Source organism: Pongo abelii, chromosome 5 (assembly GCF_028885655.2).
Source record: "Pongo abelii isolate AG06213 chromosome 5, NHGRI_mPonAbe1-v2.0_pri, whole genome shotgun sequence".
NCBI lineage: Eukaryota > Metazoa > Chordata > Mammalia > Primates > Hominidae > Pongo > Pongo abelii.
In genome coordinates this window covers 113,195,900-113,256,847 of record NC_071990.2, presented here as the reverse complement: position 1 = coordinate 113,256,847, position 60,948 = coordinate 113,195,900, and the positions used below count along the sequence as shown (strand labels likewise).

The 60,948-nt window shown below is 37.3% G+C and overlaps 3 protein-coding genes across 7 annotated transcripts; 1 reads left to right on the top strand and 2 right to left on the bottom strand.

Moving 5' to 3' along the window:
* Positions 1–3,360: 3,360 nt before the first annotated feature.
* FAM229B (family with sequence similarity 229 member B) lies at positions 3,361–17,758 on the bottom strand. 4 transcript variants are annotated; one of them, XM_054558048.1, is made up of 4 exons: positions 17,526–17,758; positions 6,853–7,012; positions 4,837–4,975; positions 3,361–3,586 (listed from the first exon to the last, which is right to left on the bottom strand). In XM_054558048.1, exons 3-4 carry the CDS (start codon positions 4,959–4,961, stop codon positions 3,469–3,471), a joined length of 243 nt encoding a protein of 80 aa, XP_054414023.1. In that variant the 5' UTR covers positions 4,962–4,975; positions 6,853–7,012; positions 17,526–17,758; the 3' UTR covers positions 3,361–3,468. The 4 variants fall into 4 exon arrangements, with proteins under 4 accessions (XP_054414023.1, XP_009240439.1, XP_002817307.1 ...); XM_009242164.4 differs by having other exon boundaries at positions 6,853–7,009; positions 17,526–17,655; XM_002817261.5 differs by having other exon boundaries at positions 17,515–17,645.
* On the top strand, positions 17,695–41,264 carry TUBE1 (tubulin epsilon 1). 2 transcript variants are annotated; one of them, XM_002817260.5, is made up of 12 exons: positions 17,695–17,825; positions 17,929–18,002; positions 18,627–18,679; positions 20,997–21,054; positions 23,738–23,853; positions 25,195–25,316; positions 28,442–28,629; positions 28,839–29,014; positions 30,109–30,249; positions 32,083–32,223; positions 39,955–40,129; positions 40,461–41,264. In XM_002817260.5, the coding sequence occupies exons 1-12, from the start codon at positions 17,801–17,803 to the stop codon at positions 40,617–40,619; spliced, it is 1,428 nt and encodes a 475-aa protein (XP_002817306.1). In that variant the 5' UTR covers positions 17,695–17,800; the 3' UTR covers positions 40,620–41,264. The 2 variants fall into 2 exon arrangements, with proteins under 2 accessions (XP_002817306.1, XP_054414022.1); XM_054558047.2 differs by lacking the exons at positions 17,695–17,825; positions 20,997–21,054 and having other exon boundaries at positions 17,933–18,002.
* A 1,104-nt stretch (positions 41,265–42,368) lies between these two features.
* Positions 42,369–57,588, bottom strand: CCN6 (cellular communication network factor 6). Its single transcript, XM_002817258.5, has 5 exons — positions 57,487–57,588; positions 50,646–50,943; positions 46,952–47,194; positions 43,631–43,824; positions 42,369–42,692 (listed from the first exon to the last, which is right to left on the bottom strand). The coding sequence occupies exons 1-5, from the start codon at positions 57,586–57,588 to the stop codon at positions 42,411–42,413; spliced, it is 1,119 nt and encodes a 372-aa protein (XP_002817304.2). The 3' UTR covers positions 42,369–42,410.
* Positions 57,589–60,948: the final 3,360 nt, after the last annotated feature.

Sequence of the window (60,948 nt, the reverse complement as noted above, 5' to 3'; positions counted from 1 at the left end):
ACCAACAGTGTAAAAGTGTTCCTATTTCTCCACATCCTCTCCAGCACCTGTTGTTTCCTGACTTTTTAATGATCGCCATTCTAACTGGTGTGAGATGGTATCTCATTGTGGTTTTGATTTGCATTTCTCTGATGGCCAGTGATGATGAGCATTTTTTCATGTGTCTTTTGGCTGCATAAATGTCTTCTTTTAAGAAGTGTCTGTTCATATCCTTTGCTCACTTTTTGATGGGGTTGTTTTTTTCTTGCAGATTTGTTTGAGTTCATTGTAGCTTCTGGATATTAGCCCTTTGTCAGATGAGCAGATTGCAAAAATTTTCTCCCATTCTGTAGGTTGCCTGTTCACTCTGATGGTAGTTTCTTAAATCTGTAGTGATGCCCCTACTATCATTCCTGATTTGATAATTTGTCTTTTTTTTTTCCTGATAATTCTACCTAGAGGTTTATCAATTTTATTGATCTTTTTTAAGAACCAGCTTTTTTTCTATTGATTTTCTCTATTATTTATCTGCTCTTATATCATTGTTTCTGCTCTTTATTACTTCTTTCTTTCTGCTTATATTGGATTTAGTTTGCTCATTTTTTTCTGTTTTCTTAAGGTAGAAGCTTAGATCATTGCCTTGAAATGTTTCTTCTTTTCTAATGAAATAATTTATTGCCTTAATTCTCTCTAAGCGCTACCCATGCATTTTGATGTGCTGTGTTTTTGTTTTCATTCAGTTCAAAGCACTTTCTAATTTATTCAGTCATTTCTCCTTTTATTCATGGGTTATTCAGAAGTGTATCACTTAGTATTCCAATATTTGGAGATTCTCTAGGTATCTTTCTATTGTTAATTTATAATTTAATTCTACTGTAGGACATACTTTGCATACCCTTCCGTACTTTGAATACTTTTCAATTTATTGAAACTTGTTTTGTGGCCTACAATATGTTCTACTTGGTAATTTTCCATGTGCGCTTGAAAAGAATATACAGTATTCTGCTGTTCCTAGGTAAAGTGTTCTATATCGATTGTCATGTCCTCTATATCCCTACTGATTCTGTTTACTTGTTCTACCAGCTGAAATCCTGAACTACAAATGTGGAGTTAGTTCTCCTTTCAATTGCATCCGTTTTTGCTTCATGTACTTTGAAGCTCTGGCATAAACATTTAAGATTGTTAGGCACTCTTGATGTCTTGACCCCTTTATCATTATGAATTGTCTCTCTTTACCTCTGTAAATTCTTTGCTCTGAAATCTTCTTGTCTATTATTAACATAGCTACTCCAGCTTTCTTCAGATTAAAGTCTGCATGGCATATCTATTTCTATCCTTTTATACTTTTAATTTATCTGAGTCTTAGTATTTAAGGTGGGCTCATGTAGACAGCTTATAGTTGCATCCTCTTTTCTAGCCAATCTGACAATCTCTGCCTTTTAACTGAAATTTAGACCTTCTGTAATTAATGCAAATATCAATATGATATGGTTTAAATGTATTATCTTTGTTCCTTCTTTCCTCTTTTCCTGTCTTCTGTAGAATTAAATGAGTAATATTTATTACATTTACTCTCCACCATACAATAATTAGAGCTACTGTATTAGCTCTAACTCTGTTTGTTAGATTTTAGAGATAACTCAAGTTTTACTTCATCACAGTCTATTGTCAAATACCATTATGTCATTTCACAAATAGTCTAAGAATTACAAAAGTAAACTTCCACTATTGTTGAAACGCGTATTCTACCCAGCCTTGTATGAGCTCTGAGGAATTTTTCTTTTTTTTCTTTTTTTTTTTTTGAGACAAAGTCTCACTCTGTTGCCTAGGCTGGAGCACAGTGGTGCAATCTCAGCTCACTGCAACCTCCGCCTCCTGGGTTCAAGCGATTTTCCTGCCTCAGCCTCCCAAGTAGCTGGAATTACAGGCACCCGCCCATCATATCCAACTAATTTTTGTATTTTTAGTAGAGTCGGGGCTTCACCATGTTGGCCAGGCTGGCTTTGAATGCCTGACCTCAGATGATCCATCCACTTCGGCCTCCCAAAGTGCCAGGATTACAGGCGTGAGCCACCAAGCCCGGCCCTCTGAGGAATTTTTCATCACTCCTTTCTCCTTCCTGTCATTCTTTCTCCAGCCTCAGGCAATTTCCTGCCTTGATTTTGTTTTCTTCCTTTAAGGAATGTTCTATTTTTATTTGGCAGATAAAATGAGGTTACTTAGAGATCATCTTGAGTCTCTCAAGGCTTATTTTTAAGCTTTCTTAAAGTTGGTATACATTAGCCTTTAATCTAGCTCCAGTTTGGATCTCTTATGAAAGTACGACCTTTCTGAGTCTCTACTCAATGCCCCACATGTTCAAGATCTTTCCACTTTAACTGGTTGGCATTCAAACTTCTCCCAGCTCAGTGTGAGCTCTGAGAGTTTTTCCTCTTATAACTCCCTGGCAGTTTTTCTTTTCACCTAATGCAACACATATGCATCTATGTCTATTTAATTATAAGTTAATAAACTTTTCATTTTAAAAGGCTTATATGTATATTTTCAGAAGCAGCAAGGTAGACAAAAAACACTGGTGAAAATTGTATCTGATCCTAAAGTCAGTCTTTTGGAGAAGAAAATTTCATTAGATGGATGCTGACAGCCATCGAGAGAAAAGGAAAGCAGGCTGAGTTTCTGGGGACTACTGCAAGAAGAAAAAGAGAACATAGAGAGCTGACCTCAACCTCAAAAGTGATCCTACATCTAACCAAATTAAAAAATCCATATGAGGTTTCTCAATACCTACTGTAAACAATTTATCAAGATACCTGGTTAGCACTTCGGGTACGATAACCGGACATCATTTTTCTTGGAAAAATCGGGGTTGGAACCACAGCTTTGACTTCATTATCAATACATTTAACCAACAATCTGGGCTCCTCTATGGAAGTAGCTTAAATGCCTTGCAGATTAACCACGGACTAAGAACTCCCTTTGATCCTGAATACTCTTCCAAAACACACAACCCCAGGGCTCCATTTCTCACCCAATTATTCCTGAGCAGAGTATTATCAAATAATATCAAGCCAGGAAACTGGCTTGGGGTACTAAGGTGAAAGGATTTAGCCAAGTAGCAACCCAAATATGAACAAGGAAATGAGCTTAAGACACATTAAGCATTTAGAATAAGCCCCACCTGACTGATGACCATGGTGGATTAAGCTTCATCTTTAATTATTGATATTAATGATCTACTGTGAGCAAGATGATCTCTAAGGTACTTTCTAATTGTGAAATATTATTCTGTCTTATGTATCAGACATAACTGATAGCCTATCACTACGTGTGCTTTACTGACTACATTTCTGTCGGTCTTACTAAAAGTAAATAGCTCAACTGTTGTCATCATCTAAAGGTGCCACCACTTTTATTTGTTTACCAGATCACCAGATGATACTGGTCCATTACCCTTGACCTAGTCAGACCTTGACAAAAGACTTAATGGTGCTATTTAGGATGCATTTCCTTGCTGCTTTGTGCAGGTGGCTTTCTCATTGTTGCATAAACAGTGACAGGAACATCAGTTATTGTCAGGCAATGACTTCCAGGGCACCTCCGGAGTTGCCTGAATAAAAAAGCAGATGACATGTATTTAGATACTAAAAAGAGGAAATATTTTTTTTCAGAGCACCAAAGTTTGATTGTATATTTAACTGTTTTAAATCACTTTGAAATCTCTGAATGTCATAAAATGAGTACAACATGGTGATGCTGATGAGGCACCCATTTTAGATGGACATAACAAAGAAATTGTGGCCTCTGACATATATTTAATCACAGGAAATTCATATATTCAAAGATAATCCTCCAGATGTTCATTTTGAAAGGTATGCAATGATTGCTAAATGGCAAAACAAAAGTGCATAGTTACAAACATAAGTGATAATACCGTGGCAATTCATGTGCATATGCACCCTAAATCACCTCAGTTGAGTGATTTCAAAACAAGAATGTTTGTGGTAAAATACAAAACTGAACACAGTATTCCACATACTGTTCAAATGTTGATAGAATCTCAGATTTGAAATGGCTCTTAAATGACACCTAGTCCAAAAATACATTGAGTATATGAATTTCCTTTCCAACATTCCTACCAAATAGTCGTTCAGCCTTTAACATTTCTAAAGATCAGGAGCTCACTACTTCCCAAAGCAGCCCATTTTATCCTTGACTAAATCCGATTTTTAAACTCCTACACCTGTTAAACTTAAATCTGTGTTCCCAAAATTTCCAAGCCATAAGAATCTAACAATGTAGTATCTAAGGTTTTGCTATGGTAAACATCAGAGAAGTGGAACTAATCATTCTGCAAAAACACTTTGTCTCACAGAATCTTCATATTCTATATTACTCTTTCTGCCAAAGGTCACAGCAAAGCCAAAGTGATACTAATCAAAGCCAAAGTGACATTAAATCTGAGGTCTAAGTCTTTTTCATATTTTTAGCCTTATGCCTAGCACAGTGCCCTGTACATACTAGCACTGAAGTTTTGTTTAATTGAATGTTACCTAATCGTGAAGCTATCAACAAAACAATCTATTAGGTTGGTGCAAAGGTAATTGTGTTTTTGTTGTTGTTGTTAATAGCTAAAAATGCACCAGAAAGAGAGAGAATGAATTGGTCTATCATCAAGACTTAAAAAAATACAAAATACAGACTCTACACTAAGGAAAACTGGGCTCTGTTAATACTAATTTAGAAACAACGTTTTTGAATTGCTGAGGGTTTTTTCTTGCTAATACTGAATATCAGCTGAAGGTTGTATTGATGATAGCCAATACATATCTCCTCACTTGTGAGGACAGAAGACTTTACCTGGTTGGTGACATCTCCTTCCCATTACAGGCAGCACTGGAGCTCAGCCCGGGTTCCAGCTCAATTGAAGAATCTCCTCCTTCCACTGGAAACCTCCTTGGCTGGGTTCCAAATCGAAAAGGCATAATTCACTGAAAACCTAGATCAGAAAGTTAAAATATTGAAAACCTAGATTAGAAAATTAAAATATTGGGGGTGGAGATAGATTGTCTTCAAAGACTTGTATGGAATGTTTTAAAGAGTCAGAGTCTCACTATGTTGGCCAAGCTGGAGTGCAATGGTTATTCACCAGTGCAATCATAGTGCACTACAATTTTGAAACCCTGGGCTTAAGTGATCCTCCCGCCTCAGCCTCCTGAGTAACTGGAACTACAGGTGCACACAACATGCCTGCCCTTGGAATTTTTAATATTACTATTTTGTTATAGATATACAGAAACATTCTGAATGTTATCCTATTTTTAAATAGCTAAAAATAGTGTTTAAAATACTGTATTTCACAACTATCCCTTATGTACAATTTAAGTCTTGCAGAAAATACAAAACAGCAACCAAGCAATGCAAGGAAAATGTACTCTATGCTTAACGTAACTGAAGACCATTTCTGCTGTGTGAAAACAAAATTCTGTAGGCCTTTAAATGGTTGTTGCAATCAACAAACACCTCTCTACCTATCTATGCCCTTCTCTTGCTTTGGAGCACAGTTTCACATTCACCAAGATATCTTCAGCTAATCCTTCAGTTCCAGGTGATTATTCATGTCCCCCCTGCTTCTCTATAGTCACAGTATAGTCCCTGGCTCTGGCCCTTCCCAACTATGTGATCTTAGTCAAGGTACTTATCTATATTTCTCAAGGGTACATTGGTGATAATATTTTCTACTTCTAGGATAATAGTGAGGATTAAGTAAGGTAATACACGTAAAGTGCAGTGCCTAACACACAGTAAGTGCTCAGTAAATGTTAACTATTATTATTTAGCAGGTACTGCTGAGCATTAGTAAATATATATAAATGTCTGCAAGTATACCTGAGATATGAAATTTATTATGAAATAGATATGATATGTACACACGAACACATATAAATGAACTCATTACTGCCTACCTTGGAACTCTTCCCTACCCACTGCTCCCACCCTTCACTTGCTATGGCCAATGCTGTCCATTAAGTCTGAATTTACATTTTACTTACTCTATAACTTACTTTTATAACCCCCATTATCTAAGTTTTCATAGCAACCTTTATTTCTGCTTCGTAACAGTTATCCTTCTAATTCAGGGTTTCTCAACCATGACACTATTCACAGCTGGGATCAGATAGTTCTTAGCTGGGGAGGGAGGATACTGTCCTGTGCACTGTAGGATGTTTCGCAGCATTCAAGGCCTTTACCCACTGGATGCAAAGAGTACCCCCTCTCCCAAAATTGTGACAGTCCAAAATGTCTATAGACATTGTCAAATGTCCCCTGGTGGGAGAGAGAGGCAAAACTGCCCACTGTTGAGAAACACTACCCTCATTTTTTGTAAACGTTTAATATCCCCCCTCATTCCAAGTCTGTCTTTGTCATCCCTGAATACTTAATACCTAGAACAGTGCTTGTCACACAGTGGACATTTAATAGCTCTATCCTGAAATAATTTGCATGTATTCAACTATTAGTACACAATGTTTTCAACTATTAGTACACAATGTATTCAACTATTAGTATACAATATATTCAACTATTAGTACACAAAGGGTAGGAAAAATTTAAAATGGTGCAACTATTTCTTATGCCTAGTACTGTATTCTGTGCCTAAAAGTAAATGTTTATTGGTGGTAATAATAAAACTAAATTAAGGTTTAAAAATTTGAATATGATAACTTTTATAGACTGTGTGTCAATATCAAGAAAAAAGTGTTTCTGCTCAATGATGATTTAATGAAACCATAGTAAACTCTGTGCTTTAGTATAACTACCTATCTATGCCGGTATTAACATTTAGCTAATTTGATCAAGGATAAATAGACTTACCAAAAGAGGCTGAGTCTGATTCCTGTAGAGGTGAATAAATCAATGCTTTCTACTGGCCTTCCATAGAAGGCTGGAATTGCCAAAGGAATGATGATCAAATGTTCCAGTGACACCCGGAAATTATGACATCAGGAGATTCTTTCACATAGTTTCCTACCTGCTAAAGAATCAAATATCTCAATGAATAGCTCTAACAACAAGCTGAAGCTTAGCTAAAAATTTTCTCTAAAGCTTTCTGGAGGGTTTCATTCTTGTTTTTACTGGCTTATTTCCCTACAATATTAGTATTTTCATCCATGAATGGAGACCTACAGTCTAATCCATCTGTACTAAATCAGAATTGAGGTTCTTCTCATTTTACATCCTATTTTCCTCATTCCCCTTCTCTCCTAGACCTTCTCTTATAATATCCTAAATAAATCCAATCTATCTACATCCTCATCCCACTCCAATATCCTCAAACTCAAATTGTACCTTTACAAATTTCTCTATAACTCTTACATGGGATTGTTTACACCCTCTCTCTAATGCCTGGACTAACCTTATTTTTTTTTCCTGTTTCCTCAAGAGAGTCTTCAAATTCCCAAATGGCTGGAATAATTACAATTGTGAAAGGAAGAATACATCTTTTTTGTTGTTGTTGTTGAGACAGAGTCTCGCTCTGTCGCCCAGGCCAGAGTGCAGTGGCGCTATCTTGGCTCACTGCAAGCTCTGCCTCCCGGGTTCACACCATTCTCCTGCCTCAGCCTCCCAAGTAGCTGGGACTACAGGTGCCCCCCACCACGCCCGGCTAATTTTTTGAATTTTTAGTAGAGACGGCATTTCACCGTGTTAGCCAGGATGGTCTCGATCTCCTGACCTCGTGATCCGCCCGCCTCAGCCTCCCAAAATGCTGGGATTACAGGCGTGAGCCACCGCGCCCAGCCAAAAGGAAGAATCCATCTTGTACTGTCCTCATTATTCTGTTCCCTGGGCCCTGGGCTGCTTCTCTGCTCATTTCTCTAACTGCTCTCCCTCTTCCAACTCATTCTTGCCTTCTAGATCAATAGCTCACCTCATGAACTTCTCCTCTACTCAGTAATGTTTAGTTTAACCCTTATACCAGAACATAACTCTTCAGCTAAGCAGTTTTTCAACTTTCATATTTGATGACTAAACTATTAAACGTTAGTGAGCATTTTTACCACTGTTGTGTTTTCATATGACTCATGTTATAGAAAACTAGCATTTTACATAAGAATTAACTTGATGTTGGATACAATCTTACCTCTATCTTCTTTTTCTTACTAGGGTACTATCTGTGAATATCTGTGAATAAGTTGATCACCATTTTAGCTTGGAAAAATAACTGATGGTGTCACAGTCACACAAACAAATAATTGCTGGCCATTGTGAGCCTAAGGTATCATTAGGACCTAAACATTTGGTCCTTAGGATGGCAAAAAAATGTAATAGTTTACATGTTTGAGAGGTGGTAGCAGTGGGAGAATGATGGGTTTTAGCATCAGAATTAGGTTAGAATTTTTTTTTCTTTTTTTTTTTTTTTTTTTTTTTTTTGAGACAGGGTCTTGCTCTGTCATCCAGCCTGGAGTGCAGTGGCATTATCATGGCTGACTGCATGCAGCCTCAACCTCCTGGGCTCAAGCAATCCTCCTGCCTCAGCATCTCAAGTAGCTGGGACTACAGGTGCACACCACTATGCCCAGCTAATTTTGTATTTTTTATAGATACAGGGTTTTACCATGTTGCCCAGGCTAGTCTCAAATTCCTAGGCTCAAGTGATCCACCCACCTTGCCCTCCCAAAGTGCTAAGGTTACAGGCATGAGCCCACTGTGCCCAGCCAGGTTTGAATTTTGACACAATGTTAGCTCTGAGATTTTAAGCAAATCACTAAAAGTTTGTCTGTAAAATGGTATTAATTCCTACCTTACAGAGCTGTTGTGAGGAATTAAAAACAATCTAACATGTATAAAGCCAATGACTGGGACACAAGAATTCAATCAGCACTACTTCCTACATATTTTTGTGTCATTCTTGAAATCAGAGTATTGAGACACTGATTTCACTTTTTAGTCACGGATATATATGAAGTAAAATATCTGTAAGTGGGATATTCTTAAAATCCTGTAATTTACCATTTTAACTAGTCCATTTGGCATACCATGCTTCTTTAGAATGGGTGATACAATGAAACAAACCAAACAGTAGCCTTAATGATGAAACTTTACAACATTAGAATGATACATCAGAAGACAAAAGGAACTTGAGTCTCCAGCATATTTTCATAAAGCAATAGATAAACAAGAGCAATACAAATGGTGAATAAAAAGATGGTGAAGTATCCAAATACCCCCTTAAGTATCATAAGCTCAAGAGCAATAGTCTTTCAATTCTCAAGATATTAATTCATGAGATGCAGAAAATGAGTGATATTTGAACTTGTCATGTTCTAAGAAAAAAAGACCCATGGACTTCATTCATTCATTTAATGAATATTTGCTGAGAATCCACCATGAGCCAGGCATGTGTTAAGTGTTAAAGATAAAAGATTAAGCAAAAACAAACACAGTTCCTGTTGTGGTAGAGTTTGTAGGTTACGATAGGATTTGTTTTAGTCTAGGATATTTAAGTCTAAGAGATGAGGGGGCATTAATTAGGTGGAAATGAGTGGGAGACAAAAACGTTGACACAGTTGAGGAGGGGGCAAAGAGGAAAACAGCATGCGCAAAGGTCATGCCAGTAAAGACAATAAAAAATCTGAAAGGCCAGCATAACCATAGCATGGAAAACAGAAAATAAATGGAGTCTGAGACATAAGTACAGGCCAAATCATGCAGGAGCAAAAACTCAAGTTAAAATTTTAGACTTTATCTTATGAACAAGGAAGCCCACCAAAGAATTTTAATTTCTCAGGACACAGATTTAGGTTTCATTGATTTTTCTCTATTTTCTATTTACTATTTATTTGATTTCCACTCCAATCTTTATTATTTCTTTTCTTCTGTCTACTTTGGGCTTAATTTGCTTTTCTTTTTCTAATTTATTAAGGTAGAAGCTTAGGTCATTGATTTTAGCGCTTTCTTCTTTTCTAATGTAAACATTTAATTCTATAAATTTCCATCAAAGCACTCCTTTAGCTGCATTCCACAAATTTTTTAATTTTGTATTTTCATTTCCTTCAGTTAAAATTTTTCTTTGTTTTTTTTTTCTTTGACATATGGGTTATTTACAATTATATTGTTTAATTTTCCAATATTTAAGAATATTCTACTTTTCTGTTACTGATTTCTAATTAGGTTCCATTTTTGTTAGAGAACATTCTTTGTATCACTTGAATCCTTTTAAATTTATTTAGACTTGTTTTTACAGCCAGAATATACACTGCCTTGGTAAATGTTCCACACATACTTGAATGTATATGCTGCTATAGTTGGCTTCGGTGTTCTATATAAGTATTTTCCAATCTTTAGGAATATTCTACTTTTCTGTTACTGATTTCTAATTAGGTTCCATTTTTGTCAGAGAATATTTGTTGTATGACTTGAATTCTTTTAAATTTATTTAGAGTTGTTTTTATAGCCAGAATATAAACTGCTTTGGTAAATGTTCCACACGTACTTGAATGTATATGCTGCTACAGTTGGCTTCAGTGTTCTATGTAAGTAATTTGTTGATCGACAGAACTGTTCAAGTCTTCCATATTCTTACTGATTTTCTATATACTTGGTTTATCAACTATTGAAATAAGGGTGTGAAATCTCAAACAATAATTGTGATTTTATTTACTTCTCCTTTCTATTCTGCAGTTTTTACTTCAGGTATTTTAAAGCTATTATTTGGTGCATAAATACTTAGTATTGTTATAGACTCTTGATGAAATGACACCTTTATCAGTATGAAATATGTCTGATATCTTTGTTCTATAGTCTACTTTTCTGATACTTGTATAGCTACTTTTCATTCATTCATTTTAATATGACATATCTTTTCCTATTCTTTTATTTTTAACCAATTTGGTTATTATATTCCAAGTGGGTTTCTTGTAAGCAGTATATATTTGAGTCTTGCTTATTTTACCCACTGGGATGACCTCTATCTTGAAATTAGGGTGTTTTTATCATTTATATTAATATTTAATATGATAGATATGGTTGAATTAAAATTTGCCATCTTGCTTTTTGTATTCTATTTGTGCCATCAGTTCTTTGTGTCCTTTTCTTCTTATTTCATTCTTTTGGATCAACTGAATATATTTTATGAATCGATTTTATTCTATTATTGGTTTATTACTATGCACCTTTGTGTTTTGTTTTGTGTTACTTTAGGGTTTATAGTATACATATTTAACTTTTCATAATCCGCCTCCAAATAACATTATACCGCTTCACATATACTAGAAGAACCATATAAAAGTATATTCCATTTCCCCTCTCCCACTATATATAATTTTGTTGTCATATATTTTAATTCTATCTATAGTACAAACCCCATGCATGTCATTATACATTTTCCTTTAAGCAATTATCTTTAAAACAAGAGACGTCTTCTATATTCATCTACATTTTTATAATTTTCAATGCTCTTTATCCCTTTGAGTAGGTCCAGATTTTCTTACAATATAATTTTCCCTTTGCCTGAATGTTTTCATTTAACAGTGCTGGTCTATTGGTGATTAATTAATTTAGCTTTTATATCTCTTTTTTTCATATTCATTGTGGAACAATATTTTAACTGGGTATAGAATTCTCAATTAGCAGTTTTGTTTTCTTTAAGTACTTTAAAGATTTGGGTCCACTATGTTCCGGCTTGCATTGTTCCCAACAAGAAGTCTGTTGATTTTTTTTATCTTTGTTCCTCTACATGTAATATGTCTTTTTTCTCTGGCTGGCTTTAATATTTGCTTTTTATCACTGATATTAAGCAATTTGATTATAATGTACTTGGCATAGTTTCTTTCTGTTTCTTGTGCCTAAGGTTCACCGAGCTTCTTGGATCTGTGGGTGCATAATGCTTATCACATTTGAAATTTTGTAGGCATTGTTTCTTCAAGTATTTTTTGTTCCCTCCTCTGGCATGACAGTTACATGTATATTACACTGTTGAAAGTTGTCCCACCATTCACTAGTTCTCCTTTTTAAAAAAATCTTTTTGTTCTCTGTTTTATTTTGCACAGTTTCCATTGCTACATCTTTAAGTTTGCTAATCTTGTCTTTTGCCTAATGTCTAATCTGCTCTTTATTCCATCCATTTTTCACCTTAGATATTGTACTTTTCATCTCTAGAAGTGTAATTGGGAGCTCTTTTTCATATTTCTGTGTCCCTTCTCAGTCTGCCTGGGCTTCCTTCTGTCCTCTTGAACATATACTGCCTTAATGTTCTTTTAATTTTATGTAATTATTATGTTTACTAATTCTTTCATTCGTGCCATTTCTTGTTCTGTTTTTAACTAATTTTTCACCTCATTATGGGACTCATCTTTGCATATCTGGCAATTTTTGACTTGGGTGCCAGGCATTGTGATTTTACATTGCTAAACAATTTTATTTTTATTCCTCTAAGTATTTTTAAGTTTTGGTCTGGGACACAGCTATTTGGAAACAGGCTGGTTCTTTGGAGGCTGGGTTTCATGCTCTCTTAAGCTAGATCACAACAGCCTTTCATCCAGGGCTAATTTTTCTCCACTACTGAGGTACCTTTCTGAGTACTCAACTCAATGTTCCAGCTATTTTAAGGTTTCTCCACTCAATATACAGGGAATGTGAATTAGTCCTAGCCCTATATGAACCCTAGGAATTGTTCTGCCTGCTTATTTCCAGTGGTTCTTTCCTCAGTCTTACATAGTTTCCATGAATCCATGCAAGGATCAGCACTCAGTTTAGGCTCATGAGGAACTCCCTAAAGATTTTCAGAGCTTTCTTTTTGCATACTCTCTCCTCTTTGGCATTCTGCCCTGCAAATTCTAGCTGTCTGATCCTCTAAAATTTCTGACTCTGTCTCCTCAACTCAATGTGGCCATTGGGCTGTGTTTGGACTCTATTCATTAGAAAGGTGTCATTAGGTCTAGCCTACACTCAAGGAGAGGGGCTTACACAAGAACAGGAGACAGAGATAGGAGACAGAGATCATTGGGTGCCATCTTGGAGGATGCCTACCACAGATGCTGTATTCTGATGTAATGTCTCAGAATGCTTGTGCATTATACCCAAGTGTTTATCAAATATTTCTGGCTTTCTCTTTCCCAGAAATTGAAATTCCTGGCCACCTTATGATTACTTGGAGCCCATGTGATTAGTTTTAGTCAGTGAATTATGAGCAACCATTAATTGCTAGTGTAAGACCCTCCTGAGTTTGTCTCTACCACAAAAACCAGAAATGTATCTCACATCATAAATAAAAATCAAACAAAATTAACTAAAGACTCAAACATAAGACCTGAAATTAAAACTACTAGGAGAAAGCAGGAAAAAGTCTCCACAACATTAGTTTGGGCAATGATTTCTTGGATATGACCCGAAAAGCACAGGAACAAAAGTGAAAGTAGACAAAAGGGATTACATCAAACTAAAAAGCTTCTGCACAGCAGAAGAAACAATTAATATAATGAAGAGACAACTCACAGATTAGGAAAAAATATTTATAAACCATACATCTGCTAAGGGGCCAATATCCAAAAATACATAAAGAAGTCAAACAACTTCACAAGAAAACACATAGCCCAATTAAAAATGGGCAAAGAACCGGAATAGACGTTTCTCAAAAGAATACATACAATGGCCCACAGATATATGAAAAAATACTCAATATCACTAATCATTAGGGAAATGAAAATTTAAAAATATAATGATATTTGTCACCTCACACCTTTTAGAATGGCAGCTATCAAAAAGATAAAAGATAAATGTTGGCTAGGATGTGGAGAAAAGAGCCTTTTTAACACTGGCGGTGGGAATTAAATTAATACAGCCATTATGGAAAACAGTATGGATTCCTCAATCAAAAATGGAATCACCATACGATCCAGCAATCCCACTTCTGGATATATATCCAAAGGAACTGAAACAAGTATGTCAAAAAGATATCTGCACTCCCATGTTTACTGCAGCATTATCCACAATAGCTAAGATATGGAAGCAACCTAACTATCCATCAACAGACAAACAAAGAAAGAAACAGATAAAGAAAATGTGGTATATATACACAATGGAATACTATTCAGCCTTAAAAAAGAAGAAAATGCCGTCATTTGTGACAACATAGACAAACCTGGAGGACATTACGCTTAGTGATATTAGCCAGCCACAGAAAGAGAAACACTGCATGATCTCACTTATATGTGGAATCTAAAAAAGTCAAGCTCATAAAAGTAGAGAGTAGAATGGTGGTTACCAGAGGGTACCAAAGCTGGAGGGTGGGACAGGGATAGAGAGCAGAAAGATGTCCAAAGGATACAAAGTTTTAGTCAGGAGGAATAAGTTTTATAGATCTATTACATAGCATGGTGACTAGTTACTAATAATATATATTTCAGAACTGCTAAAAGAGCAGATTTTAAATGTTCCCATCACAAAAAAATTCTGAGTATGTGAAATGATGGATATGTTAATCAGATTGATTTAATCATTCCACAATGTAAATATTTATCAAAAAATCAACCGTACCCCATTAATATACATAATAATTAATTTAAAATCAAATAAATCAAAAATGGACCAAATAATGGCAGATCATCAGCCTGAGTGCCAGAAGGAGGATAACATAAAGCATAGCCCCCAGTCACCCCTCAATGGACATGTATCATGTACAAAAAAAAAAAATGTTGTTTTACACCACTGAGATTTTGGGGTTGATTGTTACCACAGCACAACAAAGTTTATGCTGATGTATACAGACTTTGGTCCAGACTTAGGTACCGCTATAACAAAAATCTAAAATATAAGTCACCATACCCAAGTGGTCAAGCAGCAATTAACAAGGAAACTGTTGTGGAAAGCTAAACGGATAGTGATCTATGTTACCCAGGAACAAACCTATTGGGAAAAACCTTTGGAAAACTCTGTGATAACCTAGAAGGCATGTGATTTAACTAATGAATTTAAATGTTGGGAGAAGAGGCTGGAAAACAATAACATGTCAGTTGCTACTGTTTGTCAAGTTATATGAGAAAGAGATGAGCTCAGAAATGGCAGTGTGCAAGCAAGAATAAAAACAGATAGACCACCCACAAATCTGAATTATATTTTAATGACAACTTACAAAAGCTATAGAATAATTTTCTTCTAAAACATTTTATTCCCCTTCAGAACTTTGCAGCATGTTTTCAATGCCTTCTAGTACTGAATGTGCTATAGATGAGTCTAAAGTAGTCTAATTAATTGTTTTTTCTTCATCCCACTCCCCTGTTCATTTCATGCCTAGGTACCTAAAAAATTCTCTTTATTCTGAAAGTTGAATGACTTAATGAGGCTACATGTCTTGGTGTTGATTTTTCTGTAAATTGTCCTATAGAACATAGTGTGTATCCTTTTAATCTATGCATTTTTCTTCCCTTTTTTTTATCAAGTACATTTTTTCCTCCATTTGCTGTGGGCACATGTTAATCTTACGTTAAGCCATCTTTGTCTCCTCCATACATATTATTTTTAATAACTTTCATATCTCTGGGTTTTGCCTAGTATTCTGTTATTATTTTAAGACTTTCCTCTACATTATAATTTGATGTGCATCTCTCTAGTCTGCTTCTTAATGCTTTTAAAAATTATTCCTTTAAGTCCTTTAAGGTGGATGTTGTTGTCTTCAGTTAATTTCCTTAGTTCTTTTATCTCCATTTTATTTCATTTATTCATCAAATATTTATTTACTATCTACTATATGCAAGGTACTATCCCTAGTAGTGGATAAAATAACAAGACTCAGCCCTCACAGAGCTTGAGTCTTATTATTTTAGTATCTTGTCTTTAAGTTTCTGTTTTATTGCATTCATATTCTTAAGTTCTTCTTCAGCACAAAGTAGATATGATGAATTTTCTTTTCTCCCCACTTAGGCTAGGTTTTACCCCAAGGTCTTGTGCTTTATCCATCTTTTAACCTCTCCCCCTTCCATCCTTGTCTTCCTTCTTCCTTCAATTTTAGGAGTCCATAGGATTCCCAATAATTATTTTCTTTTTCATTTTCAGCATGTGGAATTCTGTTCACTCTATTTGCTCTGTATGTTAGTCAGCTATCACTACAATAAAACTGCACCCCAAAATTTCAGTAGCTTCAACCAAAAACATTTCTCTTGCTTATAATATTCTGAATAGCCCACTGCCGTTCAACCGATCTCAACTCGGCTAACGTGGGTTTGCATATACGGAAGTTTTGGAGTGGCTGGCATGTGAGGCTCTACCTTGCTTGGCTCTTAAGCAGAACTGTCTCTGAGTCTGATTCTCTACAGACTGAAGTTATTAATAAGATGTGTTAGGACTTTTCTTTCCTGTGTGGGGAATAATGACTGGGACTGCATGAAGGGTAGGACTCTGCAAAGGCCAGTGTATCATCTCACCTAGCACTGAAAACACACTGATACAGACCTATTCACATCACTGCCTACAAACCGGACCAAGACTTGCAAATTTTGGAAGCCCCAGACTTTGGGACTTTAGCATCAAGACCTAAAACGCCCAACTCTACCTCTACCACTGACCCCATACTCAGTAAGAAGTTAAGAATAAATCCAGCCTACAAAAATTTACTGACCAAAAGCTGCCTATTACCAAAAGATATAAAATCCATTGCAACTACCAGCTACCAGAGAAATTTAATAGTAACTACTACATGTCTTGGTGGGACAATAAAGTGTTCCAATCCATTGAATATTACAGTTCATATTAGCACATATTCATAGCACATACCATATAACTTTTTATTAAACAAAGAAGACTTCTTAGAGTTTCGTAGTTCTTCAGAATTTTTGTGGAAAATATTAATTTCATTAAAGAAGTACTTGAGTTCTTAATTAAAATCTGGTCTAAATAGATCAATATAAGTTTACATATTTTAATGTTTGACAATTTTAAGGAGTTGGTAATTGTCATAATGCCTAATTTTTTAATCTTCTCCTGCTCCATCCCATCTAAATACCCATCTAAATGCCTAGTGTTAATCTCGTCTCTTCTATCAGACTTCTATATACTCATCTACATCCTCAACCACTGAATCCTATTGCACTTATAGTCAACGCCACACAATTCTTTGAGTATTTCGCGTGTATGTCTTCAATTATATTGTAAGCTTCTTGGAACTGGATCTATGCCTTAATGTCTTTCTAATCTTCCCAGCGAGCCTACAAGTTAATCTGGGGAGTATACAGCGTTCAACAAATACTGGTTGGGTCTGTGACCTTAGCTATGCCATTTTTGTCAAAGCGTATAACCATCTAGTTTCAATTGTGCCCTGACATGTCTATTTCTCTGGGGTTTCTCTTTGCTCAACGCCACTGTTTATTTTCTGTTAGAATAAAGGGCTTGTTGGACAGAGATGCTAACGCAGGGTCCCGTGGAATCTGAATAAACGGACTGATCCACCGCCCAGGGTGTTGAGGCTGTGAACAAAAATTAAACCTGTGATAGCCTAGAACAGCTTAACGACACATATTTAAAAATACCACTCCAAAGCCTAGTTACCCGCCAGTTACCCCGGCCTCCGGAGCTGCCGATGCTCGAAGATGTTGACAAGGCAGCTAGGATATGCAGTCCAGAAGCCCAGTCGCTATGGTAACGGTGAGACACAAGTGCACTTGCGCGGCCTTCTGACGGAAAACCTTAGCCTGAACCTACGGACGTGCTTAGCGACGGCAGAGGCTTGCGGCAGTAGCGTGACTTACGGCAGCCCTCTAGTAGAGCGCCGTTGCGAGGGGAATGCAGAAGCGGCCGCGGGCTAGCAACCTCCCGGAGCCGGCGGCGCACCACCATGACCCAGTCGGTGGTCGTACAGGGTGAGCTACGCCGGGTGGGTAGAGACCTGGTCGCCGCGGAATCCAGCGGCCATGTTTCCTGCCTAATGTCCTATTGTCTTTCCTTTCTCTCCTCCGGTCGCAGTCGGCCAGTGCGGAAACCAGATCGGCTGCTGCTTCTGGGACCTGGCACTACGGGAGCACGCCGCGGTCAACCAGGTACCCGCCCGCCGCCGCGAGCCCCCCTCGCCTGTCAGCTAGGTCTTCCAGTCCATATGCAGGAAATAATCGACTTGCGCTTTCATCTGATCCGTTTAAGATGCATGGGATCTTCCCAGTAAAGAACGTACGGGTTTTTAAACATGTTGCTGTCAGACATACACTAAACTAAAAGAACACTGGCCAGCGACCTTAGTCTTAACATTTTTCCTGATTCTCAGGGTCTCCTCTTTATTGGTGTTCGTGTGCAGAGCAGTGAGACTTGTATATGGGAAAGTACTTTGTAAAATAGATAACACGTGTGGTTATTGTATTCCTAAATTTAACCAGTCAGCTTTTAAAAAGATTACCAAGAATCCAGAGAACGCTCATTTGATGGACCTGTCCTACAGTCCTATGGGTGAAATCCTTTCTTTAGCACCCCCTGCTGAATTTTATCTGTAGATCTGGCATTTACTCTTCTAAGGAGATTGGGAAGAGTCAGGCTCTGCATTTTGTGATACTTGCTTTTTCTTATCAGAGTCTCATCCTAGCCATTACAGTATTATGTAATTAAAATTGAAAGAACTTGATTTGGGCGAGAAGCAAAACCTAAATGCTGTTAACATATGTTTTTCTTTTTAGAAAGGAATTTATGATGAGGCAATAAGCAGCTTCTTTAGAAATGTGGACACCAGGTAAGATGGCATTAAAGTCTGTCACAGTGTGATACTTTAAATTTCAATAGCTTGGGAGAGAATTCTTCAAAGGACAATAAAAATAGCCAGTAGCTGCGAAGTTGTGTTTTTTTGTTTCATTATTGAAAGCATATTTATTCTATTAGATTATTAATATTCTCATATCATTTTGCAGAACAAGACAACAGGTTTCCCTTTAGTGTGACGTGTTTTAACTTAACCTTGAAATAAGTTTCATTAAAAGAAAGCTGAAATTTTCCCAGAGGGCATCTTGTTAATGCATCCTGTAATAACTAACTTTTGAAAGAAAAATATATTGTTTACATATATGCTGTAAGTATAAAAATATACTTAAAAAGGTGACAAGCAGTTGTTGGATTGTTTTTGTTTATTTAATAAAGAGTATATGTAAGTACCATATGTGTTTTATCTAGAAGAGTAATTTAAGTTGCCGTTCAGGATATCTCCATAAGCTATTAATATTAAATCATTAAGTTCATGCATTTTCAAAATACTTCATAAAACTAACTGTCCTGTGCTTAAACTGAAAAATGTATACTTCATGTCAGGCTTTAATCCAGTAGGAGCATCAGTTCTAGTTTAAAATAGTTGGCTGGGTACGTGAGCAGTTATCTTCAGAGAAAGCTGATTAGTCCCCTCTTCCTAGGAGAATTCCAGAGTCTATCTAGGGCACTGGCTTGCAAACTCAGAAGTGTCATTTGCATCTCGAGATGGATTCAGTGCTCTCCAGTACAGCCAGGTTAACCAAAGACCAAATTCTCATTTTCATAGGCACATTACATTATCTTTTGTAGGAAATCTAACTGAAAAGCTATATAATAATCTGAAGGTTGCTTGGTGACCGTGGAATCAGACCAAAGGAAGTTAGGTGTATTATTTTAATGGCTGGTATCATTTATCTTTATTTTATGGAGATAGCTGTCATATAGACTATAGATTACCTCTTATTTGTAGCCCACAATATCCTCACCTCTAAATTCTCTTAGGAGACTCAAATTTGCCTCTGTAATACTTCCTTTCAGGTGCTTCTCTTGCTAAGTTCCTACACCCACCTCTTTACTTCTTGTTATCTAACGCTTACATTGAGTATTACATAGTTGAGACTCAGCCTGGGAGCTTTTCTTTCTTCATAAGGTGACTCTTCATAACTACACTCTCATCTACTCTGTATGTTTTATACTTTAACCTGAAAGCACTATTATTTTCCCAGTAAGTTTGGCAAGCAGGGTTGTGGCATCTTGCACTTCTTTCTGTGTACTATCAACACATGCAACATCTGTTCCACAGCTTAGTACAAAAAATATTTTTCAAAGTAAAACCATATCTTTGTGTACTATTCTCATCAAATTTTTATACCTTTTGAGTAGCATGATAGGAATTTACCTACAGCATGGGTTGGCATGCATATATTTTCTGTAAAGGACTAGGCAGTAAATATTTTAGGTTTTGTGAACCATAAAGTCTTTTGCACCACTACTTGATCTGTAGCATGATTGTGGGCATAGGTAATACATAAAGGAATGGGTGTGCCCATATTTGAATAAAATTTTATTTAGGAAAACAGGCAGCTAGTTGAATTTGGCCTGACGATTGGCTACCCTTCATATATTCTGTCTTGTGAACTATCTTTATTGATCCATATACTGCGTTAGATTTCGGTACTTTGGCAACTTATTTCCAACGTGAAATTCTGAGAACAGCCTTAGATACTAAATGGTAAATACCAGTTATATCAGTTGATGGGTGTTTAGCTGCAATAGGAAACTACATTAATGGTGGCTGAAGCAGTAAAGGTATCCATTTATCTCACAAATCTGGAAATCAGATGTTCTAGGTTTAAAGGAATGCCTCAAAGATCTAATACTGTATATGTTCCAGTGTCCATAAGTGTGTTGGCTTTTTGTACTTGTATTATTACTTCATGACTATAGAATGGCAGTCTGCTCCAGGAATCACATCCATATTCATGTTTGAGGCAGGAAAAAGGAAGAAGATAGGCACCAACTGCATCTGGTCCTTCTTTAAAAGCTTCCCAGAATACTTCCCCTTTATCTCATTGGCTAGAACTGTATTACATGGCCAGCCCTGACTACAAAGAAAGCCAGGAAACTAAGTACCTCACTTTTTCAGCCTAATGGGGGTAAGCAAGGAAGAAAGAGATTAGGAATAGCTGTTGTGTCTGCCTTACCTGGCCTATAAGCAGTCTTATTATATAAATGAAAGTTAACTTTATTACCTGATAGCACTATTAGCCATGGAAGAGCTTATGACCATTTCTCATTTTTTTATCTTTCAGAGTGGTTGGTGATGGTGGAAGTATTTCCAAGGGAAAAATATGTTCTTTAAAAGCAAGAGTAAGATACATATGCTTGGATTCTTATATTACATGTATTTTTTAAATAACTATTCTCAGTAACTATCATGAGAATAAAACTTTAAACTTTTCAAAGTAGAAAAAAATTACTAAGCCACATTTAATATAAATATAACTAAGCAGACATTTGTGTCCACCTAACACATTAGGGGGAAAAGCCCATACTTTAAAACACTGTAGTTAGCCTGTTTTCAGGAGAAATAGTGTCTAGATAAATGATAACAAAAGGAGCTTTCTTAACTCTAAGGACCTGAAATACGTACTAGTACAGTTTAATGTTTTATTCAAAGATACTGGAAGATTTGTTTGCATTGAGGTTACTACCAATAAAAAACATGGAACCAGCCACATTGTAGTGAATAAAAACCATTAACCATGTAAGTTCTCCTGAACCAAGTACCTCAGGTTCTTAGCCCACATTTATAGTCTTATTTACAGTCTTAATCATTCCAACAATATTTCTGTGATTGTTTCTCTGTAACGAACTACTTTTTCTGATTTTTGATCAGTGATCTTTGACTATAACAGAAAAGAAAGTTTAAATGTTATGGAAGGAATTGACATGCCAAGGATCAGACCTGGTGTAGTAGCTTAAAGACTGGTGAGCAATAGTTTTGTGACATCTGGGAATCATCTAGTGTCTGCAATCTCCGATGTCCCTTGGAAAACAAAATTTAGGGCAGAGATCATGTGCTTGCAGGCTGTTACAATAATTGACTAACACAGTATGCTTTGTGATGTAGAGAGAGCGGGTATCCCAATCCAAATCTTAGAGAAAAAGAGACTTTGACATTTCCTAGACTACTCCCAATTGAATCTTTTTCCTACAACCATATCAGTAAGCAGATTGAGAGGTGAAGGAAACACTTAGGAAAAAATAAATCAGCGTGTTTTTGTAGCCTTTGGCTTTTTTTCCAAGGAGGTACTCTTCCATTTTCTCCTTAAGAGCTCTTGGTGTTATGTGGTTGTGATCACTGAAGAGTCCAGGCTTCACAAGATAACTTGGTGCTTGGGTCCCTCCACTGTGTTCAGTTTCTTAGGTTAATAAATACTCAGAATTTTATAAATCCTATGTTACAATTGTAAAGCCAGGTGGCTCTGAAAGGAAATACAAACATCAAATCCTGGAACAGTTGTGACTCCAGACCTTGGATGCCTAAGTGAAGAACCCAAAATACTCTCCCAAAGTTTAGTTAATTTCCAAAGGAAAAACAAGGGCCTGATGTAACTAAGGAAGGTCTGGAAGAGTTATATGTCAGGATTTTAATGTTAAGTGACTAGGACAGTGATGATTCTATCAAAACTAATTTCAGGAGGTACCTGAATATCAGTTTGTATTTGTATATTGCTTCCCTTGCCAGATAGCAGAGTAATTGAGGGTATGATTTATGTATGTTTAATCTTCCACATACCTCAATAAATCTTTTTTGGAACAAGGCCAGTATAATCCAATTTGTTTTTTCTTTATAATCTCACAACTTGTAGTACTAAAATTTGCCCATACAGTGAAGTCTCTCTTTGGTTTGTTTAGGTGTTAAAGTCAGCATTTGAGGTCAAAATTGCATATTGTCAGAAATATCCTTGAAAATACCTAACATTGCCAAACATAATCCTATACAGTCCTCTGTATGTAAAGTGTATATATGATTGCTCTATATAAAGGAGCAGATTTGTAAAACATAGTTTTATAGTCTTTATGATATACTGCTGGATTATTTTAATTGTAATATCTTAAAGTAGCATGGTTAATTACACAAATGATTAAACTCACTGCTTAATGTTATATGGTAACAGAACTGAAAGCCATACACCGAGCACTTCCTCTGTGACACTGAATCAAAGAGTTAACAAATCATTGTTTAGTGTACCCTAAGAATTTGTTTCGGCTTTGCTTTTTTTATTTAACTCTACTTAGTTTACTTTTTCACTCTTCTTCCTCGCTGTAGAATATATGGAAAGCACAGGGAAGTGGGAGGACGGGACATGTAATCCTACTGCCAAGCTATCCCTGCTTTATGTTTTACTAGATGTCCTTCATCTTTTTTTTTTTTTCTGTTTTTTCTTTCTGTAATTAATTTTGTGTTTTATATTCTCATTTCTTCTTAGGAGTGTAGGTTTTCTGTCATGTCCCAGCTGAAGTTTGTGGTAATGAATTAGATTGTGAATCACTTGGGGGAAGGGACCATGTTGTCATTTTTTACATCTATCCAGTGCCTTTGCTTTGCACGTAATGGTAAATTTACTCATTTGAATTGGACAGTTTTGAGCTGTGGTTCATAAAGAGCAGCATGATTGTTCCTAGTATGCAAGTACATTAATGCATCCTGTATTTATTGAGAACTTGTTCTGGTTAAGGATACCTTCTACATTTCTGAGTCCCTGTTAGAAATTCAGTTGAGGGGATTATTCTTGGGCTTTTTTTCCCCAACTAGGCATTTTGGAGTAGGATAAAAGAATTTAGAATCCATTTTTTAATTGGATTCCACCTTTCAAACAGAGTGAAATTCTTTTTTAATTTTTACAACAGATTCTACATAAAGATTTTAATTAAGCTTAAACTATAAAGAGAACAGTGCAATATTCAGCGCATAAATTCTTTTCATTTACAGAGTGAATAACTCTAAAGGAAAATACATTAATTATATTTTATTTTTCTTTCTCAGGCTGTCTTGATTGATATGGAAGAAGGGGTAGTGAATGAAATTCTGCAGGGACCACTGAGAGATGTATTTGATACGAAACAGCTCATCACTGATATTTCTGGCTCAGGAAATAATTGGTGAGAATACACAGCGTAAAAATTGAATATCTTCTGAAAAAAAATGAGCAATCTTTCTTCATTGTGAGATTCTGCTGATACGAAACAGGATGTAATTTGCCACATAATGCTAGGCCTTTCAGCCCACCACCTTAATAAATAGTTTCTTGGAAGCCACCTGTATTTACTCCTAGTCTAACTTTTTTAAAGAAAAAGATGAATTGTGAAAAATTTGCTGAATTCCTTTTCATAAATTGATTCTTGAAGGACATTAAATAATGACAAATGTTTTAAGTACTTTCATTAACTGTTATCTATGTTATTTGACTCACTCTCAAGTTGTCCATTTGGTCAGATGTGATAGAATTGATAGAGATGCAAGCCAGACCAGTATCCTAGCATTCAAGCTGAGCCTAAGGCTGTTTAGGCCCTTGAGTATATAATGGTCTCTTCTCTTTACTGTGAAAAAAGTTTCAACAGTGATTACTTAAGAATTCACGTTGAGACTGTTGCTGTTTTTTAGAAATTAAGTAGCTCCTTGTTATTTGCAAATCTCTCATATTCATTATTTTCACTATTTGCAGCCACTCCCTCAGGTTCATAATACGGAATGATGTGTAATTTTACTAAAGCATAAATTTGAATCTTGTGTTCCCAGAGAACCAGTCACTTAGTAAGTGAGCCCATCTGACCACCTAACTGCATTTTCACTAATGGTTGTGTAACTTATTATGTAACTTTTGAGTTATACCTGAAATGCATGTTATGGGAAAATCTTTTGTTTTAATTCATCATAGTGATATTTGCAAATTTGGACAACTTCAAAAGACTTGCAGAGCTGCATGAATATCAGTTTCTACCATGTGCCATTTCATCTAATAACATGATGTGACCTTTTTTTTCTCATATATGAAACCAGAATAGGTTTCTTTAAATTTTTTATTTTCAGTGTCTCTGTAGTTTACCACATTTTGCTTTGTAATATGTAAAATCCACTACAACTCAGAGTTTACCGTAAATGGAGAGAAGAAAAAATTATGTAACTGAAATCTTGTTTTGTTGGAATTGTACCTTAAGAGAAGGTTAAGAAGGTAAATTTAGAAAATCATAGTTTAATATTCACTACTAATGAGCTTACTTATCCAGATATTGGAGGATTGTAGATACTGAATATTTGTTAAGTTTTCTATCTAATATCTTCAGGATATTGTATGATTTATTTACATGAAACAAGAATAGACTTTACTTAGCTCAATAAAAATACTTTTCAAATTTGTTTAAAATCCTTTTATTTAGATTAGAACTAATCAAATAAAAAAAAAAAATGCAAGGAATTTTTAAAATCCATATTCTGATTTTCAGGGCTGTGGGTCACAAAGTTTTCGGCAGTCTTTACCAAGACCAGATTTTAGAGAAACTCAGAAAGTCGGCAGAGCACTGTGATTGCTTGCAGTGTTTCTTTATAATACATTCCATGGGAGGAGGTAAAATTTTTCACTCATTTGCATGTAACAGTGTTAAAGTATAAGTGGGAATTCATTTTGCAAACATAAGTCTTGTTTTTAGACCTGTGCTTGATAAAGATAGAACTATTCGGAGGGTGTATAGTTTGAGTATATAAACATACACCTTTTTGTCTTAAAATTTTGTGGAATTATGTCACTATTTTCTTTTTTTTTTTTTTTTTTTTTTTTAATCCCTCTTAAGAGTCAACAGAACTATACTGGAAAATTTTTTTTCTTGTACCTTTAGTTTCTTTTACAGAACATTCAGATACTTTTCGGGATGTATGAGCTTTTGAGGAATGCTGACTTTCTCCTTAGAGTTTGCCTGCACAGTCCTGTTTCCTAGAGTGAAGCATTTTTGACGTGTTCATAATGTGTGCTTGCCAAAGGATATCAATACCCTTTCTTCAACCATCTTCAAACCTTTCTTGTCTCCAAAAAGAGAAAAAAAAGTAAAAGAAACTAGTTCAGTCAGTTCCTTTAGATCATTTATTACATGGCAATTAATCGACTTGAAGTAAAAATAAATGATTGGCATTGCTTTCTTCCCCCAGGGAAGTCTATACCTTAGAACTGAAGTATTTTGCTCCCCTGTTCTGTAAAAATAGAAACAGAATGTAATTTGCTGATTTTTAAATAGGCTTAACAAATTTTAAAAGAACAAAATTGTCACACTTTTTTCCTCCAACCTGAGATTAAGACTTTATATTCAGCAAGTTATGTGTATGTACAGTTGATTTTTATACATATTATTCATTGACATAGCATTTTAAGATTAAAAGTTAAAATTGCTGTGTAACCATGTCTTTAAAAGACCCTCATAATCATTCAGTTAAGAAACAAATTTGTCTCTGTACTAGTATAATTAACCTGCAAATTTGAGTTAGCTTTTTAATTGATTTATAGTTCATTATACCTTTTTAAAAAATACCTTTATTACGCAACATCTCAGAAGAACATACTTACAACTCACTTAAAATAGCAAAAATAAATATTAATAATACTAAAGGTTAAAAGTAAGTTCTTTTTTCCCACATCTAATCCCTACTCCTGTCCTCACAGATGACCAAGTTTGCAGGGTCTTTTTATGTCTGTTCTTTCAGATATATTCTATGCCTATCAAAGCATGTATGTATATTTTTACATAAACAAGATTATCCAATATATACTATTCTGTTAACTTTTCCACTTTATCTCTTTCTCAAACATCTTTCCATATCAGCTCTCTCTCATAGAATCAACTATACAGTTTAAAGTGAGTTTGTTATTGATGGGTATTAAGTGTTTATGGTGTTTAGTTTTTACATCCAATCATCAGTGAAAGTCTGGGACAAATACTTCTGCATTTGTGCCACTATAGCTTTAGACAATATTCCTAAGAAGAAGATAGGACCGAAGCATATGTACATTTTAAATTTTGGCTGATATTACCTGTATACCTTCCTACAATACTGCACCAGGGCTTCTTACTGGCAACAATGTGTATGAGTTTCTATTTCCCTACACTAGCACCAATACTGAGTATCATGAGACAAATCTATTATATTTAAAATTATATCTAGTTTTAATTTGTATTTCCTTAATTAGAAGGAAGGTTGAGCATCTTTACTTCTATTTGCAATTTGTATTTCTTTTGTTATGAGTTAAATATTTCTATCCTTTGCCCATTTTGTGGTGGCATTATTCATATTTTTTGTTGTTGATTTGTGGGAACTCTTTCTTAGAGAAACTTAGTCCTCCTCATCATATGTGTTGAAGGGTTTTTTTGTAAGTTTGCCTTGTTATTTTGTTTATGGGTTTTTTAAGTATATATAGAAGTTTTGTTTATTTTTAATGAAATCAAAACTGTCTTTTCTGAAATGGCTCTGGTTTTTTTTATGATGCTTAGAAAGTCCTTCTCATTAAAGATCACCCCAAGAATCTCCCTCACTTTGACTTAGTATTTTTAGCATCATAGCCTTTTAATAGTTATCTGCATGGATTAGAACATTGGCTTTTAAACTTTTTTTTAACCAGAATAGTATGAAATACATTTTGTATATCACAATGCAGCATACACACATGAAGAAATATATTAAGAAAACATTATTTACTCATACTACATCTGACATGTTATTTTCTACTGTTTCATTTAAGAAAACAGTACTAACCTATTCATTGGTTTCATAGCCTGCTAATAGTTCAGAACCCAGTTTGAAAAACATCAGATTAGGGGATTCCAGTTTTAAGTTCTGAAAAATTTCTGAATTTATGTAGATGTAACTTTATGTATCAGAAAGTTATCTTTAATGAGATTCCTAGAGTTTCTGCTTTTAAATAAGTAGTGTTTCATATTTGAAAATTTTTGAAATTTGAGGTAGACATGCTTAATTGTAAACAATTTTAGGTCTGTTTAAGTTGCTTGATGACATGATAGTTTTCTTCATCAAGATTATATACACACTACACTAAAGCTGTCAAGTTAGTTTTCTTAAGTTGCTTAATATCAAATGCAGACTGAACACTGTCTTAGTTGAATTTTTTACTTGTGCATGTGCAGTTGGTTCTTGTGGCATTATATAGGTATAACTTAAATATGAAAAGGAGTAAGATATAGATGCCCCTCCGAAACTCACTGTCAGAGCCAGAGATGGAATTCAGGACTTCATTTCCTGAATGTTGCCTTCATTTCCTTATCCAAAATTAGATTAGTTAATATATAATCACAGAAATAAGTTGAAAATTATTTTTACAAATATAAATTCTGACCAGGTGTGGTGGCTCATGCCTGTAATTCCAGCACTTTGGAAGGCCAAGGCAGAAGCTTGCTTGAACCTAGGAATTCAAGACTAGCCTGGGCAACATAGGTAGACCCTATCTCTACACAAATTAAAAAGTTAGCCAGGCGTGGTGGCGCATGCCTGCAGTCCCAGATACTTGGGAGGCTGAGGCAGGAGGATCATTTGACCCTAGGAGGTCAAGGCTGCATTGAGCTGTGATTATGCTGCTGCACTCCAGCCTGAGTGACAGAGCAAGACCCTGTCTCAAAAAAAATAAAGTTTCAAACTCTTCACAATTATATTCTGAACATTTATGCTAATTTTCAAAAACATTTTAATCCTCAGGAACAGGATCTGGACTTGGCACATTTCTTTTAAAGGTGCTTGAAGACGAATTCCCAGAAGTATACAGATTTGTGACTTCCATTTATCCTTCTGGTGAGGATGATGTCATAACCTCACCTTATAATAGCATGTTGGCAATGAAGGAACTTAATGAGCATGCAGACTGTGTGTTGCCCATTGACAATCAAGTAAGAAATGACATTGGAACTTATGGATAAATGTTATATATATTCAGTCCTGTATTATGTATATGTGTTTATATGAAACATTCTCTTCACTTTTCAGCCTTCTTAGAGAAAAAATCAGTTTAAATTGTTTTTCTTTCTCTTTCCTAGTAGAATATCATCTACATCCACTCTTCTTAATAGCTTCTCTCCCAATGTTTTTCCCTCAAAAGTCTTTATTTGACATCATTAGCAAAATCGACCTCATGGTGAATTCTGGAAAGTTGGGTACAACTGTGAAGCCAAACAGTCTGGTTACTTCAAGTTCTGGGACTTTAAAAAAGCGGCATAAGAAGCCATTTGATGCAATGAATAACATTGTGGCAAATCTGCTGCTCAACCTAACAAGGTAATTCTATCCAGGGTTAGTCAAAAAACTTTATTGTGCTTTTGGTGATATTTTGAATTTTTATAGTAGCATTTTTTAGTTATTCTAAATTGTAGAAGCTGCTTCTGTTTTTATTTTGTCTTCTATCTTCTTTTCTTGGAGTGATCAAGCAGAATTTTAACTTCTATGACTCCAAAGCAGCATTTCCCCAAGTATGTTCCATGGAATATTAATAGATATCATATGATGTAAAAGATTTTGTGGTTGACACACTTGTGAAACACGTAGACAAAATTAAACATTTTTTAGCTGTAGAATGTCTTAATCATTTAAACCAACTAATCTGTATCTCCTCATTAGCTGGTCCAAAAGATTTCTGTGGGTTTTTGGTATCAGAGATTGCTTTGACATTATTACATTCTAGATTATAGAGTATATTAAGCAGATTCCTGAGGAATTTAGTTGTTTCTACGGTTACTAAGTATTGACATATGTGTTTAACTCAAATATAAAGTTTGTTTTAAATAGGATATTTTTATATGTGTAGTAAGCAACTATAATAGTATATTGATTACACTTCAGATAATCCAGAAACAAGAATGACTGTAGGGCCAGCCATAGTGGCTCATGCCTGTAATCTCAGCACATTGGGAGGCCAAGGCAGGTAGATTGCTTGAGCCCAGGAGCTGGAGATCAGCCTGGGGCACATGGTGAAATCCCATATCTACAAAAAATACAAAAATTAGCCAAGCATGGTGTTGTACGCCTACTGTAGTCTCAGCTGCTCAGGAGGCTGAGATGGGAGGCGGCGGTTGCAGTGAGCTGAGATCACACCACTATACTCCAGCTTGGGCAACCAGAGTGAGACCCTGTCTCAAAAAAAAAAAAAAAAAGAAAAGAAAAAAGAAAAAATTTAGATGTTGTGTGTTATATTTTATTTTATACATGATTGTTCTGATACTAAATTTCACTAATATGGAAGAAAAGCGTGTGTTCTGCACTGAAGAACAGTGTACAAAAGAATTTAAGAAACTACCTGCTGAATAAATTGAGCTACATTTAAAGTGTATAATTTTAAAATTAAAAATTTTCTCATTTTAATGTTAACTTTTTAGCTCTGCAAGATTTGAAGGGTCCCTTAATATGGACCTTAATGAAATCAGCATGAATTTAGTTCCTTTTCCTCAACTTCATTATCTCGTGTCAAGCCTAACACCTCTGTATACACTGACAGATGTTAACATTCCTCCTAGAAGGTAAAGTGTAACTTTGTTTCAATTTTTTGAGGCCTCAAATTACTTTAAAAAACATTTTTAAGAGAAAAAAGTTTGCAATAACTCGTTATTTAATTGTATCATCTTATCTGTGAGAAGTATGTAAAATACAGTTGATGACATCCATTTTTCCATTAGATGAATGCATCTTTATTTAGAAGTAATTGTTGGAAAATGTCAATATTAAACTATTTGAACTTAAATCTAATGATTAAATTTGTAGGCTTATGAAAAGTCCTTTGAAGTCTGACAAACACATTTGAATCCTAATTATCACTAGCTACAGGACCTTGGGCAAGTGACTTAAACTTTCTTAGTTTTTCTCATCTGTAAAAATGAAATAGTATCTACCTCATATACTTATTGGGTAGATTAAATGAGAGTTTGTTTTAAAGCTACTGTCACAGCCCAGTACCATAGAAGAATTTCAGATGTAACTCTGTATGTTTTCCAGAACACCTTGCTTTGTAACTGTGTGTCATTGTTAAACATAAAGATTACATCAGTATACTTAACAAAAAATGTAGTTTTGAAAGATACTCTTAGCATGTATACTGATGATGAGCTTGAAAAGTTCACAGTGGCATTCACAGTTGACTGAGGGAAAAGGTCCTGCCAAACTCTGTAAGGAGACAGTATGTAAATAAGAAAGGGAAAACTAAATTGGCTGTGTGCAGGGGCTCACACCTGTAATTCCAACACTTTGAAAGGATGAGATGGGAGGATCACTTGAGCCCGGGAGTTCAAGACCAGCCAGGGCAACATAGTGAGACCCTCTCTGCACTTGTAGTCCCAGCTACTCTGGAGACTGAAGTGGGAGGATCACTTGAACCCAGGAGTTTGAGGCTGCATTGAGCTATGATTTTGATCCTGCACTCCAGCCTGGGCAACAAAGCAAGACAGACCCTGTCTCTAAAACAGATTGAAAATAATTTTTAAAAAGTTTTTAAAGAAAACTAAATTAAAGATTCCTTTTTATAACTAAAGTTTTGACAAGATAATTCTATACTTCAGGAATGTCACAAGTGATATTGGTAAGTTTTCATCTAAGCCAACAGCAAATGACCACTTTGCCAACTAATAGATAGGACTCCCTTTCTGCATGGGATGCTGATGACCTTAACAAGCTAAGCAACATACACAGTGTATGCAACATGGTGATTATTAAATGTCCATTGGCATCAGCCTAGCATTGGAGTCTGTGTATTGTTAGATATAAACTTTGTCAGTCACCTTTATTTTCTTTTGTCTTTTATCCTTCAGTTAAAAGACTTAGGTTGAAAGTCTCTACTTTTAGGAGCACTGCTATGGAGTTTCATCTTTTATAGGAGAGCTTCACATTGTCCTTTGATAATTTCCTCCTGTTAACAAAATTTATGATATAATATACTTTACAAAGTAATAGTCTTAATGTTATAGGCTTTTAATTAGTTTTAGTAGTTTGGATACTATGAAATAAATAAGGTATACTGAACTAAGTAATAATAATACAAGCTTCAAAAATCAGTACTACATAGAGTTCAGTAATGCTACAGTCAACATTTTGTAGCTACCTGAAATCACCCATATACTGCAGAAGCTTTTTCCCCCCAGAAAAACAAAATATTATATGATTTCTTCTCTTCTCATATCATTAAGATTGCTTCAAGAAAATTATAGTTATTTAATATTTTTAGAATATATATAATCTAATATTTTGTTAGTGTAATATTTAGTGTGGTTTATTTACTTATAGAGGACTATCTTCATTTTATAGTTATACATAGAAGAAAGAAGCAATATTTTGTATAAACAATGACACTTTCATTGTTGCAGATTGGATCAGATGTTTTCAGATGCCTTTAGTAAAGATCACCAGCTGCTTCAGGCGGACCCCAAACACAGTCTTTACCTCGCCTGTGCGCTCATGGTTAGAGGAAATGTACAAATTTCAGATCTTCGTAGAAATATTGAAAGGTTTGGTTTATATTTTTAAAGATAATTTGTGTGTGCTGCTTGGGACAGTGTGGCATAGTAGTTAGTTAACAGCCGCCCTTCAAATTCTAGCAATGCCACTTACTAAAGTGTGACCATGAACAAGCTACTTGGTCTCTTTGTGCCTTGTTTTCTTCAAGTGTAAAATAAGGATAATAATGGTACCTAGTTTTTATTTAGGAGTATTAAATGATATATGACATGTTTTATTTTATGAAAGTGTTCAGAAAATCGTAGCTGTACTATTTTTATTACCACTGCCATCAATACTACTAGTACGACTACTACTACTTCTGGTTTTTGTGTTACTATTTCATTCTATTTGTAAGACAACTAGTCTGTTGAATTACAAAATAAGGAAAATGATAGTACCTTCATTTCTTTGTATCCCTAGATTTCTACTCTTTTTTTTTTTTTTTTTTTTTTAAAACAGAATGGTAATTTTCTTTTTATTAAAGTTTTAGTTGTGTTAAAATACACATAACATAAAATGTACCATCTTAATCATTTGAAATTATACAATTCAATAGCATTAAGTACATTCACATTATTTTGCTTCCACCACCACCATCCATCCACAGAACTCTTCATCTTGCAAAACTGTACTTTTTAAACAATAGTTACCCATTCTCCTTCCTCCCCACCCCTGGTAGCTACATTCTGTGGTGTATAGTACTTTTTGTCTCTATGAATTTGACTATTCTAGGTATCTTATCCAAGTAGAATCATAATTTTTTGGGGGGGACTGGCTGATTTTACTCAGCAAAATGTCCTTAAGGTTAATTCATGTTATAGCATGTATAAAAATTCCTTCTTTCCTTTTATAAGGCAGAGAAATAATCCATAATATATACATACCACATTTTATTTATCTATTCTACTCATCTCTTGAGGGACACTTGTATTGCTTTCACATTTTGGTTGTTGCAAATAATGCTGCCATGAACATGTATGTATTTATGTACTTAATTACAATTTTCTGGATTATATAAAGAGTCTTACATATTATGAGATTTGAATCAATACTGTTGTAAAATCACTTCACCTCAAAAATTATTACAAAAAGTATCTTTCTTTATTAATTTTGACACTGGAACAATTTAAGGAATATCAGCGTTAATGGAAATTGGAATTAGAGGTGGAGTAAAGGAATGTACTACATTGATATTTGGGTGATGAACATCCTGACAGATGGAAAAGCAAAGGCAAAATTCTAGAAGTATGTTAAAAAAAAAGCAAGAAATTCAGTCTAAGTGGAGCAGAATGAGTGAGGGGGAAAAGCAAGAGATGGGTTCAAAAGTGGTTTTAGATCATATTTTGGATTTCACTTATTTAGGCACGATTGTTAGTCATTTCAGGGTTTTGAGAAGAGGAATAGCATAGCTTTGTTTGTACTTTTTTTTTTTTATTTTTATTTTATTATTATTATTATACTTTAGATTTTATGGTACATGTGCGCAATGTGCAGGTAAGTTACATATGTATACATGTGTCATGCTGGTGCGCTGCACCCACCAACTCGTCATCTAGCATTAGGTATATCTCCCAATGCTATCCCTCCCCCCTCCCCCCACCCCACAACAGTCCCCAGAGTGTGATGTTCCCCTTCCTGTGTCCATGTGTTCTCATTGTTCAATTCCCACCTATGAGTGAGAATATGCGGTGTTTGGTTTTTTGTTCTTGCGATAGTTTACTGAGAATGATGATTTCCAATTTCATCCATGTCCCTACAAAGGACGTGAACTCATCATTTTTTATGGCTGCATAGTATTCCATGGTGTATATGTGCCACATTTTCTTAATCCAGTCTATCATTGTTGGACATTTGGGTTGGTTCCAAGTCTTTGCTATTGTGAATAATGCTGCAATAAACATACGTGTGCATGTGTCTTTATAGCAGCATGATTTATAGTCCTTTGGGTATATACCCAGTAATGGGATGGCTGGGTCGAATGGAATTTCTAGTTCTAGATCCCTGAGGAATCGCCACACTGACTTCCACAAGGGTTGAACTAGTTTACAGTCCCACCAACAGTGTAAAAGTGTTCCTGTTTCTCCACATCCTCTCCAGCACCTGTTGTTTCCTGACTTTTTAATGATTGCCATTCTAACTGGTGTGAGATGGTATCTCATTGTGGTTTTGATTTGCATTTCTCTGATGGCCAGTGATGATGAGCATTTTTTCATGTGTTTTTTGGCTGCATAAATGTCTTCTTTTGAGAAGTGTCTGTTCATGTCCTTCGCCCACTTTTTGATGGGGTTGTTTGTTTTTTTCTTGTAAATTTGTTGGAGTTCATTGTAGATTCTGGATATTAGCCCTTTGTCAGATGAGTAGGTTGCGAAAATTTTCTCCCATTTTGTAGGTTGCCTGTTCACTCTGATGGTAGTTTCTTTTGCTGTGCAGAAGCTCTTGAGTTTAATTAGATCCCATTTGTCAATTTTGGCTTTTGTTGCCATTGCTTTTGGTGTTTTAGACATGAAGTCCTTGCCCATGCCTATGTCCTGAATGGTAATGCCTAGGTTTTCTTCTAGGGTTTTTATGGTTTTAGGTCTAACATTTAAGTCTTTAATCCATCTTGAATTGATTTTTGTATAAGGTGTGAGGAAGGGATCCAGTTTCAGCTTTCTCCATATGGCTAGCCAGTTTTCCCAGCACCATTTATTAAATAGGGAATCCTTTCCCCATTTCTTGTTTTTCTCAGGTTTGTCAAAGATCAGATAGTTGTAGATATGTGGCATTATTTCTGACGGCTCTGTTCTGTTCCATTGATCTATATCTCTGTTTTGGTACCAGTACCATGCTGTTTTGGTTACTGTAGCCTTGTAGTATAGTTTGAAGTCAGGTAGTGTGATGCCTCCAGCTTTGTTCTTTTGGCTTAGGATTGACTTGGCGATGCGGGCTCTTTTTTGGTTCCATATGAACTTTAAAGTAGTTTTTTCCAATTCTGTGAAGAAAGTCATTGGTAGCTTGATGGGGATGGCATTGAATCTGTAAATTACCTTGGGAAGGATGGCCATTTTCATGATATTGATTCTTCCTACCCATGAGCATGGAATGTTCTTCCATTTGTTTGTATCCTCTTTTATTTCCTTGAGCAGTGGTTTGTAGTTCTCCTTGAAGAGGTCTTTCACATCCCTTGTAAGTTGGATTCCTAGGTATTTTATTCTCTTTGAAGCAATTGCGAATGGGAGTTCACTCATGATTTGGCTCTCTGTTTGTCTGTTATTGATGTATAAGAATGCTTGTGATTTTTGCACATTGATTTTGTATCCTGAGACTTTGCTGAAGTTGCTTATCAGCTTAAGGAGATTTTGGGCTGAGACAATGGGGTTTTCTAGATATACTATCATGTCATCTGCAAACAGGGACAATTTGACTTCCTCTTTTCCTAATTGAATACCCTTGATTTCCTTCTCCTGCCTAATTGCCCTGGCCAGAACTTCCAACACTATGTTGAATAGAAGTGGTGAGAGAGGGCATCCCTGTCTTGTGCCAGTTTTCAAAGGGAATGCTTCCAGTTTTTGCCCATTCAGTATGATATTGGCTGTGGGTTTGTCATAAATAGCTCTTATTATTTTGAGATACGTCCCATCAATTCCTAATTTATTGAGAGTTTTTAGCATGAAGGGTTGTTGAATTTTGTCAAAGGCCTTTTCTGCATCTATTGAGATAATCATGTGGTTTTTGTCTTTCGTTCTGTTTATATGCTGGATTACATTTATTGATTTGCGTATATTGAACCAGCCTTGCATCCCAGGGATGAAGCCCACTTGATCATGGTGGATAAGCTTTTTGATGTGCTGCTGGATTCTGTTTGCCAGTATTTTATTGAGGATTTTTGCATCAATGTTCATCAAGGATATTGGTCTAAAATTCTCTTTTTTTGTTGTGTCTCTGCCAGGCTTTGGTATCAGGATGATGCTGGCCTCATAAAATGAGTTAGGGAGGATTCCCTCTTTTTCTATTGATTGGAATAGTTTCAGAAGGAATGGTACCAGCTCCTCCTTGTACCTCTGGTAGAATTCGGCTGTGAATCCATCTGGTCCTGGACTTTTTTTGGTTGGTAAGCTATTGATTATTGCCACAATTTCAGCTCCTGTTATTGGTCTATTCAGAGATTCAACTTCTTCCTGGTTTAGTCTTGGGAGGGTGTATGTGTTGAGGAATTTATCCATTTCTTCTAGATTTTCTAGTTTATTTGCATAGAGGTGTTTGTAATATTCTCTGATGGTAGTTTGTATTTCTGTGGGATCGGTGGTGATATCCCCTTTATCATTTTTTATTGCATCTATTTGATTCTTCTCTCTTTTTTTCTTTATTAATCTTGCTAGCGGTCTATCAATTTTGTTGATCCTTTCAAAAAACCAGCTCCTGGATTCATTTATTTTTTGAAGGGTTTTTTGTGTCTCTATTTCCTTCAGTTCTGCTCTGATTTTAGTTATTTCTTGCCTTCTGCTAGCTTTTGAATGTGTTTGCTCTTGCTTTTCTAGTTCTTTTAATTGTGATGTTAGGGTGTCAATTTTGGATCTTTCCTGCTTTCTCTTGTGGGCATTTAGTGCTATAAATTTCCCTCTACACACTGCTTTGAATGCATCCCAGAGATTCTGGTATGTTGTGTCTTGGTTCTCGTTGGTTTCAAAGAACATCTTTATTTCTGCCTTCATTTCGTTATGTACCCAGTAGTCATTCAGGGGCAGGTTGTTCAGTTTCCACGTAGTTGAGCGGTTTTGAGTGAGATTCTTAATCCTGAGTTCTAGCTTGATTGCACTGTGATCTGAGAGACAGTTTGTTACAATTTCTGTTCTTTTACATTTATTGAGGAGAGCTTTACTTCCAAGTATATGGTCAATTTTGGAATAGGTGTGGTGTGGTGCTGAAAAAAATGTATATTCTGTTGATTTGGGGTGGAGAGTTCTGTAGATGTCTATTAGGTCCGCTTGGTGCAGAGCTGAGTTCAATTCCTGGGTATCCTTGTTGACTTTCTGTCTCGTTGATCTGTCTAATGTTGACAGTGGGGTGTTAAAGTCTCCCATTATTAATGTGTGGGAGTCTAAGTCTCTTTGTAGGTCACTCAGGACTTGCTTTATGAATCTGGGTGCTCCTGTATTGGGTGCATATATATTTACGATAGTTAGCTCTTCTTGTTGAATTAATCCCTTTACCATTATGTAATGGCCTTCTTTGTCTCTTTTGATCTTTGTTGGTTTAAAGTCTGTTTTATCAGAGACTAGGATTGCAACCCCTGCCTTTTTTTGTTTTCCATTTGCTTGGTAGATCTTCCTCCATCCTTTTATTTTGAGCCTATGTGTGTCTCTGCACGTGAGATGGGTTTCCTGAATACAGCACACTGATGGGTCTTGAGTCTTTATCCAGTTTGCCAGTCTGTGTCTTTTAATTGGAGCATTTAGTCCATTTACATTTAAAGTTAATATTGTTATGTGTGAATTTGATCCTGTCATTATGATGTCAGCTGGATATTTTGCTCGTTAGTTGATGCAGTCTCTTCCTAGTCTCGATGTTCTTTACATTTCGGTACGATTTTGCAGTGGCTGGTACCGGTTGTGCCTTTCCATGTTTAGCGCTTCCTTCAGGAGCTCTTTTAGGGCAGGCCTGGTGGTGACAAAATCTCTCAGCATTTGCTTGTCTGTAAAGTATTTTATTTCTCCTTCACTTATGAAGCTTAGTTTGGCAGGATATGAAATTCTGGGTTGAAAATTCTTTTCTTTAAGAATGTTGAATATTGGCCCCCACTCTCTTCTGGCTTGTAGGGTTTCTGCCGAGAGATCCGCTGTTAGTCTGATGGGCTTCCCTTTGATGGTAACCCGACCTTTCTCTCTGGCTGCCCTTAACATTTTTTCCTTCATTTCAACTTTGGTGAATCTGACAATTATGTGTCTTGGAGTTGCTCTTCTCGAGGAGTATCTTTGTGGCGTTCTCTGTATTTCCTGAATCTGAATGTTGGCCTGCCTTGCTAGATTGGGGAAGTTCTCCTGGATAATATCCTGCAGAGTGTTTTCCAACTTGTTTCCATTCTCCCCGTCACTTTCAGGTACACCAATCAGACGTAGATTTGGTCTTTTCACATAGTCCCACATTTCTTGGAGGCTTTGCTCGTTTCTTTTTATTCTTTTTTCTCTAAACTTCCCTTCTCGCTTCATTTCATTCATTTCATCTTCCAGGGCTGATACCCTTTCTTCCATTTGATCGCATCGGCTCCTGAGGCTTCTGCATTCTTCACGTAGTTCTCGAGCCTTGGTTTTCAGCTCCATCAGCTCCTTTAAGCACTTCTCTGTATTGGTTATTCTAGTTATACATTCTTCTAAATTTTTTTCAAAGTTTTCAACTTCTTTGCCTTTGGTTTGAATATCCTCCCGTAGCTCGGAGTAATTTGATCGTCTGAAGCCTTCTTCTCTCAGCTCGTCAAAGTCATTCTCCGTCCAGCTTTGTTCCGTTGCTGGTGAGGAACTGCGTTCCTTTGGAGGAGGAGAGGTACTCTGGTTTTTAGAGTTTCCAGTTTTTCTGCTCTGTTTTTTCCCCATCTTTGTGGTTTTATCTACTTTTGGTCTTTGATGATGGTGATGTACAGATGGGTTTTTGGTGTGGATGTCCTTTCTGTTAGTTTTCCTTCTAACAGACAGAACCCTCAGCTGCAGGTCTGTTGGAGTACCTGGCCGGCCGTGTGAGGTGTCAGTCTGCCCCTGCTGGGGGGTGCCTCCCAGTTAGGCTGCTCGGGGGTCAGGGGTCAGGGACCCACTTGAGGAGGCAGTCAGCCCGTTCTCTGATCTCCAGCTGCGTGCTGGGAGAACCACTGCTCTCCTCACAGCTGTCAGACAGGGACATTTAAGTCTGCAGAGGTTACTGCTGTCTTTTTGTTTGTCTGTGTCCTGCCCCCAGAGGTGGAGCCTACAGAGGCAGGCAGGCTTCCTTGAGCTGTGGTGGGCTCCACCCAGTTCAAGCTTCCAGGCTGCTTTGTTTACCTAAGCGAGCCTGGGCAATGGCGGGCGCCCCTCACCCAGCCTCGCTGCCGACTTGCTGTTTGATCTCAGACTGCTGTGCTAGCAATCAGCGAGACTCCGTGGGCGTAGGACCCTCTGAGCCAGGTGCGGGCTATACTCTCCTGGGGCACCGTTTCCTAAGCCCGTCGGAAAAGCACAGTATTCGGGTGGGAGTGGCCCGATTTTCCAGGTGCCGTCTGTCACCCCTGGAAGGGGAACTCCCTGACCCCTTGCGCTTCCTGAGTGAGGCAATGCCTTGCCCCTGCTTCGGCTGGCGCACGGTGCGCTCACCCACTGACCTGCGCCCACTGTCTGGCACTCCCTAGTGAGATGAACACGGTACCTCAGATGGAAATGCAGAAATCACCCATCTTCTGCCTTCTGCGTCGCTCGCGCTGGGAGCTGTAGACCGGAGCTGTTCCTATTCGGCCATCTTGGCTCCTCCCTGATTTCTACTCTTAAGGAATGAGTTTCTAGCTTCTTGAATCACCATCACAGCCAATTTAATGTTCCCCTACAAAACGTCTCTTAGTTCACTGTCACACTGTACCATCTTACTGCCAATAGTAAAAAATAGATAACTTAGCATATAAACTAAGCAATTAGATTGATACCATCCATAATGTTCTGGTTTAACTAATATGAGCTGCAATAATATGGCAGACATTTTTAGTACCTTAGTTCTTACCTTCTGAGATTTTTTTTTTTTAATCTCAGATTAAAACCATCTCTACAATTTGTCTCCTGGAATCAAGAAGGCTGGAAGACCAGCCTGTGTTCCGTACCTCCTGTGGGCCATTCTCATTCGTTATTAGCTTTAGCAAATAACACCTGTGTGAAGCCCACCTTCATGGAACTGAAAGAGAGATTCATGAGGCTCTACAAGAAAAAGGTAATTATTGTACAGCTTTGTAACTGAATGTGTCTATTTTGGCTATTTAAGATGTATTCTTAAAAATTACACTATTACAAATCAGGGGTGATCTTTTCTATTATGTGTGTTGTACTGATTATAACTGAAGAGGAGAGGCTTACTCATACTACTTTTACTCTAAATGAGAAAATTTGTGAGTTTATAGGATTCATTCAATTTGACACAAGTTCTCTTTCAAATGTAGCGTTGAATGAACTCTAATTTTAATAAGGAATATTTACGTTTTAGGATAGTTTTATGTATTAAAGTTCCTGAAATGGTAAACGTTACCTAATTTTTTAATTTATAGGCTCACCTTCATCACTATCTACAAGTTGAAGGGGTAGAAAAAAGCTGTTTCACAGAAGCTGTGTCATCTTTATCAGCACTCATACAGGAATATGACCAACTGGACACCACAAAAAACATGCCTGTGCAAGATTTACCCAGACTAAGCATAGCTATGTGAAAAAGAAACCCTCAAAAAACTTTCTTAATTTCACGTTGTTTTTTCTGACCTTTCTGTTTCAACATTTTTCTAATTTGGAAACTCCAGTTTTTTTCATGTCATCAGGAAATATTTTTGTCTAAAAGAGTGATTTCTGTTTAATCACAATTTGTTGGTAATACCAATGTGTGAAATTAGTGAAATCTTAGTACCTTAACTTCAAACATTTCTCTTCAGAAAAGTTCCCTTTTCTAAAATTGAGAGAACAGAGTTCTTGAATATTTTGCTGTATTTATAGCCTCATATTTAGGCATTTATGCACTGATGTGTCTTCAATAAAAATCTTGTACAGATATATTTTTATAATTATTTATAATTTATATTTTGATACTCTATTTAAGTTAAGTTATCCTGATTCTTTAAAAGTAGTTACTGGGAGTAGAAGAACACAATATAAATATTTCCATGTAATATCCACTAACTTTTCAGGCATAGGTTTTATTACAACTGTTAAGGAGGTTTTGCTTCTTCTTTAGATAACAACTTGTTTGCTTAAAAGAATCCTAATTTGTACACTTTACATGTATTTGCATTAAACTTTTTAAATAATTACTTTCTTATCAAACCAATTGATTTTATAATAAATGTCTATGTTTTTCAACAGTGCTACTTGTTATTCTGCATGACATTTATACAAATGAACAGAATGTTACTAAGCTTGATATCTTCCAAACTTTGTAATAAATGGCTATAATTGTTCCAGTTACTATAATCTTCAGTTCTAGCCTTAACATTAATTTATTTTTAATAACAATTTATATTTCAGATCCACAGGTTAATTTTAAGTTTTATTCTTTATATTTCTTTCCTTTGCAAAGTAATGATACTGTTCTTGGTCTTTGTCTTGGAAATTTAATTTTTTACAATATTTCATATAAAAAAATTTAGATTGCAGTTGTTGACAGTGGCCAGAAAAGTTGCATTTTCTCCTTTCCAAAAGAAACTGATATTCAAGATCAGGCAGTGAAAAGTCTAAATATATTTACAGCTTAATCTTATTTCTGTTCAAGAATTAATCTAGAATTTCACTTGCCCTATAATGATGTATCAGCTAATGGGCACCTTAGGCTACATTGTCAAATATAGATTAAGTTTTTAAAATTTAGTATGTTTTTTTCCCCCCAAAGGAGTCTCGCTCCTCCGTGCCAGTGCAGTGGTGCGATCTCAGCTCACTGCAACCTCCACCACCTGGGTTCAAGCAATTCTTCTGCCTCAGCCTCCCGAGTAGCTGGGATTACAGACGCACACCACCACACTTGGCTAATTTTTGTATTTTTTTTATTACAGACAGGGTTTCACCATGTTGGCCAGGCTGATCTCAAACTCCTGACCTCAAATGATCTGCCCACCTTGGCCTCCCGAAGTGCTGAGATTGCAGGCATGAGCCACCATGCCCAGCCTAAAATTTAATATGCTTTTTATACAGCTTTAGCAAGTATTCCAGATTATTTTGTAAAATATTTTCTTGTAAATTACATGATTTTTTCATATACAAAATGCTTAGATGGTACCAAATGTCTGTGTATTATATAATTATAGGATATATTTTAGAAATGAGTTCAATTTTTAAGTTTTTCAAATTTTATGTATATTTTTAGGATAACTTTTTAAAAGCTTCTAATGCCTTAAATGTAGTGATCTGAGAATAGGCATTCATACTGTTTTAAACAAAGTAATTTGCCACCATTTTATACTCACTAATTTTTTTATTATATGACAGGATTGACTAACTTTTCCCCCATTTGCTTGGTTTTACAGAATCTTGAGCTCAGAAAATATATCTCCAGGTTCTCTGCAGTTTCTCTGACATACACAAGATGTAATCCACAGCATCTTCCATTTAAATGACCCCTCATTTGGGCAATCAAATTGAATAGTAATCATTTTAGACTTATTAGGGATACAGCATCTCTTATCCAAGCATATTCCACAAAAAGTGGGTTTGTAACTCTGAATACTTGAGCATCCAGAAAAGACAAATTTTTCAGCTTTGGAGAGTTGGAAAGTAGGTTGGCATGTTTTTCCTTTGGGAATCTGAAAAGATACATAAATTGAAGTCATTCTTTAAATTTTATTACAGTAGTTTCGGAAATCAACATGTAGAATATTTTATAGTACAAATATAATTATTTGGAGGCATTAATAAAAGTTGCTATGTAGTGATTTACAGCACTCTCTTTACCCTTAAGATCCCCTTCTCATCAGAGGTCTGTCCTCTCTATTCTTCATCATATTATAGCACCTACTCCTCAATGTTTTTTGCTGTCTATTCTTGACTCAATTTTACAATAAATAGAAATTTGTTTTGTTTAATATCAAGAGTCATGTCTTATTAAATATTTATCTAAGACTTAGCAAATTCCATAACACAGCCCAGACAGTTTTCAGTGGATGCATAGATAAATAATTATCCTAATCTTTCTTTAAAACTGAATTGTCAACTTGCTGATATGATAGAGAATAACTTTGGGGTAGAAGGATTGTGTAGCATTTCTAAAAATTACCCTTTTTGAGACATACTTACTGCCTCATTCAAGAAGTAGGACCAGCTCTAGTTATATCAAACAATCTTAGGATAAATATTTTATTGTAGTGTTTTAGCAAGTTTACTGTGTAAGCATAGAGCATTTTGGAAATGGTGTGGCTTCCTTCCAAATTAGTGATATATATCTAAGATCAGGACTTCTCTGATGTTCATAATATCTATTTTCATAATTATAGTGTAGCAACCAAAATCTTTTATTCATTAACATAGAAAAAAGAAGTTAGAATCTGCTCTGGTTGGTAAAATTTTCCCCACAACATGCAGTTAATACCTGTTTTCCTCTGAAATAGTTTTGACTTTAAGCATTATAATGAGATGGTTTCATTTTTCTAAGAACTGAACACCATCCCACCCTCCAAAACACACACATGCTTACTTTTCAGGAATCTCTTAATATTGAATTAAGTTAAATATATTTAAACTTTACCTTTATTGTCTTTAATATATTGCTGTCGCAAGGCTGAATGTAACACAGTCTTTTCTCTTTTCTCATTTCACAGTTGCTGTTTTCATTGGTCACCCTATTAGATATTCCCATCCCACATGTTCTGGAGCAGGGAGTCCACTTTGTTGCTTGCACAAGACATTTTTTTTTCCAAATAAGTGGGAGATTTCTATAAGCTAAAACAAAGGGAGAAAAGTACATATTTATACATATAAATGTACTTGTATAAATAGATAATTTTAATCATGTTTAATGTTTAAGAAATCTGAGTATTTTTGTATAATATAACTCAGAATAAAAGAAGCTGATGGTCTAATTTATCATTCTATCTCCCTCTTTCCCAACCCCAAAATTAACTTTCAATCAAGTATTATAGTCCAGTCCCTTAGGAGGAATAAAAATACTTTATCTTTGAAAGACTGAGAAGATTTACTCATGTGCATTTTTCTGCTTTGCCTGTCCTCTGAATACTAAACCTAAGCTTATGTTCCTGTTGAGTTGTCTTTTCCCTTGTTCTTGCTTCATCATTTCTAACAGACGTTGAAATAAAAATTAGGGAATTTGATCAGAACAGTGTGATCTTAATGTTAACTTTCATAATATGTTAAAATCTAAAATACAAAAATTATATTTGAGAATGAGACTATCAGTGAGACCAGATTTCTTCCATTTGTTTTAATCTAGTCTTTTAGAAAACTGTCTAATTAAGTAATACTACACTGAACTAAACTAATCATTTATATACAAAGTCATTGCAAGTGTATAATTTCATTCATTCAACTTAATTGTCACACTCCCTATGTTCTTAGGCCCAAAGCACTCTCCAATTGGCTAAGATTTCAAATTACTTATGAAAAAACAGAGAGAATGGATGGATCAATAGATGGGTCAGTGAGTGAGTAGACAGAGCCCCTCCAATGTCTGCTGCTAAGGAGAAATAGGAGGGGAAAAGAGAATATAAGAGGATATAATAATGCTCCCATTTCCATGTAAGGTCACTGGGAGCTTCTTGTTATAAATGAATCAGGCCCTTGGCTCATTTTAAGCAAACTACATATTGACTTACTGTCTCAAGGCATTTCCTTAAGGTTAATGTGCATCTTGAAATGGGTGCTTTGGGAGTACGGTTGTGATTTGAGTCTGCACAGCAAAATTCTGGCTATATTACTTCAAAAAAATCTATTTAAAACTCGAAAAAGACCCAGAAAAAAAAAAAGCCTTCTTCATAGGAAGTAGTCTCTTTAAAGTATGCGCTCTATTTTAATTGATACCATGACACTGCTTTCAGTGTTATTACAGTAGAGTCTCTTGCAATTGCACATAGAACTGAGGAGAGGAAGCAGAAACGTGAAGATACCTGGAAGGTAGACAACAGTTTAAAGACCTCAGTGCAGGAAGCAGATTAGAAGCTTGGCACACATCTGCAATAAATAAAGGCAGGTTAGATTACCGTGTTACCAGTAATCCCACTTGTTAAACCAAGAGCTGTGGTTCAGGAATTTACCATTCATTAAAAAGCAAGAAAACTAGAAGAGATTTTTTAAATGAAGCTTAGTGTTTTGTGAGCATTGAAAAAAGCATGAGGGCATTATGTCATTGCATGCTTCATACTGACCTAGCAAAAGCTAGATTCCAACCATAGACTATAAATTACTGTCATAAATATATCTTAAAGTATGTGTTTTTGTCATTATGGTTAATTTTAAAAGCCAAATTCCTGTGTGGGCCATAAATATAATTTCACAGTTAAGCAAAGAAGAGACATTAGACTGAACATATACTTCATTTGAATCACATCTAGGTCTAAATCATAAATACCAGAAAACGCTTCAGGAGATTTTCTTGTTTTACCTGACAAAGCACTAACTACTAAGACTGACTATCTGATGCCTCTCCCAACCAAGGTCAAAGTGAATCCACTGAACTGCTCTAACTTCTAAAATGAGACCAACTTGAACTTGATCCGAAGGGCTTCACTTGTGGAAAACTGCTCCAAGGCAGTCTTTCCAGGGAAGTTTATGTGTGGGTTCTAAGAGCCTTATATTGAATCACTAAAATCCAATGCAGAAAACCAACTGTTCTGTACATTTTGAAAAAAAAATAAGGACATGGCTTATAATTTCAGAGGTTTCAGAGCATTAACAGTGTCATGCTGTCAACTGAACATGTATAGTAAATGCAAATTCACTACAACCTAGTAAATTTTTTTTCTAATTTACTGACAAAACTGCAGTTGCTGAGGATGTTCCTTTCATAGAGTTAGTTTTTAAATATCTAAACTCATTTCTCTGCTTATAGTTGCCTTTATTAAATATCCACTTAATAAAAGTGAACTTATGAGTTGTTAACATATACAAGTATTCTGCATTTCCATGGCACCTCTCACTAAGCTCTAAACTTTAAGAAAAAGGCATTCTTGATTTCTGGATGAGAACACAGAGATGTGAACAAGAACCAGACTTCGATGTTGCCCCTTTTGAGTCCTTCCTCCTCTACACTTTATTTGCTGGTGGTTTTGAAACTCCTGTTCCCAAAATATGCTGATGCTTAAATAAAATGCTAACTTAGAGCAGACCAGAATACAAGGTTTATAAATATACTTAAGCTGTTTGAAATGGCCAGATACACAAGATGAGTAATGAAGGATCACACTTCATTTTTATGAGAACATAGATACATGGGTAACCTACTTAAAAATGCCTGTGTGTGTGTGTGCGTGTGTGTGTGTGTGTGTGTTTACAGAGAGATTAGCAACTGAGCTTCAATTTCAGAGTGAGTGAAAGGACTTCCTATGAGATTTCTATTTTTAGAAATAATATTTACAAGTTCAAAATATGTGTCATTTCTTAAATATTTTTCAGCAGTAGCCTCCCATTTCTGCCTGTATCACATGGAAATGTTGCCTTTTAAAATTTGGGGAAGTGAATGGTCAAACTTCTTGTCCATAATAGAACAATAAAAAATAAGTTGTTCTAGGGTACATGTGAACAATATTTGGTCAATTTTCCTGAGAAGAGGTTAGGAATAAGCAGAGGTGTAAGATTTTAGAAGAGCTCCCTGACCTAGTAGATGTTTTTAAAATGTTTTTAAATGTTTTACCAGAAAATTCTAAAACATTATAAAATTTCCTTTTCCGATATTTATCCCTGTCTGAGGCAAAGATTAAGTAAAATGATACACTCAAACTATATCTCACTCTGACCACCAATCAATAAGTACTTACTGAGTATCTATGATACATAAAAGGAACATGAAGGAATACCACCAAGGTCATACATGAAAAATAGTTCTACTTTTGAGCACCTGGCATTGTTTCATAGCTTGTTGAAAGCTGCTGTAGTAATGGTTCCAGGCTACAGTTTGACTGATCAGACTTCTTTCCACCTTTAGCTCCAGAGCAGTGACTGCCAGCCAGCTTTGGTATGAACAGAGGTGTGCATCCAATGGCCCCACTCACACAGAGGCAGCTAAACAAGGGGTTGGGCTGAAACACTTGGCCATTATGATAATGTACCTGGTTGAACTCGCACCCAACAGCTACAAGGTCTGAAAAGAGAAAAGAGCAAAATTGCCAAAGAAGCCATAACCTGTGACAATCTAGACCTCCAATTATAAACCTAAGAAGAAATGGATTATCTCCTGTATGAAGTATAGCTCTCAACCTCTTAGGTTCCATTTGGAACCTCCTTCACAGGACATCTGTAGAAAGGTTTCTAAAGTGAGGCATTTTTATTATATTGCAGGCTATAAACCCCACATGGTCACTTCCAGAATTAAGACCAAGTAAAGACCCTGTAAAATCACCATAAGTATAGCAGTTGATGTTGATGCCTAGTGAAACAGGTTTTCTCAGACTTCCAACAATAGGCTAGGACACAGTCTTAGGAAGACAGGATAAGTGGATGTCTGAAGAAACTATATGTTAGTTCACTACAGAACTGCAAGGTACTGATGGTTTTTGTTAAGAGATTGCAGGAGAGTTTCCCTTCCTCTGAGGGGTATTCTTGACCTTCTGGATAGGCTGTTCCCCAAGTGTGGTCCTCTAATCCCTTGGCAGTACCTGAGACACTTTTAGGGGATCTGCAAGGTCAAAACTCTTTTCCAAATACTAAGATGTGGCTGGCCTTTTTCACTGTGTTGGTATTTGCACTGGTGCTACAAAAGCAACTGTGGCTAAAACTGAACTGCTGGTGCCTTGGCATGAATCAAACTGTAAAGGTAATCTTGTATTTTTCCTTGCCAGGTACTTATACTTTAAAAGGGGTGGGGGGAGTTTTACCTAAGAATGTCCTTGATGGCATAGCAAAAAGTATTCATTTTATTAAATCTTAATCATCAAATACTGGTCTGTTTAATATTCTATGTGACAAAATAGGAAATATACATAGAATATTTTAGTGCAACAGCTGCCTTGAAACTTCAGCAAATGGCTGTCTCAGGGAAACTTAAGGAACTATGTCATTGGTAAAGTTGTGAGCTGAGCTAACCACTTTTTTTAGTGGGAATTTTACTTGAAGAAATGACTGATGATAAACTGGTTATTCAGACTTGTGTATTTTGGAAATTTTTTTTGAAGATGAGCAAACTGAGCCTGTCACTTCAAGGAAAACAACTGTGACAGCATTTTTTGCCGATGAGAGAATTCAAGATTTCAAGGAAAAATTAGAATTTTGGAAAACTTGTATCCATCACTGAAAACTTTATATTTATCCAATATGTAGACTTTTCTGGTGAGGATGATATTAATGTGATTTTTTTTTAGATATTACATAATTAAGTGTATCAATATTTTGAACACCTCTACAACACAGTAAACATATTTTCCAAATGAACAATGCATAGAATGGCAAAATTATGCATGACTAAAAGGTCTATTCCAAATGGGTCTTGGATAGACCAATGCATTTTAATGTCACAGAGTTGAAAGTTCGTTGATGTGGTTTCAGATTCCATGATGCAGCTAATTTTTAAGACAGTGTCACTTGCCAAGTTTTAATATAATATCAATAAACATAAAAGTATATACACAATGATCTGAAAAGCCTGTTAAAATATTCCTCTCTTTTCAAATTACATATCTGTGTGATGCCAGATTTTCTTCACATATTTCAACCAGAAAAACACATAGTAACAGATTGAAAGAAGCAGCAAATGTGTGACTCTAGCTATCTTCTATTGAGCTAGACACTAGAGAGATTTGCAAAAAATGTAAAACAATGACACTCTTTTACTAAATTTTTCTTTGGAAAATAAGTTATATGTTTTTTCATAAAAACGTTATTCTTATTAATCTGCAATGGGTTTATTCTTTTTAAGTGAATAAATATTTCTAAATTTCTAATCCATCAAATATCAATGGATAAAACCCACATAAAACCTCTTTAGGTCCTCATTAATTTCTAAGAGTATAAAGGGGTAATTTCTAAGACCATAAAGGGGTCCGCAGATCAAAAAGCTTTTAAAATGTTGCTCTTGATCAGGGATCATCAGGTTTTCTGAAAAGAGCCAACTAGAAAATATCTTAGCCTTTGCAAGCCAGAGAGTGTTTGGTCAAAACTACTGACTCTGCCATTGCAAAGCAGCCATAGACTCTACATTAATGTGCCATGTTCCAATAAAGCATTATTTACGAAAACAGGCTGTTGGCTAGATTTGACTCTCAGGTCATAGTTTGGGACCCCAGTTATAGATTATCCCCATTCCTATCCTCGTGGCTATGCCCTGTTAAAAGTCTCATCACATTTTGTGTGAAATTACTTATGGAAAGGTCTGACACCTTAATATTTCATTCTCTGAGGCCAAGGCCTGTATCTCTTGTTTTTCCTGTCATGTCCTCAGTTGCTGGCCACAGTGCTTGGCTCTGTAGTGGATGGTCACTAAGTGTTTGTTGGGTTAATGAAATAACCTGCCCAGCTTGGGAAAAATGGGTGTCCTGAATGCCACGTTGTTTGATAGGTCATGTTTTCGTTATAGGATTCCAATAAATAACATTTTTGAGAGCCTACTGAATACCAGCTATTGTGCTAGGTGTTTTATGTCATTATTTTATTTGATCCTCCTAGCAACTCTATAAGATAGGAAGTACATATTATGTAACTGAGGCACACAGAGAATGAACAACTTGATCAAGTGTATTCAGTTAGCAGAGCAGTCAGGACTTGAACCTAGATCCCACGTTTTTAACCATACAATACAGTGCTGGCAGGGGCATCAGGCTATCAAGCTTGAGCGCTCTACACATTCAGTCTGACTCCAAAGATAGGCTCTCATTCCGTGGCTCATAACCAAACTTCTGATAGTAATTTGCCTTCCTACTTTGACTTTTCTACAGACAGACTAAACTGCCCAGGTGAGATGAGTGTTTCTCTTCCCTTATAAATTTTATTTGTTTAATCCTAAATAATTTGGCACCCTGAATTAGTGTCAATGTTTAGATGGTCTGAATCAGTCTCCAGAGCTTAGTCACATAAGGCTGAGGGTCAGGTTGTGGTTTGGGGTGACCTCACCTTCTTTTTTTACAAATCTGCTGAAGTAAAAAGCACAGCAACTCGGTCATTAGTTGGCAAAGCTGAGGTTAAAGTTGTGTGTCTGAATACTGGGTATACATTCTAATATTTTTAAGCAGATCATTTTTTATTACAGAAAAGGCTGAATTCGGATTGTTTTTGACAGTATTAACAAAAGCTGTCATTTTGTAGCTCTTTAAAAAGTCAGACTCTAGATAATTCCTTTTATTTTCTATCATTAAAAGCAATTACCTGAGAAGAACTGCAAGATCACCTCAATGCAATGAAAATAATGGGCTTCTGAATGTGTGTAAGCATCTGCTAATTTCACATAGTATCCAATACAATGGAGCCAGTCCCACTGGTGCATGAAAACTAAACCCACCTCATATTTAGCCAAACTAAGCTGATCACTCCAAGCTAACAATTGCAGGAAAAAAAGTTCTGTCTAGACTCAATCTTTTCCAGAAGGTCCAGAAGAAGACACTTACATGCACACACTCCAGTCTCGTACCTAGGCCTGTCTACTGAGTAGTCACAATACAGCCCTTTGTGTGGGTCACAGAGGTCAGCTTCATTGCAGATTTCCCCTGGTTGCTTGGCACAGATTTTACAGCATCCACAGCCGTCTCTCACCAGGCTCACTCCAGGAGGGCAACGGGGCTTCCGATGAGGGCATTTGCAGGGCCAGTGACAAAACTGTTTACGCTGAGGTGCATCTGACACTTCTCCAGGCCTTCCTTCAGGTGTTGTATCTAATGGTCCAGTGCCCTGTGCCCTGCAGCAGAACTTCATTTGATAATAAAGGTGATGTTAGAAATAGCTTCTCTATGTAATAGTATAACAGGAATAGAAGATTTCCCCCAAACAGGTAGTATACAGAGTGGTGAGTTACAATCATTATAATAATACCTATCAGCATTTGACACAATTACTCTTCTTAAACTATTCTTCACTCAGCCTCCAAGACTGTTGGAGGCTCTTATTCCTCTTATTCCACTCTTACTCCTCCTTTATCACTGACTGCTCCTTCTCACTCTCCTTTGTCAGTTTCTTCTCATCCTCTTAATCTGTAAACCTCAGAGCCCCATGGATAAGGCCTCTAAAGTATCTTCCCTCACTATATCTCTTATCTCCGACTCATACCCCTCTTCTGAACTCAGACTCAAACCGCCTACTTAACATCTCCACTTTGATGTTTAATAGGTATAGCAAATTTAATATGACCAAAAACAAGCTCCCAAGCTTCCCCCTCCAATCTGCTCTTCCACACACTTCCCTATTTGAGCAAATGCCAATATATTTCCAAAATACCTTGAGATCAGATCATGCTTGACTCTTCTCTTTCATATTTTACATCTAATTCCATCAGTAAATCCTGTTTATTACACCTTTAAAAATACCCACCTTGATCATTTATTGATACCCTCTCTGTTACCATCATAATCCAAGTCACCAGTGTTCACTTGGATGATTACAATAGCCTCCCGAGTGTTCACCTTGCTTGCTCCTTTGTCCACTTGACATCCAGAATGATTCTTTTAAAATAAGCCAGTTCATATCACTCTTTGCTCATATGGAGTGACTTCCTCATGGCCTCCCATTTCAATGTAAAATTCAAAGTGCCACCATGGCCCTGCATCCCGTGGTCCCCCCTCCCCACATTACTTTGCCCACTGCCACTCACCCCCTTGCTGCCTCCACACCAGCCACACCAGCGTCCTTGTTCTCTGACTCCAAGCACACTCTGCCCCTAGATATCTTCATGGCTCACTCTTTTACTGTCTTTAGGTCTGTGCTCAAATTTCTCAGCGAGGCCCTCTTTGATCACTCTTTGTGAAAGGGCACCCTATCCCAGTCCTTTTGCCGTAGAGTTTACCACCTTTCTTATTACCTACATATTTCAGCTATTTACTTTCTGATATCTGCACCAAGAATGTGAGCATCTTGAAAGCAAGGTCTTTGCCTAATGTCTGTCTTGATGACTGCCATCTTTATAAATCACTTTACATGGTTATTTCAATCAAACTTCATAGTAACAGTGTGCAGTGGTGATTATACCATGTGATAGGCAGATAATGGTCCCCTCAAAGATGTCCATGTCCTGATCCCTGGGGCCTGTGCATATATGTTACCTAAAACATTGAAGGGGATTTTTGCATATGTGATCAACTTAAGAATCTTGAGGTTATCACTCTCGATTATCCAGGTGGGCCCAAGGTAATCACAAGTACATTCGGTCCACTGGGGAAGGAGGAAGGCATGTCAGAGAAGATGTGATGGCAGAAGCAGAGGTAGGAGCGATGCCATTGCTGAAATGGGTCATGGTCCAAGGAAGCCAGACAGCCTTTAAAAGCTGGAACAGGCAAAGAATGAATTCTCCCCTGCCACCTCCAGAAGGGAGGCAGTCCTGCCAACACTTGATTTTAGCCCTGTAAGACCCATTTTTGGACATCAGATGTCCAGAACTGTAGATAATCATGTTGTTTTAAGCCATTCAAGTTGGTGATTTCTTACAGCAGCAATAGGAAACTGTATACTCCATTTTGTAAATGAGGACCCTGAGACTCAAATTATTTAAGTTGTCCTGTGTGACATATGAAGTAAGTGGTAGAAGAGTGATTTAAATCAGGCAGGCAGGTTCCAGAGCCTAAGCTCTCAACATTTACCCTCCTTCCTTTCCTAGTCCAAATCATACTGCAACCCAGCTTTGATACAGAACAAATCACCAAATCTCTGCATCTATTTATCCAGCCTAGACCTCATCCCTTAAGCTTAAACTTATTAGTTGCTACTGGACATATGCACTTTGCGGTTCTACAAGTACCCTCCCCCTGACAAACTGCTCCTCAACTAGCAGTTCCCATTTTAGTGAATGGCATCACCATCCACTCAGGTCCCCTAGTCAGGAAGCTGAAAACCATCTGGATTTCTTCCTCTCCCTCATCCTTCACACCTGAAAGTGTCTGACCTACAGGAAATGTGCAAGCACTTACGCACAGCATTCAGGGCCCTCCTCGTGTCTTGCAGTTCTTGTATGCATTAGGTTCCAGAAAGTTAAAGTGCCTGCAGTTCCCTGCATATATGATGCTGTTCCTCCTGCCTGGGACATTCTGCCCAGACCCAGCTCCTTCTTCATCTAGTTATCCTTCAAGGTTCTGTTTCAGTATCATCTTTTCCAGAAAGGTTCCTATAACTTCCCTGCCTTGCACACATTTTTAAACTGAAATTACTCATGTAAGTGCCTATCTCTTCCACTAGCCATAAAGCCACCCAACCTCAGGTGCTTGTGGTTTGTTTGTGAGTATACTACCAGCACCTAGCACAGTGCCTGGCAATTCGCTTATATAAATAACCCTTAATGTTTATTTGATGGAACCGGGGACTGTTGAATTGATTCCTAGATCTAAGTCCATTTGCAGCTCAAAAATTCTACATTTAGAAGTATCTGTATGAAATTCCACCTAATGTTAAACCCTCAGCCTTTTTTCTTACCACTGGTAAAACACACATGCCTCAGTAAAGAGTAACATTTCAGCTGCGATTCAAAAGTTGCATGCACAACATGAGAATGGGTTTTGATGGGGAGGATAGGACACTGCTGGGCTTCTGGAGAAGGAGCAGGGGAAAAGGAAACACCAAAATGGAGAAGGGAGTAGAAATAGTGAAACTAGAATCCTAAAAAAAAATTTAAACTTAAAAAAATTTTGCCTACTTCTCAATTTTGCACAGGTTCAGCTATAGCCACCAGTGATTCAGGATGCCAGGTTCAGTGGCCTCTTTGCTGGTCTCACATCCGTGAAATCTCTTCAGTCCTCCTCTTGCCCCACCTCTCTAAGGCATTTGACTCTCCTCTACCTTGGATTTCATTACATCTGGTGTCCCCAGTCCTCCCCTTACTTTTCAACATACTTTCTCAATCTCCTCCACAGGCTCCTGTTACCCTGAATTTGACTTAAATTTAGGCCTATTGGTGTTTCATAGCTTTAATGTATTGCTTGCCTCATTCTACACTGTATCTTGGCAATCTCACTCACACCCTTGCCTTCAGTTTTCATCCTATGCAAGTTTCAAAACTAAATTTCCAGCCTGGACTTTTCCACTGAGCCTAGACCCATGAGCTAACTACCTACTGGACATCTCCACCCAAATGTCCTCCAGGAAATACTCAAGTCCAAAAGTCATCATTTCACTCTTCAAAGTTTGGAGTCAGGAAGCTGGATTCATCTAGGTTGTCTTCCTCTCTCTCACCTCCTATGGCCATTCAGTGACCTCTCCTATGTATTCTGTTGTCCTTGTCTTCCCAGAACTAGACACTCTTCCCCATTTCATTGCTACTAAGTAAGCACCATCACTACGAGTTCCTGACTGACCTTCCTCCCTCCAGAATGACTTTTCAAGTGCATCTACTACGTTGCCACTGGAGGAATCTCTTTAAAGAACATGTCTGGTTGTATTACTTCTCTCCTTAAAGTCCATCGGGGTTCCCCACAGTCTATACTGTGCAGCCTAAACTTCTGAGCCAGGTATCCAAAGCCCTCTCCTGCCTACCTCTTGAGCTTTAGCTCTCACACACTCTCCTTCCATGCCATGCCATTTGCTGGACTCCCCGAGTTGGTTTTTTCCTCCCTGCTTTTTCTTGTGTTCTTTCTAATGAAATGCACACTCCCAAAACTGCCCCCGGATGCCTCTTTATCTTTCCAGTTTTGAAGCATTTCCTGATAATCTCTGAGGTCAAAAGGCAACACTGTTGAAATCCAAGGATAAAGAGAAAATCATAACAGTAGACTGAGAAAAGCATTACATACTGAATTACATTAAAAATGAGATCTGATTTCTCATCAAAAGACGGTGGAAGAGGAAGAGATGGAGAAGAATATGCCCAAAGACAATGTTGAAAGGAAAAAAAAAAACAACCTGTCAACCCAGAATTATAGGGCCAGTGAAACTATCTTTCAAAAATGAAGCTGAAATAGCCTGTAATCCCAGCACTTTGGGAGGCCGAGGCAGGTGGATCGCTTGAGGTGAGGAGTTCAACACTAGCTTGGCCAACATGGCGAAACCCCATCTCTACTAAAAATACAAAAACTTAGCCAGGCGTGGCGGTGGGCACCTGTAGTCCCAGCTACTCGGGAGGCTGAGACAGGAGAATCGCTTGAACCCAGGAGGCAGAGGTTGCAGTGAGCCAAGACGCACCACTGTACTCCAGCCTGGGCAACAGAGGGAGATTCTGCCTCAAAATAAAGAAAATCATAACAGTAGACTGAGAAAAGGGGGAAGCATTACATACAGAAGTACAATAAAACTGAGATCTGACTTCTCATTAAAAGAAGGAGGAGGAGGGAGAGATGGAGAAGAACAAGATGCCCAGAGACAATGTTAAACGGGGAAAAAAAAATCCTGTCAACACAGAATTATATAGCCAGTGAAACCATCTTTCAAAGATGACAGTGAAATAAAAACAGTTTCTGGGTAAACAAAACCTAAGAGAAATTGTTGCTAGCCGATCTGCCTCACAAGAAATACTAAAGGAGGATCTTCAGTCTGAAGATCTCCTGTTATGATAGTAACTTAGAAATATAGGAAGAAATGAAGAGGCCTGGACATAGTCAATATGTGGGTAAATATAAAGAATCTTATATTTTTCTCTTTTCCTCAGGCATATTTTGATTGTTTTCAACAGCAAAATTTCAAGACAACAAGCATCACTAGAATGGTGCAATAGAAAGAATAAGCATTTTGAAAACAGATCCGAGCTTTGCAATAGCTCTGTGATCTTACAGAACTTCCCATCATTTGATCTCCTCTGTAATATGGAATTAATAATGCCCACCTTGTAAAGTTGTTTTGATAATTAAGATAATAACTAAAGCACCCTTGGGCCAGAGGTGGTGGCTCACACCTGCAATCCCAACACTTTGGGAGGCCGAGGTGCACGGATCACTTGAGATCAGGAGTTTGAGACCAGCTTGGCCAACAGGGCAAAACCCTATCTCTACTAAAATACAAAAATTGGCTGGGCATGGTGGTGCAGGCCTGTAATCCCAGCTACTTAGGAGGCTGAGGCTCAACAATCGCTTGAACACAGGAGGTGGAGGTTGCAGTAATCCGAGACTGCACCACTGCACTCCAGCCTGGAACGACAGAGTGAGGCTGTCTTTAAATAAATAAACAAATAAATAAAGCACCCAGCACATTATTTGGCATATAGCAGATATTCAGTAAATGCTAGGTATTATTAGATATTTCATGAATTTATGAATTCATAAAAGCAAAGTTAAGCACAAAATAATCCATTCTTACTGCTCTGTGTGTAACACCTTTCTGTGTTTGTTGTTGTTTATTTTGTACACATCTCTCTGTGTTGGAATACTTGCTGTCTAAGAACATCTAGCTGCTCTCAATCCACAATGACAGGCTTTTTCTCAAGAACAGTGGAATAGGAGACACACAGACAGGGCAGCAATGACCCGGACCACTGATATTCTTGCATGATTCTTTTGAAATCGTAAATCTCTCTCTATATGGTATAACAATTTCCAATTCCTTGTTTTCTAAGATATATCTACACTTACGGCCCCAATCAACTACTATCTCACAGACACACCCATGTTTTCTAAATCACCAGATTTCAAAAGCTCTGTCTCCTGTCTACCGTGTAAATAAATCAACAATTAAGTCACCTTGTTTTCGTCTTCTTATTTCAAAAGACTAAGGCAATGAATTGCTCATAGTAAGTTAAACTTCCCTTTGGTCTGTTGCTTGAAATATTTCCAAGCCTCCATGGACTGCTTCCCTTTCAGGAAGTGAGAAACACATGGACTGAGAAAAGACAAAGTAAGAGAATGTTTTAAAAATGTAAATGTTTATTCCAAAGTGCCCCTTTCAAACAAGGACAGGCTTAACTGGAAAAAGTCGCTGTCAAAATTCGTTTTTCCAGGGGCTCTTTGCACATTTTGCAAACAGCAATGGAAAGTTGAGCCTCCGCCTGGAGCTGGCATGGAGAGACACTGTTTCCCGCACTGTGCCGGGATGTGCCTTAGGCTCTGCTACAAAAATATATAAGAAAGCATGGGGCTGTTCAAACACAGCGAAAGGAGGCTTCAGTGCCATTACCTGAAAGGGAGAAATGTTTTACATTTCTTTCATGAAGCTCATGAACGAGCACAGAACTTTATTTGGAAAGAAAAATGGCTTCCTATTTCTTGTGAAGTAGTTCTACAAGCCATTGATCCTCCCTCTTCCCCATCTTCATTTTGTTTAGTTTTGGGCCTGAAGAACTAAGGATGGCTGTAGTCTCCGGAAGGGAAAGAGTCGGGGGAGAGGACTTACCTGTGCCAGGCCAGCAAGCAGAAGAGTGGAGAAGAGGAGCCCCTGCATGTCGCTGGGACCTTGGAGCCACCCTGAGGGGTAGAGAAGTCGCCGCTTGTTCATTGCTCCGGGTACACAAAGCTCCCCTGTCTCCTCTGCAAACCCCACGCTCCTCTGCACAAGAACACACACCCTCTACCTCCCACACTACCAACTTTCAGCCTGCACTTTCATTTTTAAGAATCCGTTTTAACTTTCATGGGACTCTTCTAATACCTGCCTTCGCAGTGAGCGTGTCACAGGTCAGGAGCGGGCGAGCACTTTCCTCCCGGGACTCAGGAGGGCAGGGCAAGTAGTGACTGTTCTCTAAGTGACTGTGTTACCTGTTCCTGGAGAGCAGAGCCTGCCCCCGACAGCGGGTGAGGTCCCACGTCATTCCCTTCCTTGCCCTCAGCTTCTCCATCTGTGTTTGCCCTGCTCCGGGTCCTCTCTAGGCTGCTTCCTTCTCCCGCTTCACCCTCACGTACAGAGTGCAGGCCTGGTCCCCTCACAGCACCCATCGCAGCCTAGCCCTGGCTTTCCCCCTCCATATTAATGGCAGGCTCTCGAAGGACCCTGACTCCCCCAGCTCAGATTCTCTCAGAGGCACCCACAGTGCCCTGGGCTCAGCTTTATCCCAACACCTTTCTCATGCCAGGCGGACTGTGAGTGGAAAAAATACAGATGGAGCAGGGGGCGGACTCCTACAGTACCTGGCCTGAGAGACGCCTCTTTTTGTGGCCACAGTTCCGTGACAGATGACAATGAAGTTAACCTCCATTTTTCTGGGCCTAAAATAAAACAATTACACTGGTAGCAATCATTCATTTAATGAATTAAGATTAAAAATAAGCCTGGCCAATATGATGAAATCCCGTCTCTGCTAAAAAAAAAAAAAAAAAAAAAAAAAGATACAAAAATTAGCCGGGTGTGGTGGCAGGCGCCTGTAATCCCAGCTGCTTGGGAGGCTGAGGCAGGAGAATCGCTTGAACCTGGGAGGCGGTTCAAGCCGAGATCGCACCATTGCACTCCAGCCCGGGGGACAAGAGTGAGACTTAGTCTCAAAAAAAAAAAAAAAAAATTTTAAATTAAAATTTTGAGAGGTTTGTACTCCTCTTCTTCATACTCACCTCCCTGAAAGGTGTGGCCACCAGCGCATCTCCTCCTGTGTCATCATGTGGGACCTTCGCTTCTCCATGTTCTCAGCCTGGGTGTGTGTTCCCAACTTCAATTGCAGCTGCCGTGGTGCTTTGTCCCTCTCAGGTCCCTGAGGAGTCCCACCTGCCTGCCCCCATCCCAAGGCCTATTTCTATTTCCTTTGATCAGTTACCTATCCCTCCTTTTCCTGCTGCCTTACCTATCCTATACCCGTTGCTCACCTTTGTTTCTGTTCAAGGCAGTCACTACTGTATAAAGACAACGTCAAGCCGCGCTTAGGCCTGAGCTGAGGGCCTGGGAAAAACGAGGCTGTCCTCCACCACAGAGAATTTGGTGTCCTTGGAGAACCATGGACACCCTAAAACCTGCAGATCACACAGAGCTTACTAAGGAGTCGTTAAACTGTAAGTACACACACATCGAACAACAAGGAACACCCACTGCAGTTAGGGTGCCAACGCCTTATCCTGCCTCCCTAAGAAATAGGACAAAACCAGATAACGGAGCAGTGAAGAAAATGTGTCTGTTTTGGTCCAATCTGATCTTTTTCTTTTCTTTTTTTTTTTATTATTATACTTTAAGTTCTAGGGTACATGTGCACAACGTGCAGGTTTGTTACATATGTATACATGTGCCATGTTGGTGTGCTGCACCCATTAACTTGTCCTTTAGCATTAGGCATATCTCTTAATGCTATCCCTCCCCCGTCTCCCCACCCCACAACAGGCCCCAGTGTGTGATGTTCCCCTTCCTGTGTCCAAGTGTTCTCATTGTAGAGAAGTCCTTAAATGACCTGATGGAGCTGAAAACCATGGCACGAGAACTACGTGACGAATGCACAAGCTTCAATAGCCGATTCGATCAACTGGAAGAAAGGGTATCAGTGATGGAAGATCAAATGAATGAAATGAAGTGAGAAGAGAAGTTTAGAGAAAAAAGAATAAAAAGAAATGAACAAATCCTCCAAGAAATATGACACTATGTGAAAAGACCAAATCTACGTCTGATTGGTGTACCTGAAAGTGATGGGGAGAATGGAACCAAGATGGAAAACACTCTTCAGGATATTATCCAGGAGAACTTCCCCAACCAAGCAAGGCAGGCCAACATTCAAATTCAGGAAATACAGAGAATGCCACAAAGATACTCCTCAAGAAAAGCAACTCCAAGACACATAATTGTCAGATTCGCCAAAGTTGAAATGAAGGAAAAAATGTTAAGGGCAGCCAGAGAGAAAGGTCGGGTTACCCACAAAGGGAAGCCCATCAGACTAACAGCAGCGGATCTCTCGGCAGAAACTCTACAAGCCAGAAGAGAGTGGGGGCCAATATTCAACATTCTTAAAGAAAAGAATTTTCAACCCAGAATTTCATATCCAGCCAAACTAATCTTCATAAGTGAGGGAGAAATAAAATCCTTTACAGACAAGCAAATGCTGAGAGATTTTGTCACCACTAGGCCTGCCCTACAAGAGCTCCTGAAGGAAGCACTAAACGTGGAGAGGAACAACTGGTACCAACCACTGCAAAAACATGCCAAATTGTAAAGACCATCGATGCTAGGAAGAAACTGCATCAACTAACAAGCAAAATAACCAGCTAACATCATAATGTGGATCAAATTCACACATAACAATATTAACCTTCACACTTAACAATATTAACCTTAAATGTAAATGGGCTAAATGCTTCAATTAAAAGACACAGACTGGCAAATTGGATAAAGAGTCAAGACCCATCAGTGTCCAATCTGATCTTTTTCTTTTTATCTTCCTGGTTAGCACCATTGGTCTGTGGGTCCCAGCCTGTGATTCCCACACCACACCGGCCGTCAGGATGGATAATTTCATGTTTCTGGTTTGTCTGTGAAAAGCAGAGGAGTCGCATCCCAACACTGGGGTATTCATCAACTGTATCTCTCCAGCTCCAGCTCTCCTGGTTCCACATATAGTAATGCACATATCTGCAATTTTTGAATTTAAGGGAGTTTCACTCTCCTCCCGTTTGCTGTCTGTGAAATGCTGGTGGCAGCAGGCATTTTTCTGGAATCGTCTTCCATCCCTCTGCAGTCTCACTGACGTGGAGCAGGGGAAGACAGATGTTGACCATCCTTGCCTCTTGGTAGGAAAGGAACATCTTGCTTGAAAAGTGACCTGCAAAACCTCCCCCAGCTCCAGAACACACTGGCGCTGGGTTACTCACTCCCACATGTGTTTAGACATCTTTGGCTGTGGGAGCTCCTATTTAACTCTTTCCAGCCGACTGTGTGTGGACTCCGTGGATATGG

Coding starts and splice junctions, on each gene's coding strand:
- TUBE1 (XM_002817260.5), top strand. CDS start 17,801: ATGACCCAGTCGGTGGTCGTACAGG. Junction 23,854..25,194: donor TCTGGCTCAGGAAATAATTG/GTGAGAATACAC, acceptor TCTGATTTTCAG/GGCTGTGGGTCACAAAGTTT. Junction 32,224..39,954: donor CTTCGTAGAAATATTGAAAG/GTTTGGTTTATA, acceptor TTTTAATCTCAG/ATTAAAACCATCTCTACAAT.
- FAM229B (XM_054558048.1), bottom strand. CDS start 4,961: ATGCCTTTTCGATTTGGAACCCAGCCAAGGAGGTTTCCAGTGGAAGGA. Junction 3,587..4,836: donor AAGGAGATGTCACCAACCAG/GTAAAGTCTTCT, acceptor TTTTTTATTCAG/GCAACTCCGGAGGTGCCCTG.
- CCN6 (XM_002817258.5), bottom strand. CDS start 57,588: ATGAACAAGCGGCGACTTCTCTACCCCTCAGGGTGGCTCCAAGGTCCC. Junction 50,944..57,486: donor TGCTTGCTGGCCTGGCACAG/GTAAGTCCTCTC, acceptor TATCAAATGAAG/TTCTGCTGCAGGGCACAGGG. Junction 43,825..46,951: donor AAGCTATGAAACAATGCCAG/GTGCTCAAAAGT, acceptor CCTTTGTTTTAG/CTTATAGAAATCTCCCACTT.